This window comes from Thalia democratica, chromosome 6 (assembly GCF_965202585.1).
Source record: "Thalia democratica chromosome 6, ktThaDemo2.hap1.1, whole genome shotgun sequence".
NCBI lineage: Eukaryota > Metazoa > Chordata > Thaliacea > Salpida > Salpidae > Thalia > Thalia democratica.
In genome coordinates this window covers 58,781,972-58,854,060 of record NC_139170.1, presented here as the reverse complement: position 1 = coordinate 58,854,060, position 72,089 = coordinate 58,781,972, and the positions used below count along the sequence as shown (strand labels likewise).

General features: G+C 24.9%; 3 protein-coding genes across 3 annotated transcripts; 2 read left to right on the top strand and 1 right to left on the bottom strand.

The window, feature by feature from the left end:
- Positions 1-25,427: 25,427 nt before the first annotated feature.
- LOC145838171 (GPI-anchor transamidase component GPAA1-like) lies at positions 25,428-28,120 on the top strand. The gene has a single exon (XM_082945728.1). It carries the CDS (start codon positions 25,435-25,437, stop codon positions 27,499-27,501), a length of 2,067 nt encoding a protein of 688 aa, XP_082801854.1. The 5' UTR covers positions 25,428-25,434; the 3' UTR covers positions 27,502-28,120.
- Positions 28,121-28,739: 619 nt separating this feature from the next.
- LOC145839420 (proteasome assembly chaperone 4-like) lies at positions 28,740-35,551 on the top strand. Its single transcript, XM_082946993.1, has 4 exons — positions 28,740-28,867; positions 31,602-31,706; positions 32,693-32,799; positions 35,449-35,551. Exons 1-4 carry the CDS (start codon positions 28,750-28,752, stop codon positions 35,509-35,511), a joined length of 393 nt encoding a protein of 130 aa, XP_082803119.1. The 5' UTR covers positions 28,740-28,749; the 3' UTR covers positions 35,512-35,551.
- Positions 35,552-44,554: 9,003 nt separating this feature from the next.
- On the bottom strand, positions 44,555-54,958 carry LOC145839378 (uncharacterized). The gene is made up of 8 exons (XM_082946956.1): positions 54,763-54,958; positions 50,818-51,000; positions 50,309-50,469; positions 48,688-48,829; positions 48,222-48,341; positions 47,949-48,028; positions 46,105-46,198; positions 44,555-44,777 (listed from the first exon to the last, which is right to left on the bottom strand). The coding sequence occupies exons 1-8, from the start codon at positions 54,941-54,943 to the stop codon at positions 44,635-44,637; spliced, it is 1,104 nt and encodes a 367-aa protein (XP_082803082.1). The 5' UTR covers positions 54,944-54,958; the 3' UTR covers positions 44,555-44,634.
- Positions 54,959-72,089: the final 17,131 nt, after the last annotated feature.

The window sequence follows — 72,089 nt, the reverse complement described above, 5'->3', positions numbered from 1 at the left end:
ATTGATACAATTAATCAGAACTAAAACAAAAGATAAGAAAAAAGTAACTTTTTGGCAAGTGTATGAATAATTTTTAAATCTTACAAGTACATTTGTAGAAAACTTAATATTTTTAATATTACAATAAAGCATTTACTAGCTGTCAAAATATTTAGCACAATGTAATAGAGTATATTACAACTTAAACTTACCTAATTAACTAGTTAATTTATATATGTAATATTTTTTCATGTAGAACTTAAAAAAATAATTCATACCAAGAAAACTTTTTATAACTTAAATGAAAGATTTTTGATTAAAAATAGTATAAATTTTCTGAATTATTAATTTAATACCTTAAAATTTTTACATTTCTAAAACGTCAAAAAAGAAATAGTATACTAAAATTGAAAATTATGAAGTAACCCCTTTTTTAGTTTTGAACAATATTTTATCACAGAAATATAAAATAAGTATCTTATATAAAAACAAAATTTAAAAAACTGAAACTTTAGTTTTAAATATTTTTTCTAATGTATTTATGTATTCTTACAACTTTTGGTTCATTCTTTATCTTTTTATATTTGAAAAAATACTTTGCTTAAATAGTGATAAATGCATATTTCTTTTTTATTGTTTCAACTTTGAACTTAAACGTAACAATAAAACTTAGAAATTTTTAAAAACAGTAATTTTTAGTTGCATAGCTGTACTAAGAAAATTTCGGATAATATTAAAACTTTTTAATTAAGATATTTATTTACATACACAAAAAATAGATAAAAGAAACATAAATAAATTCAAAAGTAGTATAAGTTAAAGTTCATTTGTGTAACAATTTTTGACGTATTCAAGAAACTATAAAACTAACAAAATTAAATTTAGTAAGTATTAGCACAACGCTTTAGCTCTTTTTATTCTATCAAAACTTATGTTTAAAAAACATGTTAAAATTTTAGACGCAAATTTTATTAAAAAATTTGTAACACAAATAAAAAAATAATAAGAAAACTAGACTTTAAGGAAATATTCTAACAGAAATATAAAATTTGTTTTTCATCAGCTTCCACTAAAGGCAATTATTAAACTATTGTATTCGTTAAGGCAACTTGACCAGTTGTTCTATGTTATCTGTAAAATTACCTTCACCCTTCTTATTTTTCAAAAAAAAAAGTAGTTGTTATACTAGGTATCAAATTAATAAAGTAAGATAAAAATAGAAAACCTTCAATGCTGAGACATTTCAGAAAACACAAAATGAAAAAAATAAAAATTTAATTAAAAGTTTAACTTAACTATGTAAAAAGGACACTGTTTAATATTTATAAGTTTTACAAGTTTATTTTTAAGTTTATTATATACAAGGTCAAAAATGGTTCTATAACAAAAATATTCAAGCTGAATTACAGTTATTATAATTAATGTTTTGTAGAAGTTAAAATAATGAATGAAAAAGTATCCTGAAACAATTATATTTGTTTACTTTGTTTTAAATGGGATTATGATAGTTAAATCACATATGAATTTAATGTTGAAGTTACATCACAAAAAAGTATCAAAATGAAACAGAATATCTCTTAGTTTACAAAAAGTCAAGTATTTATTATTAAAAATATGTATTTATTATATACAATCTTAGTATTACTCACAGGTTTGTTTTTGCTTTAATAAGAGTTGCATCACATTTTTTATATTAATTTAGTTTTTATTCTTTTATTAATTTTAATAAATAACTTTTTTTAAAGGTTGAATAAAACTAACGAAACTACTAAAATTGTATAAACTATAATTTTATGAATGATTATTGACACCAAAATATTGGTTTTTTTTATTACTTATTCAAACAACTCCTGCAAACAAAATACATCTAAAAAACGTTTAAACCAAATGTTTTCCCAAGTAATCTTTTAAATATTTTCGATTTTTATATAAAACCTTATAAAGATTGATTAATAAATACTTAGGAAATTTTAAATTTGGAGATGTTGTTAATTTTGCAAAAAAATGTTTATTCAGTACTTTAAAACAACTTATAGTTTAAATTTTAAGTTACAGACAGTTTTTTGCATACTTTTTAAAAGCACCAAAGACGAAAAAAATGTATTAGTTTAAACATTGCCTTTAAAGGAACAAACAATAAACCAACTTTTCGATTTAATTTTTTCGTTATTTAATACTTCGATGTTAATATTGTTATTTTACAATTGCTTTTTAGTTGTTTCTATGAGATGAAAAATAAATTTTGTAGCGTTAAGTCAAGCGTTTAACGTTATTGAAATGCTTTAATTTATAAACTTTTTGTTTTTCAATGTAAACTTAGTTAAGTTTAAGTGAAAATTACTACCTATAAAACCTTTAATTGCGACAAAAAATTAAGCTTAAAGTATTTACTTAAGAGTTTTTCTACTATAATAAAAAAAGTCTCTACTGTGCATTCTAAAATTGTAAGTTAAATTAATGATTAATTAGATAATTTAAAAAAATATTTATAGTCTAAACTTTAAACTTGTTAAAATGAGCTCAACTATATTTGTTTGAAATATTTATATAACTTATAATGCCTATATAGAAATGTATATGTAACTTATATTGTTAAAGTTAAAAGTAACTAAAAAACTGAAACTAAACGATGTATCAATTAATACATCTGTGACTCTTATGTTTTTTGAATGTCCTTTTTTAAAACTGTATACTTTCTCCATCTAAAACAACAAAATCATTAACCATAGTTTTTAAGACGTCATTTAAAACAGTAATATCGAAGTGCAATTAAAAAAAAAACTTAAATGAATAATTTAACATTTATTTTAGGTTTAAGTATAAATTTATTGCAAAAAAGGAGAAAATTTAAGTTTTAAAAATATTATTTTGTATAAACAAAAAAAAAAAATTTCTTACATTTTGATAGTTTTTTTATTGATGTGTTAACTAATTACTAACCATATATGTTTACCCCTTGTATTCAGAAAAATGAACAGTTACTAGATATAATTTTGAACTATTTTACTCCGAGTAAACTAAATTAATTGAGTTATTTTTAATTTCCATCATGATAATTTAGTAACTAAGACATTGGTATTTTTACACGTTTGAAAAACTTTTTATTAATAAAAAACTTTTGAAATTAAATCTAGTAATTTTTTTCTAACTACTTGTTAACTTTCACTTCTTGTTCAAATTAATCAATACAAACCACTCAAGTTAGTTGTTAATCATAAATTATTAAAATCAAATTCATTAAAAAAAATCAGTTTGAATTTGTAGATTAAATTTCATTTCTAATAGTCTGAAATTTTTAAAATTATTTTTATCACATTTAGTGCATTTTACAGTTTCTAATAATAACAAAATTCTCAATAGATAAAGTAACTTAACTTTAATTAATGTTACCCAAAAATTTCAACTCAAACAAGATTTATTCTTTACAATTTATCACTAATCTTACCTTTTTTTAAAGTCCTTTATACTTTTCACCAAAAGCTTATCACAAAATCTATCTTATAAAATAATACATGTTTCTAACAAATATATGGCACAGATTTTATTAGTTTGAGAAAAAGGAAAAACATCATTTTTTAAACAAATATTGTCTGTTTGTACAAGTGTTTATACTAACAACTATTACTATTTTACGCACAAAATTTTGATGAAATGCAAAATAAATATTTGCATAAATTTTTTTAAAAACACTTTGTTTATTTATTACAACCCTTCGTTTTACTAAAACTAAAAGTTAAATCTTTATTTATTCGCTTGATTTTTTTAATAAAGATTTAGACATACTTACAACAATTTTTTTGCACACCAATAATGTTATGCAGAATTGAGTTTTTGTATTAGTTGTAGTATGAAAACTTTTTACATTATTTTTGTAACTTTTTTTTAGTCAATTTTTAAAATATTACAAGTTGCCTAATTTGAATTTTTTTTTATTGTTATGAATTTATAGTAGTTTTGTAACTTTCGAAGGACAAAAGTTATAACTTTAGAGGAACAAACACTTTTTTTAAACACAAGTTATATGTATTGAAAACTTTTAAGTAATCAAGTAACTTTTGCCAATAACAGTAATTGTCATAAAATTCGATTCAGATAATTTAAACAATAACTTTTTTTTAAGATTTTTTGTGTAAAGATAAAAAAAGAAAAGAAAATTTTTAAACAAAAGTAAATGTAAACTGTTTAGCGTTTTATAAAACGCCACAAAATTTAGTCAAATTAACCAAAATATACTTCCTAAAGAAAAGGTTATTGTTTTTAAAATTCCATCAAAGACTTATTATAAAATACCAGAAAAATATTTTTTAGCATAATTAAAAAACTCCGCTATCGGTGTTTGTTAATTAAAATAAAACGAAGAGAAAAATTAAACTATAGTTCGAACCTTTTAATAGTATTATTTAAAAAAATCTTTTTACCACTAAATAAAAAAGCCTTTGTCTAACTAATTCTTATATACTTATTTTTACAAGTTTTAACTTATTTGTTTATAATAAAATCATTAAGTATTTAATAACAAAAGTGTGAATATTGTTTTTATGTTGCTTAACATTAAAAAGTAATTTATAAATGCAAAATATGTTGATTACCTTTAATAAATCTAATTTTCGTTGAAATTAAAAAAATCTTCTTGTTTTACTAAAACTAAAAGTTGCTTTTACATCGCTTATATCTTGTCATTGTTTAAACATTTACTTACATTTTATTTTGATTTTAAAGTTGTTTCACTTGTAGATACAAATAACTCACCTAAATTAAAATTTTAAAATAAATAAAATTGAAAAGCTTTATTTTTCTGTACTAATCACAACATAAGAAAAAGTTTTTAAGTTTCAATTTTGTTTAACTTTAATACTAAGGACCAAGTTTACCTATATCACCTAAACTAAATAAATTCGAACTAGTATTTCTGTAAAATTAACTTCACAAACAAATCTTTATAGCATATTTTTAAAACTTATGACTTGTCAAAATTTACTTTAATAAATTTTTATACGCTTTTGATAACGTAAATACTTAAAAAACTAATTTGACATATGTTTTTAATTCTTTGCATGCTTGCTTTATACTCTTGTTTAGTTAAGATTAATACATTAAAAAACTTTTTTTTTAACTTTGTTTCTTACAACAACAAAAACACTATCTAATAGTTTAGAGTAATATAAACACTTTAAATTTGTTATTTTATTTTTTCACAATGTATTATTATTTCTTGTTTATACTTTTAAAAATAAATTTAAATAAATTAAATTATTACTACGCAGCTCATTACTTTACAGTTTGTTTTGATATAGTAACACTTGAAGGTTTTATTTTTATTTGAAATTCATAGTGTCTCACTACGTAGTTTAGATTAACTTTTTTTTGAGTTTAAATTTTTTTTTTTTTCCTTTTCGTTACGACAAAAAAGATCTTCAATTTTATTATTGATTGTTAGATTCAGCAAGTGAAATAAACGGAACCACAGTGTTTCAGAATGATTAATAAATTCGATCAGTTAAACGCCTGTTGTTGCAAATAGTAAAACAACTTATATCTTATATTAAAGTATTGATTTAAATTATTATGTGTTTCTTTTATATTAGTGTTACGAAACTTTATAATGAATGTTAAGTCGATAACTTTAACATGTTTTTATAAACATATAATCGAATACTGATATCATTTTTTTTAGTAAAAAAAATTTTCACAATAACGAAGGTAAGATTTAATTTTTACACTATTAACCAGTTAAGTTATACAACTTTTTTTTTTGTAAATAAAAAAAAATAATTTATTTTGTAGTATGTTAAACACACAGGTAAATTTAAACGACGAAATATAAGTATTTTTAGTTTACTGTTATATTAATGCAAATTAATTTTAATTGTTAATCCTTTGTTACTAAGATATACAACCTAGCTTACTTTTATTAAAAGTTAAAATCAATAAAGATGTACTTTTTGACAAAAGTAGTGTAAATATTTGTTTTATCGATGAATTGTAAGTTGTTACGCTTTAAATTTTGTACATTGTTTTTGCAAAGTACTGTCTGTTCTTCAAGTGATGAAAGATGATAGAACATATAATTTTGGCTTATACAAGCCTTATTATTTTGGCTTTGAGGTTCATTATGTTTTACAAATCATGTAAGTGATATAAATATACTTTAAAGTCATTAAATAAAGATCTTATAGCTGCCTAATATTATTTATATGTATCATTTGAATTTATTAAAAGTTTACAAACACTTTTTTCTTAAGCTTGCTTAAAAAATACAAATTATAAAGTTATGATGAGCAAATTTATTAACTGGCGAATTAACAGGAAAACACCTTTCAAGAATCGCGTTGTGTTCAAAAACTAGTTTATAATGCTACTTTTAAGTAGAATTACAATTAATAACTTTTTACATAGCATTATGGTGAATTAAATTTCTAACTAAAAGCAAACTCTACAGCGTTTGTCATTTAAATCATCAATTTTGTTTGTTTTAGTAGCTATCTTTCAAAGGTAATACTTTGTTATTCACATAAGTTTCATAGTACATTATTAAAAACAAAATTCAGTTATTTTTCGTTCAGTTTTATTTTATTCATTTTACTTTCTTTCTTTTTTTTTTTGTTTAACTGATTGTTTTATTAGTAATTGTCCTGGACATGACTATAAACTATATCCTGGTGTATGACTCGATAAACGAAAGGTTTGTTCGTACACCAGGTCCTAGGACCAAATACTTGAGCGTTTTTTTTTCGTTCAATAAACAATAATATTTTAAAGATAAAAAACATTCAATGAATAAACTCAAACTAACATTATATAAGTACGTAAAATAAAAAGTTTTAGTTTTGTTGGCTAAAACGAAAATCACAGTTTGTATGCATGGAACAAATACTTGTATGCATTTGCCAAATGTAAATAAATATAATTTTTTCCTACAAACATTGGCACATTTAATCAGAACAAAAACAAAAGATGAGTAGAAAGTAATGCTTTGGCAAGTGTATGAATAGTTTTAAATCTTACAAGTACATTTGTAAGAAACTTGGTGTTTTTAACAAGAATTTTTAAAACAATTAACAAGAGATTAAATTAAAATTCTGCGGGAAATATGACTGTGTTAAATAATGAAAGTATAAGACAAATTTATCCTTATGTGGGCAAGGTAAAATTAAAAAAAGTTGTAGTTACACGAACATATTTTATTAAACAATTTTTTTCAAAAGAAGAAATCCATAACAGCACCAAATGCATATTTTTGTAAAGGATTATAGAAACAATTTTTAATATAGACACCACACCATTTCTTAATTGTAAACAAATGCTTAATTATAAATTGAATTTGCTAAGTAAAATATAATATAAATGTTAAGTATCAAATAACTCAAATAAATATAAAATCTACTTATTTTTAAAATTAGTAAAACTTTTCTACAAGTATCATTATTTTATATAGATTTAAATTTTAATTTTTAAATATGTATAGTTTTGTCTCTTGTTTTCATATTTATAAATAAAGTAAACAAATTTTAAAAAGTGGGAACGTTCCCAGTATGCTTTTAACTGGAAACAATATCAAAAAACAGCCATTATAGTAAGTATATTTGGTACCTCTCGTATCTTTACGATCTCTCGTATCTTGACGCATATTTTTTGTGGACACAATTTGCTTAAATAAGCGAGAGGTTACTGTACTACAACTTTAATTTAATTAGTCAAGTAGGTAATTTATATATGCTACTTCTACATGTAGACTTTAAAAAACTAATTCATATAGTATAAAGTTTTCATTACTTAATACAAAGGTTTCTAACTCTAAAATGTAATACGATTTTTTTTTTGGTTTTAACTAATTATTGTACAAACTTTTTTAGTTATTTATCTAATTTCTTAAAACTTTAAATATTTAAAACGTAAAAAAAGTTCATATTACAATATTTAAAATTATAAAATAACTGTTTTTTTAGTTTTTAATCATAATTTGTTCGCAAAAATATAAAATAAACATCATAGTATGTTAAAAAATGTTCAAAAAAGTTAAATATAATTTTAGATTATTTTGTCTTAAATTTTACTATATACAAACAATATTTATTTTTATTTGATTATGAAAATGAAATATTTTGTTTAAATATTGATAAATTCACATAAACAAAAAAACATTTTTTAAATTACTTACAACTTCAAACTTAAACTTATGAGTAAAATTGAATATTTACAACAATTTTTAAAAACATTTTGCATATCAGTAACAAGTTATATTCGGATATTGTAAAAAATGTTTTTACTAAAACACTACTTCTTTTAAAATAACAATAAACAGTTACTTTTGAAAGCAATACAAAATGAAGTTCATTTGTAAAAAACATTTTGATGTGTTCAAGTTTTTATTAGAACTTACAAAAGTAAGCATTAACACACAGCGATTAAAGAGCAGTAATGTTATAACAAACTTTAGTTTTACTAAAACTGAAGGTTATATGTCGCAATTAGAAAAGACTCACTTATTAGGTTATTTTGAATTTGTAAAAGTATGTTAAAAAATAGTCCTGCTTTAAATATATAGTACTGTTAATGATTAAACAACATTAAAAAAGGTGAAAACATTAAAAGTAATTAAAATTTATAATACTACTAATAGTGCTTAGTACACATAACACAAAGTGATTTTAACTTTAAGTATTTTAAATAAAATACACATAAATTAGTGTTGCTTGTTTATATAGTAATAACTAAGTTATACCTTTTGTTTTAAATAACAAAAAACCTTACTTTGAAAACTTTGCTTTTTGTATTTAAACTTATGTTTTTAAAAACATGTTAAAATTTCTGATGCAAATTTATTAAAAAATTTGTAACTCAAATAGCTTATTAAAATGCAAACTAGACTTTAAGAAGATAGTTTAGCACATAAAAGAATGTTTTTTTCTTTGATTTCCACTAAAGGCACTTTTTTAGCTGTTGCATTCCTTAATACGGTTTTATAATTGTTTTCAAAATGCTTCAGATTAGATTTTGTATATTTTCTGGTTCTAAATCTTTAATATAAAACCTAAACTTTTTTTTGTCGATAAAAGTAATTACAATTATTAGAAATAATGCATCACATTATAATTTTATAAAAAGCTACGTTAAAAGAACGCTATTTACAGTTTTTACCATTCATGAAACAAGATACTATGACACTACGATAAAATATTTTACCTAGATTACAGTTTTAAAAAGTAGTTTTTTAAAAGAACTAAAGTGCTAAACAAAAAAAATTCTGAAATATTCATGTTCATTTACCTAGTTACAAAAAGGATTGTTAAACAACTTTAGACATATGTGAGCGTAATGTAAAAACTAAAAAAAAAAAAAAAAAAAAAACTATCTGTTAGTTTTACTAAAACTAAAAACTAACCATTTGTGTTTTGAAATGTTTCTGTACACTTAACAAACTAAGTATAAATCACAGTGCTACTTTTGCTTTAGTAAAAGTTGCATTACAATTTTTACATTTATTCGGTACAGTTTTTACTTTTTTTTGATGAATAACTTGTCTAAAAGATTAAATAGCTAATAATATTGCCATGATTAAATAAATTTTAACATTTTAAAAGATTATTGACACCAAAAAGTTAGTTTTGTTTTAATATTATTTAATTCGAAAGACTCTTACATGTATAACAAAAAATAAATGAACTATGACATCTAAAAAAATACATTTAAACCAAATGTTTTTAGCAAACTTTAAAGTATAATTTTTTTCTTATAAAACTTTATAATGTTAAATTGTTATAAATTTAGGAAATTTTAAGTTTAGTGGTATTGTTAAATTTACTTAAACAATTTTTTTGTTCAGTATTTGACAACAACTTATAGTTGTTTTTAACTTAAAGACAGTCTTTTACATTCATTTAACATACATCAAAAATTTTAAAGCTAAAAACATTAAAAATACTAAAAAATAAAAAAGTCTTTACGGAAAGATTGTTTAAACAAGTTTGTTGTTCTAGTTTTTGTTAATTTATACTTCGAATTTTAAATATCTTTTTTTTACAGTTGCTTTTTAATTGTTACCATGAGATTAAAAATAAACTTTTTAGCGTTAAGTCAAACATTAAAGTTATTGGTTCCATTTGAGTATCTTTGTTCGTATTGAACTTTTTTCTACCTAAACTAAGTTAGCAAAACTTCAAACAAAACGGCTGATTTTGTTTCATTGAAAATTGGGTTGAATTTATAGTTTACTATCAGTATAAAAGGTCGAAAAATAAATAACGACAACTTAACTCTTTATAATATCATTTATAAGATTATTAAAAGTAGCAGAAATAAAGTTTGCACGGTTTACTAAGAAGTTCGTATACTATAAAAAAGTAAAATTCTTGAATTGGTTGTAACTTTGTAGTAGTAACTGGTGATTAATTAAATATTAAAAAAAAACACTTTTCCAGTTTAAACTTAAAACTTATTAAAATGAGCTCAGATAAAATTATCAAAAATTTTTGTACAATTTATAATGTCTATATTGAAATTTGAATATTTTGTTGTTCAAGTAAAATGTTACTGAAATGCTGTTATTAAACAGTACACCAATCAACACATCAGTAATTTATTTTTACTGATTATTTATTTTATTTTGTTAAACTGCATAAAATCTCTAAACAAAACACACAAAAAATAGTTTATAAGACCTCATTTAAAGCAGAAATAGACCGAAAACAACTATAAAACGAAATTTTAATGAACAATACAACTTTTAGTTTTAGGACTGGTAACGGTAAGTATAAGTTTATAAAAAATAAAAAAGCATTCAAGTTAAAATAAAAATCTTGAAGAGCTAGTTATAAAAAAAAATTAAGCGTTTGCTAACAAAGTTTTTGGTGAATAAAGTTCACTGATGTATACAACAATAATAAATTTAAACAGTACACTTTCTCTATAACACTAACACATGTTTTTGAACTTGTAACAATGAAACACTCGTTAATGTAATAAAGAAAGAGTAGTAATTAAATTAGTTATAAAATACCTTTTATATATATTTTAAATAGGGTATATCTCATCACTAGACGTATTAAGTTTACCCCTAGCGTTAAATTTAAATAAAAATTTAATACTCAATTACTACCTGTTTAATTTTCAATAAACAAGTTTCTTTTGAATTATCATTTAATTTCCACCATGGAAATTTAATAATTAAGACATTGGTATTTTTAAACGTTTAATAAACGTTTAATTACTAAACAAGTTTTAAAATTAAAACTAGTGTTTATTTTAAGAACTTAAAAAGGTGCTTGTTCAATACTAGTCGTATATCGTAAAAACCATTATAAATAGTTCGTAAATAATTGAAAATTTTTTAAACTGTAAAGATATTTTTTATAAATGATAACACAGGTGCAAATTAACTATTGAACTTATTACCATGTTTCAATGGGGAAAAGTACCGTCCTCGTAAAATTTTTGTAAAATAGTAAACTGCACTGTAAAATTTTGTTAATGTAATAAAATTAAAACATATTCATACATGAAAATATAAGCAAAACTAAGATGTGGCATATTTAAAACATTCAAAATTTTGATGTTTAATTGGGTAAAATGTGTAAAATGGTAACATTTGTGAAAAAATTTAACACAAACAAGCATATTTCAAATAAATTAACTGTTAAATAACTTCGTAGAATTTTTTAAATATTGTTATTTATTGATGAAACTCAGTGAAAAGTATCAAAGCAAACAAGTTCTATTTTTTGAAAGTTATACTGGCTGTTTTTTAAATTACTTTATTTTTACTTTAAAAGGTTATTACAAAATTAAACTATCAGAATAATACAGTTGTTGTAATACAAATACAATACCGATTTTGTGCAAAGAAAAACTTATGCAATCTTTTGATAAACACTACATATAGGGTTTTTACAAGTGTTTATAAAAACAAAAACTAAAAGTTTACGCACAACATTTTTATAAAACGCAAAGTAAATATTTGCTTAGCCTTTTGTTTTTGTAAAACACTTTTACTTTTAATATCAGTTTGTTTTGCTAACATTAGAGGCTTAGTTAGTATTTATGTTGATGTATCTTTTTATAGGTATTTTTAATCCAAATTTAATTTTTGTCATGGAAATAATGCTATTCATGATTAAGTTTTGTATAAGAACGTTTTAAATTGTGTTTGTAATTTTTTCTTCAAATTTATTTCAAAAACATCACAAAAGACTAATCAAAAACTTTTACTAATATTTATTAAATATAATAAATTTTTTAAATGAGTGTTGTATCTTATAGGATTTTTATTTATAAATTTAATCTAAATAAAATTTGAAGTTTACCCAATTTTTAGGCCTGAACCTTGTAATTAAAAAAAAAGTTATACAAGTTATTTTCAACTTTAAACCTTGAAACTTTTCAAAATTTTATGTTCTGCACAAAACATAAAACTGTATACGTAGTGTACGACTCGATAACTGGAAGGTTTTTTGTACACAAGGTCTTTAAACCAAAATTTTTAAACTCTTGTTTTTTTTGTCGTTCAATAAAAAATTCAATTTGAAAGTAATCTAAACAAATATAGTTATTTAACAATATAACTTTTCGATAAAATAATAAACTTTTAAAAGTATTTTAATCTGCTTTATGCTAAATTAGCGATCTATCGAATCCAGTATTCGGATCTAGCTGAATAATGCTTTTGTAGATCCGAATTAGACCGAATCTTTATTATAAGATAATATCTAGATTCTGTCGAATGCTAATTTTAAATAACATCTTACTTGTTAATTTAATACTTAACATTACTTATCTTTTGAAAGTTGCACGAGAGTTATAGACTTCAGGATGAAAAGCAAAATGAATAAACATCTAAGACAAATTTGAACTTGAATGATTTTTTAAAAATAAATTAGGTATGACAAAAAAAAAGGTTTTGAAACTTACAAAAGTTATTTTCGAAATATTTGAAACTTACACTATACATAATTGAAATATTTTAAAAGTTACATCAGATTCTACGGAAAAAAATTAAACTTACCCTAGATACTTTTATGTCCATTATGAAAAGCAAAAAAATAAAAGGTTTTAGACGTATTACTGGATAGTTCTAAAGCTTACATATTACGGGAAATTGTGAAAACTGTACTACATCAGTGGTCTACCCTGCGGGCCTTATGCGGCCCTAAAAGCAAAAATGTGCGGTTCTTGATGTAATATTCACTTTTTTTTTTAGTTTTCACGTAGAAACTTAAAATTAGACTTTTAAATTAAATTAATGATAATTAAATACTATCACTTCATTATTCCTTATTTCATCATCTTTTTTGTTTCATAACATCATTTTTTACTAATTATTACAACCATTTTAAAAAATGCAGCCCGTTCATAGTGCGGTTCGCGAGCAAATTAGTTATTTATTTAAAAAAAATTATTAGTAAAAATAAGGCTTTTGCTTTCTGCATAAGATATTATAAAAAAAATTAAAGCTTGCACTAGATAATATCAGAAAATTTGGAATTTCCTCTAAATATACACAGGAAAATTAAAAAGTTACATACGATTCGGCTAAGTCCTTAACTTTTATTGCAAAACAAAGTTCGGCTTCTAATTTTAAAATATGATTTGGACCCCGGTCCGGTTCCGATACAGGATTAATTAAAATTAATAACTCTTAATAAGGGGTTAGACTTATTTTATTGCCACAAATCAAGAATTTGTTTTTATAAAGACGAAAATCACTTTCTTTTTTAATTTATCAGAACGAGCTTCTAAAATGTCATTTTTCATTAATCCTAATTGTTTTGTAGCGGTCTAACAGGTCTGCTCTGTTTTAAGACTGAGAGAACAAACGAAAAAGGGGTTGTTAAAACACTATATATATATATATTATTATTTTTTACCTTCATTAGTGATTTTGTTTTGTGCTTTAATTTAAACTTGTTTTGAAGCTGATGAGTGAGTAATCACGAAACTCGAGTTCTTTGAGTTTTGCATCTTTAAATAAACCTTTTTATTAATAAAGCCCTCAAGGTGGGCTCAGTGTGAAAAATTTAATTTATTAAGTTAAATAACTTAATTCTATATATATATATGTCGTGTAGCAGTTAAAAGCAATTTTCTCAAGTTATTTTACAGCTTTAGTCTTTTCTTTTAATACCTTTATTCAGTTGTGTGTTGATTAAGTTTTGTTCTTCTATACTTATTAAATAAATATATCTTTCTTTGTTGAGTTTATTTACAAACTAATTAAAAGAATGATAAAATCTGTACAAGAAAACATAATGAAAGCTAGGTAAATACTTATACATCTCCCCCCAGATTTTATCACCAAGGAGATGAAACGACACGTCTAGCTAACAAAACAAATTATTTACAAAGTTGCAAACTTAAATACCGTTTTCTGTGCTAACATCAACGAAACAACACTCAAAACGAACGTAAATCACTAAAATGTTACAATAAACATAGTTACAATATGTACAAAAACATTAATTTTAACAACAGTTTAAACAGGTTTGTATGTACCGCTTTCGGCATCATAAATCTTTCTCCGGGTTCTTACACGACCGGAACGACGCAGTTCATTTTCTGGAAATACTCCATCGTCATTTAAATTTCTTTCAAATACCCTAGATTTATCATTAGGGTCCAAACGAGACAATACACCATTTTTCTGATTTGTAGAGGATTGGCTTTCATCAGTGCAATTTGAGTCCTCAGGTGAAAGGAAGGTAGCTGGTTTCGCTTTGCAAATTTTGTCAAAGTTATCTCCAGCTTTGAAACGTATTCCTTTATTGGAGCGCACACAATCAAAACTTTCCTTGGAATCTTTTCTCTCATAGTTGCCAGAAAAAACCAACTTCTGCGTTGGTATGTTTGCTTTTCTAAGATAAGGGATACTATTTTGAGATTTGCAAACAGGAGGGTTAAATTTTCTTAAAAACTTTCGATTTCGTACAGTTAAGCGACCTGATCCATCAATCTTGACAACATACTGATGATAGTCTTTTAGCTCTACTATTACACCACTTTTCCCCCACTTGTTAGGGAAGTTACCTGCTTGATTCTGTATCATGACATGATCACCGCAATTCAATGGTGGCAACAATCTTGTGTGCTCACTTAAATTCTCGAGAGACTTAACATAACGAGACCTAAGAGCTTCTTCCTTTTTACTCCATGCGTTACGCCAAATGTTTAAGATCTGCGGGTTATTGTAAGCCATGATACTCTTCCTGAGGTAAGGCAAGGAGTCCTTTAAATTTCTTCCAAGAAGGATCTGTGCAGGTGATAGTTTGCATCCTGGATCAGGCGTGTTTCTCTGCGTAAGTAAAGCTTGTACCATTTTGTCATTATTTAGTTCACCATTTGAACCAACATTCTCCATTAACAATCGCTTAGAAGCCTTTACTGCTAATTCCGCCCTACCGTTTGACACTGGATGATATGCAGATGACATACGATGGTGTATACCCCATCGTTTCAGAAAATCTTTGGTAACTTTTGCAGAAAACTCTGGACCTCCATCAGAAGATATTTCAACTGGAACACCAAAAGTCACAAAAATACGACGCAAAGCTTTACACAGCCCTTTTGAACCAGAATCATTTGTACCCAATTTGATTCTTTGTTGTTCTGTCCATCCGGAAAGTCTGTCGGCAGCTACAAAATAATACCAACCTTTGAACTGAAAATAATCACAAACAATTGACTCAAAAGGAACCTTTGGAATCAATGGTTCAATTGGAGGTAGGCGAGGATTGCTTGGTGCAATTAAGTTGCAAATATTGCAATTTTCCCGACAGCCTTGAATGTCATTTGTTATTCCCGGCCAATAAACAATCGATTTTGCTCGCTCGTTCATTGCAGTGACTCCTTGATGAGCAGAATGCAACACTCTTAAAATCTCTTTTCTTAATGATGGAGGAATAACAATTCTATACACATCATCCTTAAGTATACTGCTAGTTGATAGAAACTTATTATGATCAAGTTCTCGTTTACGATCACCACACATAATGACCCCATCCATCATAAACAAAGAATAGCGAACTATCCAAAACTCATGCAATTCTAATGGTAGGTGGTCTTTGGTCTCTGGAAAACCAACTTGAACATAATGAATAAGCTTCATCATTTGTTTATCTTTTAAAGTTTCTTCTTTAACTCGGTCAAAAGTCACAGCTTGAAAATTGTCACCTACTTGATTACTTGCAATGATACACTCACTGTCTGGCAAACGTATTCCAGCTAAAATTTCAGAAGCACTTATCTCAACTTCATCTTTTGTTTTATGTACGGTAACCACTGGATGACGTGACATTGCATCTGGAGCAAGGTGTAGTTTACCAGGTTTATGTAGAATCTTGAATCGCCATAAAAGACTTCTCTGCTTTAACCGGAAAAGGCGGGGGTTTGCAATTTCATCAAGTGTTCTGTCTCCAAATAATTTAACCAGTGGTTTGTGATCAGTCAGAACCAACAAATTATCACATCCTTGTGTGAAATACCGTGATTGCTCAAAAGCCCATACAATTGCAAGGCTTTCTCCCTCTACCGCAGCATAACGTGATTCAGAAGGTCTAAGAAAGCGAGAGCCTGCTAAAACAATACGCCATCCGGTTTGACAACATCCTGGCACAGCAGACTTACAAGAGCAATGTTTCTGCGACAAAAAGTAACCAATACCAGTTGTAGACCAGTCTGGCTGTATACAAGTGGGCTTTCCCAAATCAAAAATTTGTATTCCCTTTGTTATAGCTGCAACTATAGCTTCTCTTGATTTGTAGAATGTATCATCTAGCTCATCATTCCAGTAAAATTTAGTTTTTGGACTTAATAATGGCTTAAACACAATCATCAAAGAAGTCAATTGGTTGTAGTGTGAAACTTGGTGCACTAAACCAAACCATGATCGCACATCTGTTATTGACTTTGGTATAGGAAAATCTCTAATAGCATTTATGAACTTTTCTTGTGGCTTAATTTCAGATTTCGTAATAGTAAAGCCAGCAAAGTCTATTTCTTTTTGTGCAAATTGAAACTTTTCAGGATTGAGTACAACTCCATTTTTCCCCATTAAATCTAAATAGTCAATCATACGCCACCAATGATCAGCCAACTTCTCATCCCATAAAACAGTGTCATCAACGCATTTTGTCTTTCTAGGTATATCTATTATGATTTCATCATACCTGCGCGTATATGCATCTCCACTTGCCAAATAACCTTGTGGTGCTACTTTGTAGTAGTACCTCCCCCATGGAGTGAGAAATGTTGTGAGATGATGATCTTCTGGACGAAGTTGTACTGAATGAAACCCATTCCATGCATCGGTCACACTTTTCCAGGTGTTTGCAGGAATTTCACATACTTGAATGAATGGAGGCTTTACATGATGTGTTTCTCGTACACAATACTTATTTAAAGGTGAAAGGTCAACAAATCTTCTACAGCTACCATCAGCTTTAGCAACCACAACCATACGATGTACCCAAGTAGACGGAACACCAACTGGAGTCTTACCAAGCACACCTAATCGAGTATCCCTATCCAAAGTTTCTTTTACTTCATTTTCCCAATGTTTTGGAATTGGGGAAGCAGTTGATATTGCTTTTGGAATGGCATCTGGGTCAATATGAATTTTCAAAGGTGGACCTGTCATTTCTGGAAGCAATTGGTGAGTACATTTATTAAATGTAGATGATGTGTACCTATCTAAAAGCCATTCTCTCATTTTTTGATTGTTTGCAGGAATGCAAGCAAATGGCAACTCCTTTGGCCTATCAGGGGGAGGAGTTCTAGGTATACAATCACAAGTTTGCAGTTCTTCATGGACAGTGCAGGATTCAATGGTCGCACCAATACGAGGAAAATCATGATTTATTATGCCAAGTGTTATGCAGGCATTTCTTGAAAGGAAAAACCTGTCAGTACATGGGCTTATATATACCATTTCTTTTGCAATATGAACTTTACCTTGTACATCTTTAGCCATTAATTCCATAAATATAGCACCAGTTATTTTGATCTGTTCTCTGTTGGCCGCTAACATTTTCCTTTTTACTGGTATAAGACTTGACTTCTTAAAACCATGTTTGAGGTAACTATTAAGGTCCCATAAACATGACTGAGCACCCGTATCTGTAACGACATTAATTTTGCAATAATTTTGTCTAGGGCATTTTATATTCATCTGAGTGTATGCTTGTTCATCAATAGAAGCTTTTAATTGAATTGTTGGGTGTTTCAGTGACACTGATGCTTTCCATCCATTCAAACAATCAAAGACGTAATGATCAAGTTTTACTACACTATCATTAACATCAACTGACTGATCAAAATTTTGTGTATATGATCCACCAACTAGAAGTGCAATCGTCTCATCTGCACAATTGTTGTCACCATGATAAACTTTTTTCCTGGATTTAATCCAGCATTGCTTACATGTATTACACTCAATATACTTGTTATTTTTCCTGCTCCAAATAAATTTTGTAGATGTTTTACTACATATATTACAAGTTATTTTACCACTTGGTCGTTTTGTAATTTTCCTAAAGGATTTGTACGAGGAAACTGAGGCAGTAACAGCAGGTTGTGTCATTGCATCTCGTGCCATCTCTTTTGCCTCAATAAAACTAATTGTCTCATTGACATCTTTCTCGTCTAAACTACCCCATCCTAACACCTCTTTGCGTATATCCTCATCAGCTAAACCGGTTACCATGACATCTTTAAGGATAATGTCTGTGAAATCTATCATTTGGTTACAGCCATCCTTTGGGCATTTACATGAGTACGAGCATGTACTAGCTTTTCCCTTTAAACGGGCAGCAAATGATCTCGTGTTTTCAGTCAAATCCTGTCTTGTACTAAGAAAGTCTGATCGTCGTACAACAACTGAAACAGGAATAACTGCAAGCTGCTTGATCATCCTTAAAAGCTCTTGCTCACTTAAATTTACTACATCATTATGTCCCTTCAAAATAGCATCGCCTAGATCTTCCTCACAGCACTGGTACAGTTGACGATGCTTTTCTACTTCTGTCATTTCCATACTATCTTTAAAAATAGTCCACTTCTGCAAAAATATGTTCCAACCCTCTTCATTGCAGTCTCTCCCTATTCGAGGACGGTCCATTTTTGGAGGCTTTGGTTTTGAAGAATTTGCATTAATGTGAACGTTGTTGTGAATGATAAGTAAAGAAGCAGCTACAGAAGCATCAACGTCTGGTGTTTCATATGTGCAACACTCAAGAGGGCATTTAATCACAGGCATTGTAGATTCAATTCAGCAAGATTTTATCATAAATAGTTATATCTTTCTTTTTTGAGTTTATTTACAAACTAATTAAAAGAATGATAAAATCTGTACAAGAAAACATAATGAAAGCTAGGTAAATACTTATACACTTATTTTGTTTAATACTTTGTATTCGTGAGTTAGTCACTTTTTTATATCTTATATTAATCAGTCATTTAATAAACAATTCATTCTAGTTTTGCGTTGTTTGTTTACTTGACCTTTTATCGTTATATATTTTGTAGATAAGTATAATTAACATGAGTATGAAACCGATCAAACGAGTGGTCAAACAGATGACCACTCGATCTGGGTCAGGCTCATTGCCTGACCCCTGATAATGAATCGCGTTCGCCGGCTTCATTTAAGAGTAGTGTAGTAGTGTCAGGCGACTGAGATAAGTTTTTTTAAAGTAAAGTCGTTCCATAGTTTATTTTTTAAATCTAGCTATCTTAAATTTTGTTAGCTTTTAAATCTAACTTTTTTTTATAAACTCGTCAAAATCTAGTTTAAACAAATTTAAAAAAATTATTTAATCTTTTTTTGTGTGTAAAAAAATTAAATATAAAATTTATGATTTATGTGCAACGTCTGCAAGTAAGACCATCTATAGATTTTTAAATTAAATATTTTATTTACACCACTACTTATAAGGAAGCGACTGTATAAACTAAAATTATTTAGGAAAATTGTCTATAAATATAGAAGGCAATCATAATTCATAAACTTGAATTTAAAGTTATCTAAATAAGTATTTTAAAGACTTTTATGTAAACGATTTAACAACTAAGAATATAAAACATTTAATGCACATTTAGTTTTCTTGCTTCTTAAACTCATTTTTTTATATTATTAACTAAAAGAAAAAAAAAACACTAAAAAGTTTGGTCCAAGGATCAGGTATATGAAAAAACTTTTCTTTTATCGAGTCATACACCAGGAAGTCCAGGATACAGTTTAATGTCATATCCAGTTTTTCTTTTTATAATTAATTTTATCGTTACTTAAAATATTTTCAAAATTTTTAGATTTAGTGTATTATTGTAATAGAAAAAACTTTAAAACTTTATTGTAATTTATTTTTAACTTATTACTTTACATCTTTCTTTGTTAGTCGTTTTGTTCAACTTAAATCCCTGGTCTTCCGTTTTAGTGTTTTTCTTTAAGGGTACTAAATACATTTTGAATTTTAATATTCATATTCTCAGCAAATGATGCCAAGAATAATCCATAAAATAAATTATTTAACTGTGGTCAACATTAGATATTACGAAAATAAGTTCTCCTTTTGAACTTAATTTCAAGAGCTATAAGCTAAAATTAGCCTTTTACCATTAAAAAAAAAGAAATAATTTTAGAGTTATGATTCGGTAAGCTCTAAGAATTCAATAGAACCTTATGGAAGGGCCAAGTTAGAAAGGCAAACAAATATATCACCTACTACAGTTTTTAAAAAATCTGTCAAGAACTTTATAGCATAATCAGAAGTTAGTCATAAACAATTCATTGTAAGATTTAAAAAAAAATTAAAAAAAAAAAATTCTACAAAAAAAAAGAAAAAAGTCATTATTTGGTCATAAAACTTTTTTAAGTTTTTCAAATTGTTACACAAGAATTTTTTATACAATATGAGGAAAATTACTATAAAATTTTAGGTGATTATCTTGTTTTAATACTATGAAAAAAGTTACTTGCTTTACTTTCCAGTGATGAATAATAATAGTTTTAAGCTTGGTTGAATTTATTAGCAAGAAAAATAAGTTTCAAATTTAATAATTAAGATAATTAAATAGTTCAAGAACAAAAATATTAGTTATAAAAGTATTCACATAACAATGTATACCTTAGTTAATAATTATGTTAATGAGGTCCTCAGTCTAAATTCTGCAAATTAAAATAAACATACATATACTTTATAGAGATATAACTTGAGTTTACAAACTTTATTAAGCAAATAACAAAAAAACAAGTAGTTTTAAAAAGCCTAAGGGCATACGAGTTGGGTGTAGGAACATGTTTTTAACAAAGTTTAACTTAACTTATTATATATAAGCTTAAAGTTATAAGTAAATTAGATTTTGTGGATAGAAATTTTTTTTTTTGAGATATGGACAGTTTTGTAAAATTTTCCAATACAAACCTAATTTTTTCATTGTTAATTTTCTCATAAGTATTTACCAAAAGATTACTTTATATTTTAATCTTAACACCTCAAGTTTTTATGTTACATACCTGTTATAGTTTGAAAGACTTGAAATGTGTGAATATAAAAAACATTAAAAAAATGTGCATTAAACAGGTTTAAACATTAGTAGTGGACTTACTGTATAAACTTTAAGAAAATCAGATATTTATATAAAAGGAATGTATTTTTTTTTGAAAAATAGTCTAGTCTTTTTGTGTATATGGTTTGTACTTTAAATTAGGAACCTATTGAGCTCACCAACTTTGATTACTAGTTTCTCAAAATATACTTTAAATTTTGATAAATGGTTTAAAAACGTCTGATAGCCAAGATAAAACTAAAAAAAAAATAAGACCAACGTGGCAAAAACTTGTAAGTGAGCCCCTGAAACCACTACTTGTCTTGGACAAAACATTAAAAGTAATCCAATCAGAGGTGTGCCTCAATAATCAAAAGGCTTCTGTTGTACACCAGCTCCTTGGAACAATTAGTTTAAGCCCTATTTAAGGTGTTCAACAAGCAGTACTATGAATAAAGCAGTACTATGAATAAAGCTATAAAATGGCATAGGGGGATAGGCAATTTTATTATATGTTGATCTTGTTTTAAAAATTTTTAACCTGGCTAACAGTTGAACTTTAAACATTTTACAATTTCTTGAAACAATAATTTGTTTTTGAGATATGGGGTACAAAATTGGAGAATTAAATAGAATCCTTACAGAAGGGCAAAACAAAAATTTTTTTTTTTAATCTGTTGTCTACTGTTTTTAAGCAATCTTTCTCAAACTTTTTCAATTTAAACTTTACTTAATCTCTATTGTAGGAATTAAAGAAGTTTTGAGTAAAACTTATTTTTCTTAAACAAAATAAAATATATGGACTTTTGTTTTGCTTCAGTCATAAAACTTTTATTTGTCATTGTTTTTTAAATTGTTACAACAGGATTTTTTTTTATTCCCTTAATTCAACATTTCCCTTAATTCAACAGCTTAAAAAAAGAAGGAGAAGATAGATTTTTCTTGAATTATTTAATATCCTGAAAAAATTTGACATTGAAAGTTTTTGATTCCATATAGATTTATTAGTTTTTTTATGCAAAACAGTTTATATCTCAAAAGTTTATTAGAATATATTTTACTTAAAAAAAGATCTAATAGTATATATTCTACAAATTATACTCTTTAAATAAAAGTATATGTTAATTTTTGAAAAAATAATGTTGGAATTTTCCCTTGAAAAAGTTTTTAACAAGTTAAGAAAGGCCTGTTAAGAAACACTAATGAAATATTTTATCTACTGAATAAATTGTAAATCATATTTTTGTGTTTAAAGAAAAAGTTAACTCAAATCTACAAAACTTAATTTTTATTTATGGAAAAATCTGATAAAAACTAGTAAGAATTTAAATATTTTCAAAATAAAAATCTAAATCTAAAATAAATAAAACAAAATAAATTTGTTACTAACTAGTTTTAAAAATGTAGTAAATAAAATGTGAAATATTTTTAAATAGAACACTAACAAAAAAATAATTGTAGCTACTAAATTAAGGCCACAAAGGGGGAAAACTATAACTTATTATACAAAGATTAATATTTACTCTAATTTAAAATCTTAAGAGTATTCATTATAAAATACTTTTTATAGAATATAATTATCAAATAATTTTAAAATTTAACCGTTTTTGAAAAAAAAAATTGATAAAACTGTACAAACAAAAATTTTAAGGCCAGTTTTCTAAAAGTTATAAATCGTTTCTACTTACCTATCTCCTTCTTTATCCCTTTGCTTCAAATTTCCAAGAAACATTTTTCTAAATGTTGCATATAACTAGTAGGAAGCGATTAAGAAAAAAATCAAATAAAATGAAAATATATTTTTTTTAAGTTTTATTACAAGAAATTTTGCAAAAAAAATTATTAATTTGTTTGTTACAAGTTGTTCAAAACTTATTAATGGATAGACTGAGAAAGTTAATAAAATAATTGCTCAAGAGAGAGATTAAAAATAATTTCTCAAAATTCAAAGGAGGAGAAATATATTTTTAGTGAAATAGTTGTATTTTTGCTTTTACAGTTTGCGTTTTGTATAAAGAACATAATAAAATCTGTATATGTGATTGCTTATATCTCAAAAGTTACTTAAAATTTTTGAAAATGGATAAAACAACTGATAGCTTATGTTTTTATGTTTCAAATAAGACTTAATTAAAAAAAGATTAAAAAGATTAGATACAAAAAAAACCATACAAAAAAAAAACAAATGAAAATGAAAACATGTTTGCAAAAACCTGGAATTTGACTATTTAGCATATAAAAAATTGAAAAATCTAGTTTAGGAAATTTTGAAAAAAATATTGAAAAAACTTGAAATTTTGAACAAAATCACTATAAACCTAGTATTTATGCAATTTTTACATGTAAAGTAGTCAAATTGCAAATTGACATAACACATATATTGCATAGATAAATAACTTTTGGTACCATTAAAAAATAAAAATGAAAAACACATAAAGTAGATTTACAGTATCTTTTCAACTTGGTTATACTTTTAAGACAGTTTTTTAACTAAAACTTAATTTTACTTTTTAATAGAACAACACACTTTTAATTTTAAAAACCTGGAAAAATTCAAAAACTGAAAAAAAAATCAAAAACCTGTAAACCTTGTACAAACTACTGATGGACAAGTTTAAATTTGCCTTGGATTAAGCTAAAAAAGATGTTTGTTGATAAACATTAAGCAAGCTCACTAAAAAGTTAACGTGCAAAAAGTAAGTAACAAATTTAATTATTTTCTACTCTTCTAAAACGCTCAGTTCCAACCCAAACAATTTCCACTGATCAATTTAAAGTAAAAAATAAATCAAAAAAATGATAAATAAAATATAAAGAAACACTATAAAAACAATAAGAAAAAAGTTACAGATTAAGAGTAAGAGGTAACAGTGATAGTGAGAAAAAATAAAGAAAAAAAAAAACAACAACATATAAAAAGATAAAAATAAGTTTTTGGTGGGATTTGAATGGGTGGAAATTGTTTTGGTGGAAATTGATTTTAATCTAATCTTAAAAAAAAAAATTTTTTTCAGCAAAAGGTTTATATTTGATGAGTTTATTGAGCAGTACATTGTTTGTGATTTTAATTTTTGAAAATTTTAGTTTTAATATTTAGTCTTCTTTCTTGAGAACTTTAATTGTTAAACTAACACCTACAATCATATTCATACATAATTTAATATATATTAGGTGTATTCATGACAAACTAAATTTTAGAATAATTTTAAACAGGTTAAGTACAAATTGAATTTATAGATTTACAAAAATGCATACAAGATTAAAATGAGACAGTTAGAATGTTAGGTTAATCCCTGAGAAAAAGAAAAAGTATTACAAAATATTTTGTTAAATCAAGCTACAAAATCTGTTTAAAAATTGTTTTTACTATTTAAAATAAGTTAGCTGTCAACTTAGTTTTTAACAAATAATACCAAAGCTATGTAAATTTGTTAAGTATTAAATATTTTTAAGTGAATATAAAATTTATGAAGTTCTGTTTTACTGCTAAAAAAAGTTTTATATTAATTTGATTTAAATAAGTTGATTTATTGTCATATACATTTGAAAGTTTAAGTCTCAGCTTCTTCATTAAGTCTTTTAAACTTTTTTAATTAGTTACTTATTTTAAGTTATTTTGTTAACTAAGAAAAATGTGAATATTGATAATTTTGTTCAACTTTGTTTGATTTATTTACGCTTAAAATGTAATAAATTTTAATTTTTAAAAGAATTCATAGTTTTTTTATTACTAGTAAGTTTTATATCTAAAGTATCAATGAAACTATGCATAATGTTTAAATTTTTAACTACTGTTTTATTATACTTAAAAAGTATACTGAAACTAGGTAGTAAAGTAGTTAATTTGCAAATTTTTATTACATTAAATTTTATGATTACTTTATATTTAGACTAGAATTTAAAATTATTACCGAACCCAAAATAACAATGAAGAAACCCCTAATCAAAAAACTTCCCAACCTTCTGGTCAACCACACAGGCAAGGTGTCATACTTGATGTACTTTGCTGGGATAGTATGGTTCCTTTTACTTGTCATGCCAGAATACAACGGAGGCACTTACTTCAGCGAGAACGCCCTGTCACCTGGACTGACCAAGATCACATATGACAAAATCCCCCAAGATGAAATTGGCAAGTTTCAGAGGAGGGCTTACCACAGTGACGACGGCAGTTCTGTGGTTGACAGGGTTTACAAGGTTTTGCAGGAAGAAGGCATTGAGTCCTACCAGCAAAAGTTCAGCTTTAACAAGAAATTATCTTCCAATAAAGTTCATTTTGACACAAACGGCACTAACACTTACGCTTTTATCAGAGCAAGGAGGACTTCAAGAGAAGAGAGCGTGGTTCTGAACATCCCAGTTGATGAAAACTCTGAAAACTTTGCAGTTGGGCAGATGGTTGCGTTTGCAAAAGTGTTACAGACCCAACTTCACTGGGCTAAAGACATTATTCTGGTGTTCTCAGAGCATGGCATACACGGAGCAACTGCTTTCATGGAAGGGTATAACTCTCACTTGTCCGCAAGTAGTCATGACTCTTTAGAAGCAAGAGCAGGGTCCATCACAGCAGGACTTGTACTGAAGTTCAACAAGTACAAGATGAACATTTTCAACTTGAAATTGGAAGGTTTCAACGGGCAGCTTCCCAACTTGGATCTCTTCAACACTGTGGTGAGGTTGGTTGGAAAACACCAGTTTGCTTCCACCATCAACGGCATGACTTTCAAGGAGCTCAGAACTTACGACTTCTTCCTTTACCTGAGATCAACAATGAACATGGTGAAGACGCAGTTCTGGGGCCAGTCAAGCGGAAACCATGCCGCTTTCTTGAGACACAAAGTTGAGTGCCTTACACTTGAAACCAACTTTGATGACAATTTTTATTCATACGATGGAAGAAAAAGCGGAGGAAAGATAGTTGAACATGTCTTGAGGAGTTTGAACAATCTTGAGGAGAGGTTTCACCAGTCTTTCTTTTTCTACTTGCTGCCCGGCTTGCAGAGGTACATATCAATAGGCTTGTACATGCCACCATTGGGGTTGATTGTGCTGGCACCTTTGGTGCAAGTGCTGTGCATGCATTTTGGACATTTGCTTGTTGATAAAGAGGTTGAGTCAGATGCAAAAGATGAAAAATTGAAATCCAATGAAGAAAAAGAATCAAAAGATGAGAAAAAGAGACTGGCTGAGGAAGAAAAGTCAGCAAGAGAAAGATGTGTTAAACACGTAAAAGATGCAAAAGAATTGCAAAATAATAAAATATTGTATGAACAAACAGTCAATGAGTTAGTAGAAACAATGAGTAAAATGGAGAACTTGGTTGTACAAGAATCAACATTAGACTATGACATTATACAAGATGACAAGATTCACACTCCACTAATACAACTGTACATCCCAGATAACTTGATGATGCAGTGCAAGCAGCTTGTGGTGTTGGCTGTCTACTGCATACTGGCTGGAGCATTACTAAACTATTTACCCCAATTTGTTGACACTGACAAACTGTTTGTCACCACCTGTTTGTTAGAAGTAGCATCAGTACTAATTGGCCTCAAACTCAAGTTCACTTCGGACCCTGTCATACTGAGAAAATGTAAAGAGTTCAGCCTTATAGTATTGTGTGTTGCTTTTGGAATGGCCTCAATTGTCAACTTTTCATTTGCATTCATCTCAAGCGCCTGTGTGTTTCCATTCATACTGTTCAGTGCAGCGGCAGAAAGAAGTAACAGCAAGTTTATGAAAGTCACATCAACTTTGTTTCTCACATACATCTCCCCCTGTGTGATGACTGCCTTCTACTTTAGAAATCTTACAATGATCCATGACTTTGTGCACAATCTCTACTATTATGATGTCACAATGGGTGTTTGGACGTGGAGTTTTGCAACTTTGGTGTACTTTCCCGCCTGGCTTAATTTGATGCTGGTGTCTGTATACAGTATAAGTTTTAAAAAAGGTGAAAAATACAATGTAGAGAAGAAAACTAATTAAAAGTTATGACAGTTTTTTACTACTATTTATTTTTTATTTATGCTGTTAGAAAGAACTTTAAAAAAGTCTATTCATCAAATCAACAATATTTGATGTTTTCTAAAGTAATATAGATATATACCTAGTAAGATTTATAATCCAGTAAAAATAAGAGCCTTGTTTGGTTTTTATAAACATACTATGATCACAATAATTACCAAGTTTTATTTTAGTAATACAGATCTTATGCACTTGTTTTAAAACTTATAATGTAAAAATGTTGTAAGCTGTGTATGGTAAGTAATTAATCTTTAGTTTTTAAATTTTGGGACATTCCTTAAGTCTTTTTCAGTATAAATTTTTAAAGTTGTTAAATATTTTAAAAAGTATTTTATTCGTATGAAGTTTAAATCATAATTTAAAATGTTTAGTATATATTTGAGATAACTTTGTAGATTGTTTTGACAAAAATAATTATGCAACAATAGCATTAACTTTTAGTCTTAGCTAATTTTTCAATGAAGTTTATGAAGGTAATTAACTTTTTTCTAATAAAATTATTTTAATATCAGTTTAATAAACTGAGCCTTGCAACTCACACTATAGTTTTGGCATACCAATTTATTTTACAGATAAAAACTCAAACTCAAACTTAAAAAAAATTGTTACCTTGCCTTCTTATTATTAGTTTTACACAGATGCTTTTAAAAGTTTGTTTATATCTTGTTTATATATTTTTCACAATCTAATAAATTTAATTTTATTTGTTTTTTATTTGTTAAACTTTCATACCATTTAAAAAATTTCATACTTTTTTTTACAATTTAAAAATTTGCAGTTTTTATACATTTATTCTATAACAACTTTTTATAAAAACGAGCATTTAAGTCTTTTCAAATTGTTTTAAATAACCCAATTCTCAATTTTTAAACTTTTATTCAGGATTAAATTCAAACTAGTTTTGAAACACATTTACTTAAAAATTTTTATAGCTTGTAAACATTTTTTATTCAAGATTTTTTTAGAGCATTCAAAAACAGCTGTACCTTAACTTATTTACTCTGTACATCTTCATTTTATGCAGTAAAATATAAATAAAATAAACATAGTATTGAATTTCAAGGTTTTTTCAAAGCATATCTTAATTTGTCTTCATTTTACACAATAAATTATAAATAGAACAAACATATTATTGACTTTCAAAGTTTTTTCTAAAGCATATTTAATTTTAACTATTTGTTTTTATTTACACAGTAAAATATAAATAAAATGAACGCAACAAGCATCCAACAGCAAACTAACTTACCGGCTGGACTGAACTTCCAAAGGTTCCTTTACAAGATCAACAACAAAATATGTGTGCAAGTCCATCTCATGGAATTAGCTGGTTTGTTTTATTGTAGATAATATTTTACAGAATAAACAATAACATATGTTTGTAAGTACATCTCATGTAATAGACTGGTTTCTATTTTTTTAAATGATGTTTTTTAAAGTAAGATAATTTGTTTAATGTTACCGTAGGGGGGGTCTATATTTTTAACAAAAAACTGGCTTTTATTTCAAAGCTTAGAATATATACTATATGATACTTTTTATAGCACAAACATAATTTATTTTACTTTTGAGTTTTATAAAGTTTTGTGAAAAAAATCTGATACAAATGAAATTATAAATTTTAAGGCCAATTTATTCGGATTTTTGAAAAATTTACTAAAATGTGCACTTTATTTTTAAAACAATTTAATTCAAGTTTTCTGGAAAGTACTTTTCAATAATACAAACAACTTGTAGGATGCAGATTTAAAAAAACAAAGCCTTAAAAAAGTATGACCAAAAAAAAGTTGTTTATATTTCACAAACAATTTTTTTACAAATGTTTAAGAATAAATTGTTCATACAAGCTGTTTTAAATTTATAAAAGCTTACTTTAAAAAAAATTAAAAATAATTGCTCAAAAACTGAAGAAGGAGATAGATTTTTTAGTATTTACTCTTTTTGCCTACCATAAAGAGCCTATTGAACGCTCTAACTTATTGATTTTATCTCAAAAGTTACTTAGAAATTTTACAAGCAGTAAAAAGTAACAAGTAGCTTATCAAATTATGTAAATAATAAGACTAAATATTAAAAAACTGTTTAACACTCCTATGCCCATAAATAGTATTTTATAAAATCTGTTATAAATTTAAACTAAATTAAACTTTTTTTTTTTAATGATCACTTTATTCAAGGTATTTTTTTGTTTAAATTTTATTATTTATTTATTAAATTACCCCGATAGTATTTTAAAGTAACTTTTGTGATATAAAAAATCCAAATTAGATAGTTTAAAAGGTTATACCTAAAGTTTCTAATGGAAGGAGCAAGTTACAAAGACAAATATAGACTATTTCAACAAAAGTTTATCTTCTACATTTTATAAACTAGAATGTAAGAATGATTAATACCAGTATGCAAATTAGAGCATCAATTTACATAAAAGAATACTTTAAATGTAAATAACTAGTCCTAAGTCTTCAGGCCAAATGCACAAATGACTAAAACTAAAAATGTGTTTGTTAAAAAGATTATTTATTTAAAACTGAAAAAAATTGTATTAACAAAAATAGTGGTAGATGATTGTAATTGGGTAATAGTTGTAAGTGGAGGAAATATATTTTCAATAAAATAGAAATTTATTAAAATTCTTTGTATTTGTATCCTCCGTATAAAACATCACTACTCTATCTCATAAATTTAGAGACTGCTTTGAGCTTATTGAAACTGTAAATTGTATCTGGCCAAGTTTTAAGTAAAAAATAGACTACAAAGTAGGACCAGCTTTTGAAAAACAAGTAAGAACCCTTCTATGGCTTCAACTGTGATAGAGAAAACTTTTGTTTTATTAAATATCAATATATAATCATTTATGTGCTTTCATATTGTTGGATAAATGTTTTTTCCCATTTAAGGTCATTCGGAGGAAAGTAACAACTTTTTGAAAATTAATCTTTTATTCAAACAAAATACTAATTTACTGTTTTTTTTTAAAGATTTAAAAAGTTGAAAGTAAAGTCTGAGATATAGCTAGTTTAAGTTAGAGATTACAGTAGGTTCCTTGTTGCAAATTAAGAAGGTGAAAAAATACTTTTTTACAAAAAATCTATCTCCTCTTTCAGTTTTTAATCACTAGCTTCTAAACTTTATTAGTATAATATTTTAGAAACGGGTCAAAATTCCACATGGGCACAAAATTGCACGAAGGCACTTTTGCATGAAGACAAATTTGCACCAAGGGTCAATTTGAGTTACTGACCGAGGGTAAGGATTAGGGGTAAAAGTGATAGTAAAAAAAATAATGAAAAAACTAAAAGAAAAAAAAATCAACCTGTGCAAAAATTTCTCCGTGCAAAAGGTTCTTTGTGCAATTTCGTGCCCTTGTACAATTTTGTACGCTCATGAGAATTTTTGAGCTACCCTATTATTAATGCCGTTTTAGTTTGCACCTCCAATAAGGATCCTATTGCTGCCTCCAACTTTGACCGGCTCTATCTCAAAAATTATTTTGAATTTTTATAATCTGTAAAAAGCATCTTGTAGCTTAGTAAAAACTATATAAAATAAGATCAAATTGTGAAAAAAATGTTTAACCCCCTATGCCCTTAATCATGAATTTGGTTACAACTTAAAATGCAACATATTGTTTTTGGTTAAATGGTTGCTAAGTTGTGTTCAAAAAATGCTAACAAATTACTTATACGTTAAATGGTTGCTTAAAATTACTTTTAATGTGCTTAAATTACCACAAGTAAATATGTATTGTTTCAAACTAACATGTTTCTATAAGAAATTTCTTAAATCTTTGCATTTTTAATGTAGTTTAATGTTTAAATTATTTAAAATAAACTTAGTACAAAGTTTATTATTCATATTTTTAATTTCAAACAACAGTAAAAATAAAAAACAGAAAACTTTGTTTTAATGCCTTAGTTAGTAATATAACAAATTTCAAACTAGACTTTGTAATATAAAAAAGAGTATAGTATTACAAGAATATTATATGTTTGTTTTAACTAACTAAGTAAATATAATGTTTACTTTCGTTAAAATATTGACAATATAATATATTAACATAACAGGTTCCATAATGGTTATATTCAACCAACGCACACTCAACCTCAACAATTTGGTTGTAGCCATGAAGACCAGATATGACACTAAAGCCACTGTCACATCTATCATAGGTAATTAGTTGTTTAAATTAAAATAATATATATTTTGAAAGTTACTGTCTGTTTTTTAAGTTAAGTGTCAAGTTAAGTGTTAACTGTCATTACAATCAATGTTTCTTTCAGCTTTTATCTATTATATTGAACATCTGATACTGAGGCTACTGCCACTTTTATATTTATAAATTTTTCTTGGAATTGGTGGTTTATATATTTGCTGTATTTTCACGTGTGCTACAATATAAATAAGTTATTTATTATCAGTACAATGCTTATTCACTTATCCGGACATGTTGGGCAAGATTTTCTTGTAAACATGTCCGGATAAGTCCTTAAGTTAATTTTGTTCAGAAAATAATATATTTGCTGTATATTGTGCAATGCAAAATAAATAATAAAAGCGTTATAGTAAAAACAAATAGTAATTATAAGTAAAATAGAATAAAATTATAAATAATAAGAGCTTAACTTTAGGCTATTAGTTTTAACAATTTTTTAAAAGGTAGAAACAATTCAGAATTAGTAAGCCTCTGCAACAATATACGTTTTTTTAATAGTTAAGCAAGTCAAATTAATTATTTTCAGTTTCACCTACCCTTACTTCTAATAAAACAAAAAGACTTTTTTCTTTAAGAGAATAAATAAGCTAAATTTGTCTTTAAAAACATAAACAAATTAATCAAAATGAAAAATATGTAGACCTGTCTTTAGTTTTGAACTAAGTTTAGATGTAATAAGCTTCAGTAGTATTATTACGTCATAATAATTAACTAAATTACTGAGTTTATAAATACACTTAATTTTTTTTACACCATGAAAGCTTAAATACTTGTATCAAACAAAATTTGTGTTTAATATTGTTTTTTTTTTTTTGAATTATTATCTCGAATGAAACTGTCAAGATAAGTGAATAAGCACTGTACTTACTATAAAAGATGCTAAGTTTTAAATAAATCCGTTTATAGTTAAGTTTTGCCATACAATTATCATTTAATTATCAGGCGATGCATCAAACATGCTGCCCCACAATCTCGCCAGACAACTTTCAAGTAAAACTAAGAGGCAGGTTTACGTGAGTTGCGACTTGGAAGAAAACACTTTTATTGAGGTTTGTGTGAAACTAGTTAAAAATAACAGGTTAAATTGACAAATTAAAATTTTAATGTGAGTTGCGACTTGGAAGAAAACACTTTTATTGAGGTTTGTATAATTTATGTTGTTAAATAAGTTTAATTGTATGTGAGTTGCGAATTGCAAGAAAACACTTTCATTGAGGTTTGTTTAATTTATGTTGTTAAATAAGTTTTATTGTATGTGAGTTGCGATTTGGAAGAAAACACTTTCATTGAGGTTTGTGTATGAAGTTTTAATAGTTTTACAATGGTACATATATTGTCTTTTTTTTTTTCGAAGTTTTTTTAATTATTTAAGGGAATATAAATACCTAATGAGTCATTTAAATTTCAGTTTGTTAAATCGAAGATGGTCAGTTATGTATATTATAGATAAAGTTCAGAACAATTGCTTAAATATTTCTCTGCGACATAATTAAGGAATTTAAAATTTCTTAATATCTAAGAAAACTTCTAATTTTAAGGCCTAACATTTACTCATGAAGACCAACTTGTATTATGGGTATGAAATGAGATAAGTTAGTTTTAGTTATGTTTTCACCTTCAAAAATTGTATTAATAAATACATAAACGACTAGAATTTAATGGTATGTTGTTCCCACACATTGTTTTTGTTTTATTTATTAAATACGCAAGTGTTTAACAAACACCCACACAATTGTTGTAATTACATAGGAATATTTTCTAGTGTTTTTGTTAAATGAGTATATTAGATTTCAAAAAATCTGTAAAGTTATGTATATGAAACTGTTTGATAAAATCACGGTTTTATTTAGTCCAAGAAAAAATTAAAAACAATTCATATTAAACTATTATTTTTAACGTAGTTTTATTTAACATGCGTAGTAAAATGTGCGGATTTGTTTCAAATACTACAAAAAAAAAATCAACAAAACTTTTCATACTATTGAATAATGGATAAGTTGAATGGGTGCACGACTATTCAAATTCTGATAATTGAAATTCTTTAAAAAAAAGTTGAAAGGTCAACAACTAAAAAAGTAATGTATATTTGTCAATTATAAAAAATACATATGTAGGTCATTTAAAAATTTACAACCCCCTTTTTTTTTCTTTTTGCAAAACATTAAATGTTTTTTGAGACATGGCTTAAATAAAGTAAAAAACATAGTTCAGGGTTCGTGCGCATCAGGCCAAATCAGGCTAAATCAGTTTTTTTTGAAAAAATTCTAAAACATCACTTTTTTTGCTTAAAATTTTTTAAATTTCTGATTTTGTCACTTCAAATGCTTGAAAACTTCTGAATTAAAAAAATGCGTGGTGTGTATCATTACCAAAAACACAAAAAAAAAACAAATCAAAAACAAACCCAAGCATTTTAAATTGATCAGGACTTTCTCTTTTTGAAATGGAAAACTTATTTTTAGATGGAATAATGTATTAATGAGCCAGCAACTAGATCTTTTTTATCTTGGTCACTTATTTAAGAGCAGAACCAATTATTGAGGATAATTGCAAACTGATTTGCTATTAAAAGCTTCGTAGACATTGAAACAGGCTGAATGCAGTATCTATTTGTAAAGTATTTTTTTAAATCTTGTAAAAGACTTTTATCCTTATTTAGAACATCATCTATGATTTTACAGCATTCTTTTACTTGATATAGTGATGATGTAGTAAAAGGTCTTAAAATGTGATAATATAGTTTCAGCTGGGTCTTGATTTGTAAAACAGATTCTATCTAGTTTTGATTAGACCTTAATTTATTTTAAAAATCCAGGTCAGGAAAGCTCAACTACAAAATCAGCTTGGACAAGTTTAGTTTTAATTAGTCGGATTAAAATTAAACTGTAGGTCAAAAACTCTTGGCGAGCCATGGTCAGATCCAGCGTTTGAATTTAGTAGTACATCAGTTGTTAAGGAATCGTATTTGTATATTTGTATTTGGATAAGTATCTGACCGATTAAAAAAAATTTAAACAGTTAGTACTTATCAATCTTTTGGTACTGAGGTTAAACACATATTGAAAGTTTTGTTGAAATTTATTATATGCGTGATGTGTGGTAGGTGCAACCAAGCCCCAAAGTTTGATAAAGATGAAAATACATTGAAACAAAAACAATGACAATGTATTGAAACAGAAATTACAATGACCAGTTAAAAACATTAAGTTGCTGGGTAAGCGATTGATGGATGTTGAGAAATAACTTTGTTAAGTTTTTATTTTCTTTAAAATAAGAGTTTGTGAAAGTTTATTAATTAAGACCTCTTGATACTTAGATAACTTTTAAAGGGGACTCTCTTAATTTGAGAAAAAATAATAGGCTAAACTAGTCGAAATCAGGCTAAATTAAAAAAAAATCGCATACAAACCCTGATAGTTATTTTTATTAATTTTAAAATGTGTTGAAAAATATTTAAGACTTTGCAAAAAATAAAAAGTGGCTTGTTGATATTAATAAGATCTACATATATATTTTTTTTGAGATATAGTCTTTTAAATATTTTTTTTAAGAATTCGAATTGTCGGAATTTGTGTTGTCTGAATTTGAATTGTCATGTAACCAAGTTAAATGGTTTTTTAGACTCAGTAGTATTTAATGAAAAATTAAACATTTTATTTGTATAATATATATAACAATAACTAATTAAACTTTAACAGACGATGCAAACGAAGGGCAGGCAGATATTTGATGACATCACGAATGCAATTAAATTCGAATAATTTTTATATTGAGACTTCTGCCTACCTGTTACAATGTGCCAAAAAAAAGAACTAGTTCTTTATTTCTTCTATGTTGAACTTTGTTTAAGTTGTTTATGTAAAATATTTGAATTTTTATAATATTTATTACTAGTACAATATTAAAAAATCCAATCTTCTTCAAAAGATGTTTTAAATAAAATATAAGTAAATAATTTTTATTAATTAATATAATCTTATTCAAAAACCAAAGTTTTAAATAATTAAGAAACATAAATGTTAGTATTTAACAAAGAAAGTTATTTTGATTGCTAAAATTTTATTTTTTAATACTAAAATTTGTTCATTGTTCAAACTATTTCGTTTCTAATTTTTTGCTATTTCTTTCTATGCAACAGGTTTTGATATGAGAAAGAATATTTTAAGTAAATTTTTGGCACAAAATAACTAGTCTCAATATTAAGTATTTAGATTAATCTATTTCTTTCGTATTTCGTTTTATCCAAATTTCGTTTGGAAAATTTTCTTAGTAAATTCTTTTTGCACTTAGACTTGTTTCATTTCTTTGGTTAATAAACAAACACGTTTTTGCAGTATTTTATGTTGTATTTTTTAATGTTTTATAGTTATTTTGATCTAACGTATTTATTATTTTATTCTGGTCTTACGTTATTTTGGTGGTTTTAAAATAATTCATTTTGGTGAAAATTATCAATGAGGTTGTTACTTAAAAAATGACTTATGTAGCATGTTTTTATATTTTATGTATTTCTATAATTTAGACCTGAAAAGTAGTTTTCAAAAGAATAATTTTAATTTATGGTTTAAAGTTGTACAATTAAATTTTATTTTAACACTAGAATGACACAATTAATTAAATAATACAAAAAAATTACTCAATTAAGCCGACCAACATGATATAAGCTAAAGATAAGATGAATTTATTGTATAGTGAATACAGTCGGTAAATATGTTTAAGTTAAAAATAAAACTTGTTTTAGGTATTTAAAAAAAGTCTTTGCCAATAAAAATAAATGTCGGCTAGTTTTATTGTACTTTTTTTGCTACCATGTTCCATTCAATCTCAATAAATACTTTTTCTAATAAAACAATATAATACACTATTTTTGTACGGAAATCTGGTAACAAAACAAAGGCTTTCTGAATATTAAACTGTTAAAAGAGACTGGTAAAAATCTTTGTATAATAGAACAGCTTTTATCATAATTTAAACTTCTGTTATTTTTGCAGATTAGTCCTTCTATAAACTTTTAGGCTTAAAATTGGGCAATTTTGTCAAGAACTTCAGAATATTTTTTCTAAATGACATCTATACTTTTACATCCCCTATACGAACAAATCATTGACCCATTAAAGGTTTTAACATTACAAACAACTTGTGCTAAACGAGCTAATTAAAAAAATATATTTAAAAGTGCACTTTTACGAAATTGTAAGTAAAGAAAAGCGCCTATGTGGTATTTCAAATTTTACTTTTACAATTAAACCTAACAAAGACAGTTTCTTTTACCTGGTAACCATATACTAGTTCAAGAAAAATCCAAGTCTTAAAATGCAAAAAAGTTTGTTTTTATTATTAAAATTTTCGGTAAGAACTAAGACGTTATATAAATACTTTTAGTGTAAATTGTATACAAGATGTAAAGTGTTTTTTATTTCCTAAAATATGGATAACAGTTTTTAGTTTTGATGATATATTAGTTAAATGGACACTTTATGTAACTTATAAAACAACGTTTTATGAAACTTTTTCAAAATTTTGTTGTGGTCATTTTAACAAGTAGTTTAACCAGACTTACAAAAAGTCTTCTAGACTTGTTGAAAAAGTGTCTCTGGCCACATAATTTTTAAAGCATACAAAAAAAAGATAAACAATCATAAAATAAACTTAACTATTACTTGAAAATGAAGAGCACATTAATATCTTTATTAAAAAAATCTCAGGTTCAGTTGTTCTAAATAAATAGAGTTTAAGCTGAAAAACACGTTTCAGGCCATACTTCTGTTAGCGAACACGTCCCAATTTCAAAAACTAACTAACTTGCAGTGTTTTATCAGACCAATTAGTTAGCGTAAAATCTATTAAGTTTGAATATATGTTGACTTTTTCACTTTTAGCAGAAACATGTTGACAAATTAGTTAAGGTATTCAGTGTTTGTGTAAAGAACTAATCTCATAAATTGAGGTTTTTGTAAAAGGTTTGTTAACTACCCGAATGAAAGATTGTTTCGTTTTAATTTCATGAAGATTGTCTGAATTTAAAAGTGTTTAGTATGTTTTAGTTTTCTTTAAATTAAATCGATAACTTCCGATACTATAGAAAATTAAGTTATATAGTTTATCCGTTAAACCTTATTCTTTAAATTAAAGATTTTAAGTCTGTAACTTGTTTTATTATATACTTGTATTATGAATTTCAAACCAAATTTTAAAGCTTAATAAAAAATTTAAGATTTCAAAAACAATTTTACCTATTTAAGGCTGGAATTCTAAATAGAAAATTATCATTTAAGTTTTTTAGTTTAGTGAAGTTTAAACGAAAAATCAAGCTTCATCTTCTTTTATAGATAAGATTTAACTTAGGTTTGTATAAATTTGAAATAACCTAAAGAGATTTATCATGTAATATTTCAAGTTTTTTCAATAATATTGTGATAATGAAACAAGCTTTTTAACAATTCATGTTAAATCAGCTAATAGTTCTTCAGCTAAATTTCATCTAAATATTATTGTGTACAAACTTCTTTTTCTAAAACAGTTTATAATTTTTAACTTTAGTAAAAAGTATTACAAAACAAAAGTGCTTTTTTGAAAAATATAGTTCTCTAGTTTGATAATTTAAAAAAAAAAGTAGTTATTATGTTAGTGAACAGTACATCACTATTTAGAACTTTTATACAGTTATACCTATTATTAGTTGTAAAGAAAAACATAAGTAAGTATATAAGAGTAAAAAGATAACTTATAGAGTTTAAAGAACTTTGAAAAAAAAAAAAATATTTTTAGCAGTTTATCCCGTAAACAAATTAACTATCATCGTCTTTTAAGTATATTTGAGTCAATAAAAAAGATTTTAGTTCGAACGTCAATTTTTTATTGTTAAAAAATCTTTACACTTAAACCATCCTACTACTGTTAAAATTTTCTAGTATAAAATTGCAAGATAAAACTATATGAAACTCAAGTAGGAAAATAAGTACGATATTTTAAATACATCTTAGTCTGACTGCAAAAAGTGGATAACACTTTATTTAGCTAGTTGTATAAGTTAAATAAAAAAACAAATACTTGACATTAGAGCTATGTTTGTAAGTAGACACAATATATTGTGGTTTTTATTTTGTCTCATGATAGTTAAATAATTTTATTCTTAAATACATACCATTAGACTATTGTTTCAATTTGTTTTATGTATTTTTGTTTTGTATTGTATTAATTTTATTGTAGTTTTAAGATTCTGCCATGTTTCACTTTTTTAAATCAAGTACATAGTCATTTATTAGTATAAAAATTATAAAAAAATAGAGTATGGTTTTGTTTGCAGATAAATTTTACAAAATTGTTTCTTAAAAGAACAAAAAAGCGTTTATACTATGAACTGGCATAATTTTTAAACTTTCAATTAAAACTACTAAAATTTATCTGTAAACTAAAGTATTTTGTAAATAAAACTTCGAAATTAATAATAACTAATTATCTAGAAAAATTCTTAAAAACCTCTAAACATGTATTTTAGTTTTTCAAATGTTGTTTTTAAGAGAAAATAAAACTAATCAAAGTCTAGTTTTGTCTAATGATGTAAACGGTCTTCAAAAAGTCATCTTGCAAAATATTCTTAACAATCACAGTCTTCTCAAATCAGTTATACACAAGTCTTTTTGATTTTTTTTTATAAAGATAAGAGCTAAAAAAAGTAATAAATCGAGTATATGTTAGTTAATAAAACACTATCAAAGAAGTTTCATAAATATAAATAAAGTTTTATATAATAGTATTTATTAATATAATTACTAAACAAATTTGTTTTTTGGTTTTTAGCAAAAAAAGCTTGTTGAACAGTTTATCAATTTTAGTAGTAATTTCTTTTTTATTTGGTTTTTTGTCTTAATGGCTTTAAAATTTTTTGGATATAATTAAGGTAACTAAGTAAAAAATCTTTTTTATGTGTTATCATTGTAGTAGTAACTTGTTAATAAGCTAAAAAAATGTTTACTATTTTGATTTGTATTTAAAGTATTTAGTCGATAGGCTAAACTTATTAGACAAAGTCTTTGCGCACTGTGTTTTTTTGAAAAATATATTATAAAGTTTAAAGATGCTCGTTGAAAGTAAAAAAAATAACAAAATTTATGTAAAAGCAGAAAGTATAATAAAACTACTGGGTACTGAAAATTAATTCAAGAAAAATTTAAGAATATTGCTTACAAAAAACGTTTTTTAACTCGATAGCTAATTATCTTCAAGCTAACAAAAACATCTCGGGCCATATACGGCCTACCTTTCGTACTTCGCCTAACCATAATTTTTGTTCCTACATTTTATTGATCAAATAAAAAATTGGCTAAAGTCAACAGAGCCTTAACTTTCGTTTGCTTATTTTATTGTATTTTGTATGTTCTGTTTAAAATATAAATTTACTTTTAAAACAAGTTTACTTATGCAGGCGTGTAATTTCGTATTATATGTTATAAAAGTTTTTTGAGTTTAGTTATAGCAAATATTACAAATAGTACTTTTATGTATATTAATTTTATAAAAAAAATTGATTTCTTTTATAAATAAGTATTGAATAAGTGGCTTTGGACATTGCATAAAAAAGTTATACTTTGAGTTTGGGTAAACTATTACTTTCACGGCAATAAAACTATTGTAAAAATAATTAACTTAAGTAATATGTAAACTTAACTTGGAAGTCTAAAATAACTTAAAAATATTAAAAAGTATAGAAAAATACTAGAAAATCAACTTAAATTTATTTTTCAATACTTAAAACAAAAAGTAAAAAAAAATCTAGAAAAATTAAAAAATGTAAAAAAAAGATATACAGTAAAATTCTTTAGACATTTAACTTGAATTTATTTCTTATCATAGCTTGTTAATTTTCACTTATTTGTTAAAATATAGTGGTAATGATCAATAAATATAAATAAAGTACAATGGGTCTGTTTTGCTGAAATACACTTTTGAACGAAGGGTAAGTTTTGCTCGAGTGACAGTTTTACAATGGTGTCACCTTTTTCACGTTTAAATTGTTCAAGTCGCTGCTAAAATCGTCAAATGCCGCTCACCAAGCCGGCAAAAGGAACCGATTACTCGGTAAATTTATGGGTAGAAGTGATAAAAATATATTTTAACCCTTACTAAACTGACGACGTTCAAAAGTGACGCTTTGCGCAAAGGTAACCCTTCATGAAAAAATTCCATTCTACATTTCTGATACATTGCACTACCAGTAAAACTACAGCTCAAATATTGTTTAATAGATCAGTATGTGATGATCAACGAAAAGTTATCAGTAATTTGTGTAACTAAAATGTACAAAAATAAGTTTGCAGTTTTTAGCATCTAACAAAAAATTACCTGGCTTAACATTTTTGAAAGTACAATTTTTTTAATTTGGATTTTTACTTTAGTAGTTTTAAAACTGTCCCAAACAATACATAAATTTAAGTAAACGATTTCATCATGAATGTAATACCATCACGTATATTTTACAAGTCATAAAAAATTTTATATTAAGTTGGCTTGTTTAAGAGTCCTGATGACATCAAAACCTATTTATCCAGGCTAGAAGATAAAACATCACTTTTAAATAACGACTAGAAAACAACTGTAAAATAATCTTTGCGCACTTTTTTTTATATTAGCAATATTTCAATTTTAATCGAAATTACTAGTTATAGTTTTTGAAATAATAGACATCTGATTTAAGATTTTCACAGAGAAATTGTGTTAATTGTCAGATAATTTCTTTTTTATAGGATTATAAAAAAAATGTTTATAAAGTAATGCGTTGTTAAAGGTCAACACTCTCATTCTTTAAGTTTATATCTGACATTAATTAAGGAATTAAGTAGCTACAACTATACTTTTTAGCAATACTACTTGAAAAAAAGTACTTTGATATGTCATGTAAACGCTTAAAAGTATATATTTTAAAGTACTCAACAGCTGAAAACAGTGAAATCGTTACATTTAATCTATAACATTGCTAAGTTTGTATACATGTAGAATGTATATAAGTCAAATTTATTTTTGTTATAGTTATATTTAAGGTAACAAAGGTTTTTCATTTTGTGTAAGAACATTACATAAATTGTTGATACCAGTACGCAGAATTAAATTGCAATAATCGTTCCGTTCGATGCTTGGCTTTTAATTACAGTAAGTAGTTTGTTAATTTGGCAATCCTTTTAAGAAGTTTAGTATTTTAGCTAAAAAATATTTTAATTAAGTTTGATACAACATGGTAAAAAAAAAAATCTTTTTAATTTATTTAAATGTATATAAATATGAATTATGAGAATTAGTTAGATGTTATGAAACTAGATCGAAAAATAATATAAAAAAAATAATTTTTTACATTAGTAAAATATTAAAGTTTAAAAAATATACATAAATGTTAAAGAGAGCAAAGTTAAAAGAATTTTCAATGATCTACGTTTCTAAAGTATGAATCATTAGAGCTATGGTTCAAATAAGTTTTTTTTCGATTTAAATAATGTTATTTTTAAACTGTACAAAATTTGCTTAATACACGGATATTGTGATTTTTTATGTACAGTTAACTTTATAAAAAAAAAAGTTTTAATATAATAAACTGTAAATGTTTCACTAATTTATAAAACTAGGCTCTTTAAAGTTTTGTTTTTGTTATATTTTCGATTAACAACATGAAATAATTTCTGTAATGATATCATTTAAAACAAAATTAAAAAATACTTTAGCATTAAAGGAAAGTAATATTTTACACTTTTTTTTTTGTGAAAATTAGTTAATTATTAGACCGAAATAGACAAAATTTTATCAAAATATATTTATAAAATTTTTTTTTAACTTTCATTAAACAATGTAACACATAATTAAAAATGACTTACTAGCGTATCAATTAAGATAAATAAACTTTTTTTTAGTTTTCTATAGCATACAATAAAAATTATGAGACATTATATTTAAACATTTCAATAATTAAACAACAAACCATCATAAGTATGAGAATTATCAGACAAGTTGCTACAACAAAAAAAGACTGACCATTATAAATAAGAATAATACTGATTACAATAACATAAATAACAATCTATTATATAAAAGAACTATATCTTGTTGAATATTTAAAATAAACAAACCATAATAATTAAGCTAATTCTAAATGTTAAAACTTCTCCTAGAAATTGTGATTTTTTTATGTTTAATACGTAACCATCGTTACCATTCTGTATAATAAAATTTTTAACAAAAGTAAAATGCACAGTTTTATATATTGCACTATAAAATATTTTATTTAGAGCAGTAACTAATTTTGAATAGTAAACAAACATTAAAATATCGAAGAAAAATATATAGTCAGTTATATAAAGTTATAAAGTAAAAAACGAAATTTATATATTTCAAAGTACATAAAGAACATATTTAATCTAGAACAAACAAAATTTGTTTTTAATACGAATTAGTTTTAAACTAAATATTAAAAATAATTTGATTTAAACTCAAAGATAAAAAACAAACAAGTAAACTATTTGAAATAAAAAATATTATTCTTGCTAAATCTTAAATGATAAATTATGTTTACGGAAGTTTTATGGTTTTCAAGAAGAAATTAAATAATTTTATTGAGCACAAACTTTTAAAATTTTTGTTTAAACTAACAGTTATTTTTACTAATAAAATACAAACGAATACATTTTGTGATTTCCATTTTTTATAAAAATGGTTAGAATTACAAACAATTTATATGAAATATTTTTCTTTAAAGTGAAATAAGTTCATTATCTGTATAACAAATGCATTAATTCAAGCTAAAATCTTATTAGAGCTTATAATGATGTTAAATTGCATGTTCAATGTAAATTTCTCTTATTCAATAAGGCCTTAAGAAATATTAAAGCTAGTAATTTATACTTGGTGTAAATGAAGTATGTGCTAAAGTTGTTTTAAATTGTTTTTTTTTGGCTTAGTCTTTTAAATAAACTATAGGTTTTTTTTTATTTACCACTGGTTTTAATTTTAGCGAATGCGGTAATTTTTTATATTATTAATTTTATTACTTAATGGTAAATTTTATATAATAACATAACAACACTTTAAAAACATATCTAAACAAGTTAAACAAAATAGGTTGTAAACATATATACCATATCAAAACTATGATGTTTAAACAAACAAGAATCGTAAAGTGTTAGTATATTACGAATTTTAAGCTTAAAATGAGAAGCAAATTTAATGAAATTAAATTGATTGCCAGTTAAAATAAAAAAAATTGATAAATCAGTTTAAAGTATTTCGTAAACACAATAAAAAAATTTAATAATAGATAAATCTTTTAATATCTTTAGTTTTAGCCATAAGAAATACAGATGTAGATAAAGTTAAAGGCAATAAATTAACGAAAATGATTATATTAGTCGATGATGGAAATAATAGACAAAAAAGAATAAAAATGAAATCTTAATAGTAAACTCAGGTATACATTATGAAGTGCAAATGTTTTATAAAGAGGCAAGGTTAAAAGAAATGATTATAAGTGAAGTACAAATCTCAAGCAAGTAAATCTGACATAGTTTAGGCTTGGAACAAAATCTAAAGTAAAAAAAATCTAATGTTGATAATTTGAAACACAATATTTGGAAGCAAAACGTTTTTTTATTTAAAGTTAGAAAAACCTTATATAAGTGGTTCTGATGATTCAAGTAAGCAGTAAAAAAATACTTTCAAGCAGTCATAAATAACTATTTTTGTTTAGTAAGGCAAGATAAAAAAATTAGAACAAATACAAAACTAGACGAAGTTCAGAACAGAACATTTATACTTTGATATGGAAGCATTAGGAGAACACACAAAACTATCCAAGTAAAAACCGATGTTGAAATTAGTTTTCATAAAAATTTACGTGGTATTTAATTTTATGGTAGCAATAATTGACTGAAACATAATTTTTTCATTCTGATCAACAAAATAATAGAAATAATTGATACAAATACAACAGCACTGATCACAATTGCTATTATTGTTCCGTTCGAAACTTGGCTTTGACTAGGTGGTAGTCCTAAAAAGTTAATTTAATTTTGTAATTAAATTTTAGAATTTAAACGTTTATTATGTGCATATAAAAAATTAACCAAAAAAATATTTAAAAAAAAAAAGAATCTAAAGAATTATACACGAATTAAAAAAATTGGTCAAAATAAACTTGAATTTTGATAATATTTATTAATACTTTTAATTTTTTTTTATTTTTAGTTGAAGTCTATAGAAAAAAAATATTTAACTAATATACATTTTACTTATATAAATAAAAGTAACAAACTTTAAAATGTTTTTTCAATACTCATTTTTTGTACTAAGCTAAAATAACACTTTTTGTACTAAAAATAAAAGAAATGTTGTTTTAAGAATTTATGCAAACTTTAAAAAAATGTGATGACTCAAAACAATACATAAGATTTTCAACGTTCATATTTTAGTTAAAATGTTGCAAGTTTTAAACTAGTGTGGATAAAAGTAAACCGCATTTAAGGAAGTCACTTTGATGATTAATACAAAAAGTTAACTTTTACACATTAAACACTAAAATGATATGAAAGTGTTTTTTATTCACGATTTAACAACTTTAAAATATACAGCTATAGATTTAAAACTAAGTAAATAATGTAGTTTTTTTTTTCAATTTTGTAACTTAAGTTGTTAATTAAAAATACAGTACACAGGGTTGCCAAATGTTTTAGGCAAGCCTAAAAAATATTCTTTCAGGCTTTTAAAATTACAGATTTTAGGGTTTTCTTTTGTTTTAAAATTAAGTTTAAGGTAAAAAACTGTTTAAAATAGTATAAAAACATTGAAAAGATACTGTAGAGCTACATTAAATGTAATTTTTTATGAAAATAATTTTTTGATTATGATAATTTTTTTTTATGTTTTTGATACTTTTTTTGTGTCGTATCGAAATTTTACTACTAAAAGTTATTTAAAATTTCAGGTTCTTTAGTAATTTTTGTTCAAAATTCCAGGTTTTTAAAACAATCTCAAATTCCGGGTTTTTCAACATTTTTAGCCTAAATTGTCAATTTCCAGGTTTTTTCAGGACTCCAGGTTTTTTGGCAACGCTGAGTACATTATCAGTACAACTTTTTAACTCTATCTAAAATTGTCAAAAAAAAATTGTACCTTCTATATCATTTAGAAAAATTAAACAAAATACTAACACTTTATACATGGTTTAGTTTTAAAACTAAATTTAAATTTTTGGTAGTTTGTTGTAAACCTTTTTTTAGTATGCATACTAACTTTAAAAATCTGACTGAAAAAATAACATTTTTTTAGACTAGATATAAATAAATTTTAAAATGAAACCTTAAGTAAATAAATAAACAAACCATCATAAATGAGAATGATATTCATATCAATTGTTAAAATTTCTCCAGGAAATTGTGAATTTTCGATGTTCAATATGTAGCTACCATTACCATTCTGTGTAATAAAGTTTTAACAAATTTAATATAGTATGTAAAGAAAAGTGTGATCTATTTAGACAAATTATATAAAAATCTTATAACAGCAGTTAACTATTTTTAATATTACTTAAATAACATAATACTATACTAATAAGTAATTTTATAATAATATTATATTATTAATAATTTATAACTACATTGTAATAAATTCTAAGAGAACAAAAAAAACATTTAAAAGTTAAAATATTTTTATAATGTTAAACCAGAACAGTTTTTTAAATTGTAAAGAGTTTATAAACAATTAATTTCTATTTAAAACTAATAAATAAAACAAAAAACTCATCTTTATAAAACTAAAACTTAAGTATATATTATTACAAAAAGGAAAAAATTCCATAAGGAATTATACAAAAACATTTAAAATTAAATAAAGAAAGCTGTTTACAAACTATTTTTACGAAGTTTCATATTAAGCTGAATGTTAAAGAAACTCATGCGGAAACATAAACCATCATTAACGAAAAAAACAAACATTACATTTATTGAAAAATATATGTTTTCTCTATAGCTTATATAGCGTGTAATTTAATTTTTGATGAACTTTTGGTAAAGCTAAATAAAATACTTAGTAAGTGATTTCCTACTTTAAAAGTTGAAATTACTATCTCCTAAGGCATTAATAAGTAAGAGATATTTACATTAAACATGCAATTTAAAACCATTATAAGCTGTAATAGAATTTTGAACTTGAATGAATGTGTTTTTTTGTACAGAACCGAAATCAGTTGTCAAATAAAAAATAAAATCTTTTCATGAATTAAAACAAAAATATAAAACTTTCAATTTAACAAAAAATCTCTCATTTTGCACTCTTTTAACCAATAACAAATTTGAAAAGCAAAACTTTTTGAAGCTTATTTCAACTCTAATTAATTAACTGTATTGTTCATTTTTAAAAATGTATATCTTTAAACTTAATTTGGTATTAGATACAATAATTATAAAAGTTACTGAAAAAAATAATAAAATATATATATATTTATATATTCAAGTCTCACTAGTACTTTTTTAAGTTTTAATGACAAACAATATTTGAAATAAAGTTTTTTAAATTCTACCATAAAGATGATGTTTATGATTTTTTACTTTTTCTATACGCAAAGTTTAAGGTAAAATTTCTTAAATTTTTTGATATCTCAATAGGTTAGATAAACAAGTTACTTTATTTTTTAGTTTTGTTAGTTATAAAAGTATATATGACTCAAACAATTTAAGTAAACAAAAATTGTTATTGCAAAATAAACATTTTTTTTTACTTTTATAAAACTATATTCCACCGATTTTCTTTAATGTTTTTGTGAACTACTTAATTACAATAACTTATAAATTATTATAATTAAGTCCTACATTTTCTGGAAAATTTTTAAAACATATTTGTACAAAAGTAAAAAGCACTTTAGTAAAACTTATTAATGACTGAATACTAATTTAAATTGACAATTTCAAAACATGTTAAACAAAGTATTACATTTAGGTGGGTTTGTAAGCTTTATAAAAATTAATACAACTTTAAATAAACAATGTTGGAATATAGTTAAACTTTAAATATAAACACTTGGATATACAGAATTTATGTATGTACAAAATAGCTATATTCACATTCAATAAATATTAATTTTGAATAATTTTTGTATACTTTTTAAATGTAGGCTTACAAAATTGTTATAATTATGCTAAGTAAATTGTCAGCTTAAGTTAAAGCTTACTTTAAAGTCAGAATAAGTGAAAGAAATTGTCTGATTAAATCCAACATTTTCGGCAGGTGTTATTTCAGTTGAAGAATTACCTACAAATAAAATAAAAATTTAAAAGTTTTCATATCAAATGTGTAACTCACAACTACAATCTTACATACTATAAAGGAAAATCAGTGATTATTTTAAGAAGCTTACTAAAGACCAAAAATAAAAAGCTGCACTTATGTATAAACAGTTTTTAGTAAACTTATAAGCTTCAATAGAGTTACAAATTTAAAAAACCTGAAATAAGGATTGCTGTTTCAACAAGCGGATTTGAAAAAAATGACTGATGACAAGATTTTTTTAATGAACTGCTTTTAATTGTACAGTTTGTATTTGATTGTAGTAGTATTGGTTTCTCTGTATAAAAAACTAGCTAAACATATGTAAATAAAAAACATAAAAGTTCCGCATTTTAATAACAAGATTTAGTAAAAAAAACTACTTAGTAGTTATAAAGATTGGTTCGAATTATTTTACTTGACTTAAGGTTTAAGGAAAAATTCACTAACACATGTATAGAAAAGTTAACTTTCTAATGCATTTGACAGAATAAAATTAGAATGATAAAAACAAAAAGTCATCTGTAGAAAAAACAACTTGAAAAAGTTTCAAGTAAACTTACTATACACAAGAAAAGTCTTCTAAAAGTAAAGTTTGTTTTTAAAAATATGATGAAAAAAAGTTCAAATTCAATTTAACTCACTGTATATAACAAGAGTTTTGGGTTGTGAGATTCCGAAATCTTCGTATTGTGGCATCTTATTAAAATCATTCAATGCTTGGCAGGTTATTGTCTGATCACTTCTGTCGTTTGCTACTCTTACTGTGAAATTGTGTCCACTTAGCTGAAATAAAAAATCAAATAGTATTTTTTACTGTTAAAAATACTTGTTTTCACAAAGTTAAAAGCTTTTTATCTTTCAGTAACTTAATTTTCTACTAATAAAAATTTGAAAAAATTACTACAAACTGTATAAATACATTTTTTTGTAGGTCTTTTGCCATTCTTTCTATGAAAATACATCTACTTTACTGAAACAAATATTATTTTGTTTCGTTTTTTTAAATAATATTTTAAATAGCACTTAAATAAACATGTATTGTAACATACAGTAATCTCTTGCATCTTTACGCACTCGTGACGTTACGTACTCTCGTTTAGTTACGCATTTTAGAATTCTAAATAATTCAAAGATTTTTTTTTTTTTTAATATTGCACAAATTAGGTTTATTATATATTTTTTATTTAAAATATGTTTTTAAATGCTAACTCACCTCTCTATATCTTATACTTTGTAAACTAATGTTTCTTGACAAATTGACATACATTTATAATTCAATTTATCAGAAACTTTGTTAACAGTAAGAGATTAAATTTAAAAAAGTTGTAGTTATATAAATAATTTCTATTATAAATTTTTCATATCTTTTATATATTTTTGTTCAAAAGAAGAAATCCATTACAGCACCAAAAGCATGTTTTTGTAAAAGGCTGTAGAAGCAAATTTAAATAAACACAACACACCATTTTTTAATTGTAAACAAGTGCTTAATTATAAATTGAGTTTGCTAAATAAAATAGAATATAAATGTTAAGTATCAAATAAGTCACATATAAATAAAGATAAAATTTACTTATCGTTAAATAAGTAAAATTTTTCTTTACGTATTATTATTTTATATAAATTTAAATCTTTATTTTTATGTATAGTTTTATCTTCTGTTTTCATATTTATAAATAAAGTAAACAATTATTAAAAGTTAGAAAGTCCCCAGTCTGCATTTAACTAGAAGCAATGTCAAAAAACAGGCATTATAGTAAGTATATTTGGTACCTCTCGTATCTTTACGATCTCTCATATCTTTACGCAATTTTTCTGTGGACACAATGTGCGTAAATAAGCGAGAGGTTAATGTAATTATACTTAAAAATTGTTCTATTGAATAAATTGTTAAAATTTTATTAAATTTTCAAAGTTAAAAAAACTTACATGAAGATTATTGATAATTATTTTGTTGTTTAATTTATATTTTTGTTTGATGTTCTTGCAAGCTAAATCTTTATAAAACTCTGCAAAGGTCCTCTAAAACTAATAACAAAAAACATACCAGCTGAATATTACAAGGAAATAATTAAAAGTAATTTTTGTTAACTTTATTGTTTACAGTGTAAAACAATGCTAGGTCATTATAACAACAGGGTTAACAAAAAATCCTTTAAATTAATTTTGTTGTTAGTAATAAAATAGCTTTAAAACTCTACAAAAACGAACTTATGGTAACAACAATCACAAAACAAAAACTCATGAAAATTATAAACAAACCTGGTCAATATTAACAACTGAGCTGACAAACGCCCCATCACCGTGATCATACACATATTTTATCTGATTAACAGGTGGTACTGCATCAGTGTACGAACACTCAACATTCAAATAATCACCCGGTTTGTACTGCAAATTCCCCACCAATGTCGATTCTGCAGCTGTATTTTGTAGTTGGTTTGAATTAATAAAACTAACTGGAAAGAACATAAAGTCTACAATGTTTGGGTTGTAGTCTAAACTGACAATGTTTAAGAGTTATGACCCTTGATAATGTCGACTTAAGTTTTGTTGAAACAAAAAAAGCCAAGTTTTACAGTTCTTAAGTGTGTATTAATATGTACATAAGGTCAGAACTAAGTTTTTTAGTGAATAAAAAAAACAGTTACTAACTATCAAAGAAAATACTTTAGCTGATTGAAAAAAAAAGACAAAAAACTAGAAAAGGCTTTAAATGCATCAATTCTTAGTACTTTTAGCTTATTAAAATTCTAAAAACTAAAATAAACCTTTCCAGCAAGTAACACCATCGACTTGCCACATTGCATTGGCCAAACAAGTAACATTTGAAGTGAAACGTTGATTTTTTTTGAATGGAAAACTGTTCTGTTCACTGCAAGTCAGTTTGCTCTGTTCGTTGTAACCAGATGGTGATTGTGCACTCATTTTATCGTTGATTTCAACTGGGCAACCTAGAATTAGTATTTAGTAGTTTAAAAGGGCATTGTTAGGATTTAAATTGTTAATAATTTAAAATGTTTGTGTATTTGGATGGTTACTTAAAAACTTCAGAAAACATATTAAATGCAAATGCCGGCTTGCTATAGGAGTTTTATTTATATTAGGTGTACAAATGACTGTTTTGGACCTTGAGAATAAAAAACCCATAATTACGCTTAAGACTTATCATTTCTTGTGGGAATATAAAATCAAAATGTTAATAACGTTTTACGTAGATAAACCTTCAATGCTTAAAAATTTGAATTACCATATTTTATTTACCAAAATAATTTCAGATTACTTGCTAAGCAACTCTAGTTGTTCTAGATTCTAGAACAGGGTTTCCCAAAGTGGGCGATATCGCCCCCCTGGGGGCGATTTTAGTAAATCGGGGGGCGATAATTAGTAAGGGGGCGAAAGGGTGGGCGATAACTAGTAAGGGGGCGAAAAGGGGGCGATTTTAAAGTTTTGGGCTGTCATAAAATTCTTACTTTTTATCTTGCTACGTTACTAATTTTAGCTTGCTATTAAGTTTTTGACCTTGAGATAAAACTTAAACAAAAAAATTTATTTTTTTTAAGTAAAATATAGAGAAAAAAATCAAGTACTTATGACTACTACTTTCAAATAAATTACATATTTTCATTTATACGTTTTCTTATTTGACAATTACATAAATCATAGATGATCGGAATCCCTCTTACCACTTTATAACCTGACATATATGTTATTTGGGATCATAAATGGTTTGTAAAAATCTATGTTATTTATTATCAACTATCACTTCAAGATATTTTCAATTGTTTTTTGAAAAGTCACTAAGTTAGACTAAGAAATAAAACTATACAGGGTTACCAATTTACCTACAAACCTGGAATTTGACAATTTAGGCAAAAAAAAAAACTAAAAAACCTGGAATTTTTAACAATTTTAACATATTATATAGTAAAATTTTGATTTTGACACAAAAAAGCTATCATATAGATAAAAACACGGATCCCTTCGAGGCAGATCTTTTTGAAGTAAACGACTTACAGGAAACCTTTTCAGACTTACAACTTAACCTTGAACTTGAAGTAAATTTTTCCAAAGAACGATATAAAAGCTTTTGGACTCAACAAAAAATAAGGCAAAAGTATCCAATCATTTGAGAGGAATTTAGATTGTTGTTTATAGTTTTTCCTTCTAGCTATATTGTTGAAAAAACTTTCAGTTCATTGTCAACATCTTGAGCAAAAGATCTAATCTAGATATTTGTAAAGAAGGCTTTATTTTACTGATTAAGAATCAGAATTAAAAAAAAACTTGCAAGCAGTCATGAACCTCATATTTCACATTATATTAGACTTCAGTAGCACACATTATTTTATGAAATTTTATTTTATTTGATCTTTTGAATTACTTTTTATTTAACCTGGTTTGCAATGTATTTAAAAAGTTTTTTTATAATAAAAAAATCATTAAGTTATTTATTCCACAACAGGTTTGAATAATGCCTAATAAATATTAATTACGGTAGACTTCCTCTTGAGTTCGCACTTTTAACCCAAAAAAAACTGCAAATTTACAATTTCTTAAATTTAACTTAAATAAAGTCTATTACTAATAAGTACTAATAAAACAAAAAATACTTAATATTTAATATCTTATATAGATTTTTTTTTTAATGAATTATCGTTTTATGCTGCAGTTGATTTCATGTTTATTCATAACGTTATTGCATATAACATATTTAAATTTATCATTTTGTAAAAAACAATGGTAATAATTTTTGAGTTTGCACTTTTTTATTTTGTTCAAAGTGCGATTTCAAGCGGAAGTCTTCTGTATTTATTAAATGGTTTTTGTTTTAAATCTGTTAATAGTTTTATTTTGACCTGGTTAATTTTGTAGTTTATATTTGTTGTTTTATATTACACTAAAAGTTTTTATAGCGTAGTTATAAAATTATTTGTTTGAAAAAAATTTATTTGACATAATTTTGTTATTACTTGTTTAATATTACTTGTTTAAAAATCATGATAACCATTAAAGTTTTTATTTCAAATTTTTTTTTTGGTTTTAAAAGAGTATAGATTTGAAGTCTCTATTTGAAATGACTTCAAATTTTTCATTTAAAAGATTCTTAAACTAAATTTTATTTTATAATTTGATTTATTATTGTTAAAAAATCTATATATTAGAAATTTTAAACTATTAATACAACTCTTTTTTGTTTTATCTTAATTTTAAATATATTAACAATTAGAATGTTTTGTTTATTTTAATAGTTCAACACTAGCTTTTAGTTTTTCACTACTTCTAGTAAATTATTATAGAGTATTAACTTCTAAATGTCCGAAATTCGTTATATGAGAGATTATTAAAATGGCAGGTTTTAGTTAAAATTTCAGATCGGTAACGTCCGGTTAAGATCCAGTCAAATTTCGACCCGCTAAATAACTTGAAAACTACTTGTGCAAAATAAAATAAAAAATTAATTTTTTGATACTTAACTTTTTAAAATACACTTTCAATTTAGTTTTCAGTTCACAATAGTGTTTCCTAGATCACAATAATACTAAATCATTTTATTACAATTTCGATCGAGTTGTTTGATTTTCTTATATGTTATTTTATTAAATCATGCAGCCCGCAATTACATTTTTTTAACAAGTTGTCCACCACTACCCTAAAAGTTTCATCAGTTTCAAAACAATTCATATTTAAACAGGATTGATTACAGATTACACAAGGCTTTCTAATGATCAAGTATTTACTGGGCGTATAAGAAAACAATTGTAACTTATTTTCTCAAACCTTGTAAACTACTTTGAAAACAGCCACAAAAATGCTTGCATAAGAAATACCAGACTAAATTATATTTCAAACACAACTTTTTTGGCTCAAAAGTTTGTACTCAAGAGAAAAACTACTTTGTAAAATCGTGGGGGCGATTACTTTTCAAATTTCTGAAAAGGGGGCGATTTAGTAAATGAGTTTGGGAAACCCTGTTCTAGAAACTACAACTTTTTAAACAAATTATAAACTAAACTTTGAACCAATATCTAAAATTTGAAAATTTTAAATATTTAAGATTAAATTTAGAACCAACCAAGTAAAATACAAGCAAGTCACTAGTTTTTTTTGTTTTACTTTTTATAAGCTATTTTAATATTTAAAGTAAACTTTTGATCGAATGGTTTATAAAATATTTGTATTTTATAAAGTTTACTATTTTTTAGCACATAAAAAGTTTATGGAACTGTTCAGAGTTTACCTCTTGTAATCAATAAACTTAAAACAATTAAAATTTCAAAACTAAAATTAATTTTTGCAAGTACTCTGAAAGAAATGAAAAGATATATCAAGATGTGGGTAGTATTTCAAAACGAGAATTAATAATTTGTAAACAGACAGAAGTTAGTGAGTAAAATGTAGTGGTAATTTAGCAACTAAATTTCAAGTAGGTATAAAGACAGTTGAAAAATCATTACAGAACATTGTTTATAAATAGACAACAATTTTTTTTTATTGTTAAACTAATAAAAAACTCTTAGTAAGCTATTCTACTTTTATCTAGAACATTCGAAACTTAACACTACTTTGTAATTTACAAAAAATATAATCCAAAAAGCCTAACTTAAAAAACTAAACTATGTAGTAAAAACAAAAGTTGTCAATGTAGTTTTTTTATCTTGTCAATATATATATATATATATATAAGTTTGAATACCAATAACAAATTATCAAACTTTTAACAGGCACGTTTGAAACTTCACACTCTTGTTGCACACTATCGTCAACTTCCACAGTAAACTTGTAACTAAAACTGGAGTGCTCTTTGGTGAGTTGATTGAGAAATGACGAGGTCAGCAACACTCCTTGGATGTTGTTTCTTTTTGTTGACTGGCAGGTAAGTTGGTGAACATTCATGATTTTCCGACTGGTGTCACAGTTCAACCCACCTGTTTGTTATTTATAGAGTATAAATGTTTGGTAAATTTTTATTTATTAAAGATAAAACATCTTTTTGGTAATGGAACAAGAAAAATTTTAATAAATTTTTATTTGTCTTAAAAAATATTGTTTTTAAAAAACACAAAAAAAAGAAATTAAAACAAATTTAAACTTAGTTTTTTTAAACAGACTTTAAGTTTTTATTAATTGCCAAAATTAGAAAAAAAATCCGAAGGAAAGAGAATGTTAAATATATAATTGAATATATGATAGTAAAATTTAGAAAAACACAAAAAATATAACAACAACTAAACTTCACTAGTGCCAATGAGCCTGACAACATTAGTGAAGGTGACATCGTTTCCTGGTTGGTTTGGAAATTTCAAGCTCAATGTTATCTCAGCTCTAACACTGCCACTGATGCTGGGCGACACAAACACCTGCCAGTTGACGCCAGTGTAACCAACTGAAAACTGCTCAACCGCAGAGTTGGTTGATGCGGCGTATTCAACAGAAAAGTCATCTGAATTTCCACAATTTTCTGTATGTATGTTTGTCTAGCATAGCAGGAATTTAAAGTGCAAAATAGAACAAGCTATTTTAGTAATGTTCTTAAAATAAGTTTTTCTTTGACTGTTTAATGTTTAAACAGTTAAAGTTGAGTCAGTAAAGTGTTAATTATTTATCAAGCTCAACTTTAAAAGCTTTTAAGAGACTTTGATCATAGATAAAACTATAAATATTAACAACTAAAATACCAGAAAATCTTTAAATTTGCAGTATAAACTAAAAATAAACTTGTGTTAACAAACTTGTAGTACAAATACTTAAATTAAATGTATATTTAAAAGAATGTTGATCATTCTAAACCACAAGATTAGATTCAAAGATTTTATTTTAGGTACAAACAAGTTTTGTAGAACATAACAAAATTTTATATAAGTTCTAAATAAAAACACTTTAAAAAATTTTATATCAGACTTTATACCAAGACAATATTACTTATCTTTTAAATCCAACATCTATTTCTATTATTTAAAATCAAAATACTTAACTAGCAGAACATACCTGGTATTCTTGTAGAGTTTACACTTACAAAGGCAACCAATAACAGAAATATTAAGTTTAAGTAACGTAATTTCATTGTTTTTGTTTAATGACCTACTGAGAAAAAAACTTTTCAAAATTAGTAATATTTTATAAACTAGTTATTATTGCAGTTTTAAAAACTTAATATTGATAACACTTATTGTTGTAGATAAAATGCACATAAATTACTATTTGTTTCAACTTTTGTAAGTATTGTTACATTGTAAGTAAAGTTAACTATAACACAGGATTTCCATACTATTTTCAAAAGATCACTTTAAAAACATTAAAAAAGCTATGGCCCCCTCCAACAAGATAATTTAATAAACTATCATTAAAAACACCTAAATTTTTTTTTTGTGCTCTTAATTGTTAACTCCAGAATATCTAGTGTACGTTTCAAATTATGACCTAATGGCTCCCTGTGGCCCCTTAAGTGCTCATGGCCCCAAAGATATCCCTGCTCTAAGAGCACCTTCTTAATATTAACACATTTATAAACTTCCTAAAAAGCATCTTTGTATAAAGAATGTCAGACATTTTACAATGAATTGTATTACTATAATAATATTTTTTGAAAAGAAAAAGCAAAGAAAGAAAGAAAGTTTACCACTAAAACAAAATCACATCAAGAATCCAACCAAGTGAGCAATGTCACCAGAATTAACTTACAACTAGTTGTTAAAAAAATATTTAACTAGTACAGTGCTTATTCACTTATCTGGACACGTTGGGCAAAATTTTCTTATAAACATGTCTGGATAACTAAAATTCTGGAAAAAAAAAAAAAAAAATTTTTCTTATAATAATATAACTGCTGAATATAATGCAATGCATAATAAAAGTGTTATGGTAAAAACAAATACATAGTCATTGTGAGTAATATATAATAAAATGATAAGTAAAAAAAGCTAAATTTATGTTAATTAATTTTTTTCTAAGGTAGAAAAACATCAGACTTACTAACCCTATGTAACAATATACGTTTTTTAAGTGAAGCAGGTAAAATTCATTATTTGTAATTCTACCTGCAATAACTACTAATTTAAAAAAAGATTAGTTTTTGTATAAGAAAAAGATAAACTGAATTTATTCTTAAAAAAAGAAAAAACACATATTTCTAAATGAAAAAAATAACTTTTTTAATAAAAAAAAACAGACATAAAGAAAAACAAAAAAATTGAATAAGTTTAAAGTCAATTTAATGGAAACATATTACCCCAAAAAATTAGTTTCTATTGGAAATTATACTAAAATAAGAAAGAATAGAAGTTTATTTTATAGTTTATTCTGACCAAAACTAACCAGATAAGTGCGTGTCAGAATAAGTAAAGTCTGGATAAGTGAATAAGCAGTGTACTATAATAACTATCTCAAAATTTGTTAAACATCTATTTAAATGTCATAAAAATAATAAAAAAACTAAAACAAAAAATTATTAAACAAAAATGAAGCTTCTGAAACTTATAAAGCTGAAAAATATTCTCTAAAGTATGTAAGAAAAAAACATTAAAGTTATGCAAAACAAATAATTATAAAACTAACAAACAAAATAAAACAAATATACTATTGTGCAAACCAATAAAAGTTATAAATCGTAATAAACCAAAACTCAGTATCAAAACTTAAATGCAATAATATAAAATGCTAAATGTTAAATTTTATTTAATTTTATTTAAAAAATAGAAGTCAGTCTACTGTTATATATAATGTCGTTTCTGAGCGTAAAATTTAAAATGTTGGGATACTCAAGGTTTTTGTTTTGCTCCATTGATGTTGCTTGTGTATATAAATGACATATTTTCAGCTACAAATATTGAATAGAGGTTGTTTAAAAATGACGCTCTTCTGAGTTACAAACATTGTGATTCTGACCACGTCAATAGTGTTAAAGATAATATGAAGATAATTGATGAATGGCTGTGTAAAAACAGATTATTTGTTAATTACTGAAAGACAACGTTTTTGCTGTTTAATATAACTGCAAAATAGGGTGAATTCAGTGGTAAGGTAAATGGTTTTGTGATTGAGCAGAATGAAAATATTTAATACCTAGGTGTGGTAGGCACATTCAAAGTACCTCAAATTTAAGTACTCAAAATATTGTTTTGTGATGTCAAAATTGAGATATTATTTGGATACAAGTACTTTGAAAATGGTGTACTACAGTTTGTTCTATCTGCATATTCAGAATTGTATATCCTTTTAGGTGTGTGCTGCTAATTGTCATTTAGGGTCAATTGTTAGTTAGCAAAAAAGAATTGTAAGATATGTTTGTTGCATGCCTGTACTGACTCAAACAAATTTATTGTTTGTGAAAGCTGGCACTCTGTAATTTAATGAGGTGTTTAATTTGCAAGTTGATCCTGAATACTTTTTAGAGGATTTAAGGTTGACAACAGCTGTTTTACTCCAGTAAGTGTGGTTCATACACACGTAAAAAGACATTAAAAAAAATAGTTTGTAGATGAAAGACCTAGAGCAGGACTTTGTCTAAACTCTTTCAGGTATTTGGGTCATAAGTTATGGTCTAGTGCTCTAGACATTTTTTAAACCTAAAAAAGAACCAGTTTAAATAAAGTTACAAAAAATTCTTGTTGAGCCAGTATACTGAGTAGGTTTGGAGTGCTTTAGTTGAGTAACTTGTGTTACATGCATATATTACTTAATTGCTATTGGTTGGTATTTATTACCTGTTTATCTTAATTTATGTATGGTAGTTTTTTTTTGTATTTATTCTGATATTTTTTTGGCTGTTTATGGTCTGTTGAAGGGAAAAGACATATATATGAATGCTCATGATCGTTTATTTGCTGTGTTCCAGCTTTGTTGTATTCTATTTGTTAGCTGCTTATAAAATTGCATAACTATAAGTTTTAATTTTCTACTTTTCTCAGACTTAAACTAATTCTACCAATACCTGTTTCATAAACTGCATTCTTTTTAAACAATTTTTAATTTTATGTTATTATGTATGTTTATTTTTCTGATTAACCTTCCACTAAAATTGTTACTTGAGAGGTTTTTAAACAGTTATTTAATGCTAATGTGTTCATTATAATACTAGTTTGTGTATTTTTTCAATAAATGATTGTGAGTTCACTCTGGTAGCAGTGATCACATGATTGAATTCTTGGTGGGATTTTTTTTTGTTGTAGCGCCAGTGAACAATTATTTAGGGATTTGAGCTTCATAACTTTCCCACACTTTCTAATTTTTTTGTTGAGATTCTGGCTCTACTGTGGTTGGTTATTTATTGGTTTAAAAATTAGTTTTTTGTCTATTTTTTTAAAATAAGTGAAGTTAAATGTTAATGGGGCAGGTGAAATTACACATGATGTAACACACTCAGTTTTTCCCAGAAAACGTTTATTGTTGCAAGGGGTAGAGTTTGAGACAGTTTTTTTTACTATAAAAAGAAAAACTAGGCAACCACAAATTAGTATAAACACATACAAAACTAACCACATATATTAAGATAAACAAATGACAAATAAAACCAAAACATGTTTAAGTAAAGTATGCGTGTAACACAATTTACTTATTCAAAGCATTCTAAGCTTATATAGTATACTGACTCATCAAGTACTTTATGATCATTTAAACAAGAAAAAAATTATTATAAAAATTCACATTGATCTTCTCTCAGGTTTTTTTAAAAATTATCTTCTTTAAATTTATCAAGTTCAAAATTAGCAATTTTAGTGGATTACTAAGAATGTTGTGCACCTTTTTTTTAAGTATAACCTTATGACCATGCTTAGTCTTCTCAGAAATTTTTTGATGGAATATTTATTTTTAAGCCAGGAAAAACTGAAATATTTTCAGTTTCTACAAAACTAAAAAGTACTTTATTCAAATGTAAGTCAGTTTTCGAACTTTTTAACTTTTAAGATTTTATTTTCATTATAGTAATTGCAGTTGATTGCAGGCTAATTCACTTTATATTTATATTTCACGGTTTTGTGTTGGGAAAAAACCGTTAATGAAAATATTCAAGCCAAGACTAAAAATAATGGAAACTTTCATTATACTTTTATATCAAAAGTTTATAATTAAAAAAACAATAAAAAAAAACTTTGCTAAGGATATTTAAAAAATAAATAAAAACAATTTCAATCTTCGGTAAACTTTCTTTGTTCTTAAAAATTATATTTTGCAGTATGATTTCCCACACTTTTATATTTTTCACACTATCAGATTTTGCATATAAGCTTGAGAATTTTCCCACACTTTCTAATTTTTTTGTCTCTTGACCTATTTTGATTGGTTTAAAAGATAATTTATTTGACCCTATAGTAAGTAGACAAACATCTAACTGTTATAAAAAGCACATTTTGCACAAAAAAAAAAGAATACTATTATATTAATTTACATTTTTTAGAAATAATACAAAATGTACTGTACAACCAATTTAAATTGGTTTCTGAAGAAATTTAAATTGAAAACCTAGTTAATATATAAAAGTTTGATAAAGAAAACGAAATTATTATAAATTAAGGCCATTCCAGTGGTAAGTTATCAAACGTATTTAATTGGTACTATTTTTTTATTTTTTTTAGTCACATGATATTTTATATTAAAGCTAATAAACAATGAACTTTACCACAAGATCAATAACAACATCATCCGAGACAATCCTACGACCGGTTTCGTCTTTATTAGGACTCATCAGGCAGAAGTAGTCGTGAGAAACGGCTTTTGTGATTTTTAACAACGGGCTTAAGTACAAAGTACTGAAGCGGCCGTTTGTGGGTAAAACTGAAATAATGACACATCTAAATCATTCACAGCCCAACGTCTCAGACAATGTCAGTTCATTGTGAGAATATCGTCTGCGCTCGTTTGATCAGTTTTAGCCAGTATTTATTTCGGCCATCATAAATTTGAGTTAATTTACTTATAGTAGGTATAAACTTAAAAAATATAGATAGACATTAGACAGTTTTATTTTAAATTTATGTTAAAGTAAAACCCTTAAAATACATTATGTTAAACTGTGGAAAGTGTTAAAAATTAATTTAGCCTTAACTATTATTTAAACCTAACAAGTTCGTCGTAAATTATTCGAAGCTTCAAAAAAATCAGCAATAAAAACATTGTATATATTACTTTTACATTAACAAACTATAACAAAACTGAATTTATGTCGTACACTAATTAGCTATATTGTATAACATTACCTTTTATTATTTACTTAAAGCTTTCAAAAAGGCCCAGTAACAATGTTGAAAAACAAATTATAAGCTTCATTACTTAGCAAACATTACGTTATTAAGTTATTATGTATTAAAAAAGTTTATTTATTTATATTATTTTTTAAAATATAGTTTTGTTTCTTAATGATTTTGCTTGTAAATACTTAAATTGACAGTAGTATAATAGTATAGTTACGTTTCACTATATTTTTTCGAAATAGCCATCATATAAACGAACAGAATAAAATAAATAACTTATATGTGAATAAATTTTCATGTAATTTTATTTTGCCCGATACTTCAAAGTTAAATGGTAAACGGAGACTAAATACAAATCTATAAAGTTTTTCAGGAAACATCATAGTAAATATTAGGAGCGTGCCTAGACTTTTTATCAGTGGGTTAGCACTTTTTTTTTTTAAACAAAGTATTTTCTGTGGTAGCTTTAAACAAAAACCTTGAAGTTTTCATGAATGTCTACTATATAACTTATTAAAATTGTATTAGATAGAATTTGTTTTTAATTACTAGTCAAACAGAATGCGAAATCTAGTATACTTTTTTAAATATAGGGTTAGCACATTTTTTCGTTAGAAAAAAAAGTATTTTCTGGGGTAGCTTTCAATAAGCACTTTAGAAGTTTTCATAAATGTCTAATATATAGCTGTTTAAAATTTAAATTTTATTCGCTACATTTTTTTAAAATACTAGTTAAACAGAACGCAACATCTTAATAAGTATTGCAGTTTTTTGAATTTAGTGAAAAATATAAAATATTTACCTAGGTCATTTATTACTGAAAATATGAAAACTTTGCCTTAACCCGTGAATTGCATTAATAAACAAGAAACTGAACACGATGATTAATAAAAATTAGTAATAATCTTAATAAACTTAATATAAGTAAACTATACTTAATGATATATAAACAATTTGATAACACAAACATTTCCAGTTAAAATAATTTAGCAAAACATCAAATTTTAATCAAAATTTAATTATGTTTTGAAAAACAAAATATAAGCCAAAACAATTTTTTCCGAAGTTAAAATGAAACCCTTTGAGCTGTAATAACATTCAAAAATAGTTTTTTTAAAACAATATTGATTGGCTTATTTTGAATCAAAAGTTTCATATTTCATATGTACAACTTATGCAATTAAAATAAAAATTATGCAGTTTTAGTTTTTACATTTTTTAACGTAAAAACTTACAAAACTACGTCATATTAGTTCAACAATACTTAAATTTTTAGCAAAAAAGCACAACCAAAGCTACTAAAATATATTAAGTCATTCTAATTATAAAATAAGATAATTTTTCAAATGAACAGTCTAAAATTTTTCCTTATAATTATTTTTTCAGGGGGTGCACAGGAAACCAGTCAAAACACACTCATGGTACATAATTGCATTGTATGACCGAATTACTATCAGTGGTTTACTTTGTCTATTTGTTGCAACTATTAGTCACCAAATGACAAAAAAAGTTTATAAGTAATATGTTTAACCTTTATTTGATATCATGATATCCTACAGTTTTATTTTTTTGTATTGTTCAAAAAAACCATTCCAGCAGTTGACAATAAATTATTAAATTCAAAATTTTTCAAAAATATTTTTATAGTTCCAAGGAGAAGAATGTTTTTGATTTTAGCTTTTTGATATGTAACCTTTTTCGAAAAAACTAATTGAATAAAACTTTAAGCTGATTTATTAAAGAAAATTAACAAAGTTTTAAATTTAAGAAATGAAGTAGAAAAAAGGTTTAAGGAAAATTGACTAACTTAACAGTTACAACTAATGCAGTTTTATTTCTAAGATTTTTTTTATTTGAAGTTTGGAGAGTTCATCATACTTGATTTACTTTGTAGATTTATCTTATAAAGTATAAATTTAACATAACTATTTCATTCTATTGATTTTATTATTTTTTGTACAAATGATTTAAAACCAGACTTATTTCTTTCAAATAAGTTAAATTGAAATCATCGTCTGCGTAAAAGATAGGGTCCTCCTCAAAAAACTTGAACCTAAAAGATGTTAATACTTATAATAACTTAATCATACATGTCTACACAACAACATAAGTTTTGGTAAATTTGAGAAAAAGACAAGGTATCTTTTTCTATAAAGAATAAAAAAATAATATTGAGTACAAATATCTGAAAAGTCAATAAAAACTTAAATATGACCTAAATTACTGAATAAAAATAATAAGCTTTTTGTAAAACTAAATGATACAAAAAAGACACTGTGTTATCTTGAACACTTGTTTAACTTTTTAATTACGAATTAATACTAACTTACCCGATATATACTTCACAATTCATGAAAATTACTAAGATGACCAAACCAGCTGTAAATAAAAGCATGAGTCTTTCTAGCATTACGTTAGGGCTAGAAGGTATGTGACCTTTTTTGAACACTTGAAAACCTTCTATATAGATTGCTGAAGTCAATATTACAAATATGCCACCAATAATGTATGTGAAACATATCAGTTCAAAAATAAACCTTCGTGGAAAAACTGTTTTAAACCTGTTAAAAGAAAAATTTGTCAGTTTCATATATAAATTTACATGTAAATGAACGAAATAGTTATACAAAAAGTTTTTGTTAGTTTTTAATTCTAAAACTAATGGACAATTCAGGATTATTTAAAGTTATAGCATTGATCAAAACAACTTAAAAACATTCTTAATATAGAATAACAGCTTTTAAATAAATACGACAGATAAAATGAATTCTAAACTTACCTGTAACCACAAATGACACACTTAATATTTTCATTATTAACTTTCATCCATTCAATGAAGCATTTTTCATGCACAAATTTAGTTTCACCTAAATATTAAATTATCTGTGACTATAAACAATACTAAAATAGAAAAATAATTATGAGTTATTATTTAGAGGTTGGTATATTAAATTCATATATAAGTCTATAAAATAGCAAAAGTTAAGACACTTAACTATTTAAGTGGGATAATAGATTGCTTAAATAAGTGGCACAGAGAAATTAGTAATAAACAGTAATATCAGAGAAATTTATTTGCCAGAAGTAGTACTAAAAGTAATAGTAAAATTGTATTTAACTTTACCTGTACATTTACATGGCGATATAAATTTATCATCATTTTCACAGAGGCATATGTAACAACCTGAAATTTTATAAAAAGTGAACAAACAGTATTCTAAAATAATAAATAAAGTGATTTTATTATAACAAAACAATTTGAAAAAATTAAGCAGTTAGTTACAACTAAATAATTTAATTTCTCTTAACCAAAAGGTTTCTTAAAGTGGTAAAATTATTTAAAAAAAAACCTTATAATAAAAATACTATTGATGAAAAGTACACTGTTTATAGATTAGTTTTTCTCTGTTGGAGTAAAAAATTACATTTTATTATGTAAATGATTTATATGTAGATCTATTTATGTACTAAATACAGTTTATTACACTAAACAACTAAAATTTTATACAAATAAATATGATTATTTAAAAATAAAAATGTCATTTAAATAAAAAATGCCTGCTGTAAAAAAGGGTAAAAAAATTAAATTAAAAAAAACTTGAACTTTTTATCATTCAATGTTTTATGAATTATGATTTCTAATAAAAAATTATATGTTCGACAAAACAACTAATAAAAAATACTATTTTTGTTAAAATGAATTAATCTTAATTAATATTCTTATATATAAATTTTATAATTTAAAATATTAATTTGAAATAAAATATATCATCAAATACAAATCAATATAATTATATCTCAAACTTTAGCTAAAAATTTTACTAGTATTATAACAATTAAAACATACTTACTTTTTTGGTTCATCTTTGTAACATTGAAGTGATCTTTTGAACTTAAAAAAAAAATCTTCTAATTAAATAGATAAATTTTAAAAAGATTTATTTTCTTAAGTAACCTGTTATAAATTCAATTTTGCTCTTAACTTGTATTTTTAAGAAAAATATGTTTATTATCATACATAAAAATTATCTTTATACACTAACTTTTAAATATTGCTTTAATTTATGAATTTTTGAAACACTTTATTTTTAAACTGTAAAAAGTATAGAATAAGTTTGGTTTTATTTTAATATTTATATATCATTTTTTTAAGTTTTAAATAAAAATTAATTATTAATTACAATTCTATTAATGTAAATATAAAAGTTTATACCTAGTTTGAAACACAGGGTCGTAGGTTTCACTTATAACACTAAATAGCAAAAAGAAAAACTTCTTATATATAAGCTTGAAATGAATGAGAAAAAATTTGCTAATGCCAAGTAATGTAAAACAAGTTTAGTTAGCAGTGAGCAACACAGGCAGAATCTGGTAAAAAAAAACTTATCTATTTTTCCTCACTTTATTTTTACTCTAAATACTGTAAAAAAAAAATTTATTATTTTTAAATATTATATTAGCTCAATTTGACTTAAGTATTGCGCAAAATTAAAAAAAACTCCTCCATTATTTTCAGTATAACTAAAAATTATAACATTTTTAGTATAAGTGTAAAAAAAAAACACAAAAATACATTAGCTAATTAAAATTAATGTTTAAAAAACTTAACTTCTGCTGATATTAAAGTACTTTATACTAAATGAAAATCTTTAAATCTCTACAGCTGTATGTTTTGATAATTAGTTTGTGTGAATTTTATTATCTAGTTATTACAGTTATTAATAAAAGTTGTATTAAGTTCTTAACAAGCACTAAAACAACTTTAAAATTTTGCAGGTGAACTTTTTATAATGCTCATTAAACTGTACTACTAGAAGCATGCCAATTATTTTGTTTACTAGCCGGCTAATTTCATTTGTGCTATGAACTTGCATGTTTTAGGTTGTAGTTTTATATTTTTAGTTATTAGTCATTTTTATTTTTTCTTAATTACAGTGACTACATTGGTTGTTTAATTTATACATTGCTTTAATGAACACAAGTAATTAAAGTAAGCTTAAACATTTCCAAAACTTTGTGGAATTGTATAATTTGTTTCAAACGTAAAAAGAGTTGTCAAAAGAATTTTTTCAAAGAGTTTTTTAACAAAGCTTCATATTTGAAAGTGTATTTTGTTCATAAATTGCTAATAACATTGCTTGTAACATGTTTTGGATGGATGTTTTTAGACATTTCATCCAAGTTTTATTTACTTCTCATTAATTCCAGGTTTTCTTTTGTTTTAGAGTTTAGAAGTAAACTTAATTTAAGATTAAAAAATATGTTTAAGTTACTGAAAATACAGTGTCATCTAAATACAATAATAAACTTTAAAAGTGTTGTATGTTAAATAAAAATCGAATAATAACAAGCTGTGTACTTATTTTAATCTAAAATTGATCATTATAAATGTAAAAATTTTTCAAAACTTAAATTTTTTTTATAAAAATAAACTTTTAGTTTGATAATGTTTTTTGCCACCCTGTAACAAGTATTAATAAAGATTTTACTTAGATACTAATTAAAATAACTACAAAATTTAACTTATAAAGTAAAAGAAGAAAACGGTTTATAAATTTGTATTATAATTGTTAATATTATAATTAAATATTGTAACTATTATTAAAGCTATTTAGTTCGCACACAAGTTAGCTATTTTATGCCCCTAATTAATTTTAAACAGCTATCCATTTATTGCTAACTTCATTGTAGTTAATAAAAGTATAAGTTTTATAATAATTGTAAAAAAACATCAGCATAACTGCCTTTGCAACAACAAAAATAAAATTAGGTAGTAGCAAGTGTGTTACATAATGTGCATTTTTGTCTCATCAGTATTTCACTTAGAATTATTTAATAACAAAATAAACAAAAAATAGTCACTGGAACTATAATAAATAAACACTATGTGAACACTGTCACCAAAGTCAACTCACAATCAAAAGTTTGAAAATTATATCAAAATTATTTTATAATAAATCAATTAATTTTTGAAAACCATTTAAGGACCATTAGACATTTTTATAAAATATTGCTTGAAAAAAAAATTAAGTTTAAAATTATTAGCAATATCAAAGCTTTTGAAGCCTATGTAGGTTAAGGTCTAAGGCAAAGATAAAAATAATTAAGGTGCAAAAAAATACTTAATTAATTCTTAAAAATTAAATATAACAAATTTAAAAACAGCAAATATACAAGCATGCATACCTATACAATTTTTTCTTCCTTATTAACAAACAAAAACTAGCTAACTATTAATTAGTATAAAGCATAAACACTCACAAAACTTACTATACATTTATTAAGATAAACATATGACTTTAACAAACTAAACATAATTAAGCAACATCTATATGTAGACAACTAACAAATTTTAAACATTCTAAAACTACTCAGTATACTGGCTAATTAAACATTTTTTATAACTGTGTACAAACTAATTTATTTATGATTTAAACAAACTTTAACCTCTGATCTTATTTCTTAATTCTTTAAAAAACACTCTTGTGCAAAATGAATGATCTTAAACTTTGAAACTTAAATAGAAACCAGTTTTCATTTTAAAAGAAAGTACATGATTTTTAAAAGCAAAACCTAGGTTTTTTTGTACCTCATGACTGTGTTTAATTTAAACTTAAAGAGTTTTTGATGCTTATTTTTCAAGTTTAAAATTAATCAGTTTCTACAAAGTTAAAATATACTTCTATAAGAATACAATTCGTTTTCTAATTTTTTATCAAAATTCTAAGCAATTTAAACTTATTTAAGTAAATTGCAGTAGGCTTCTTTACTTTGCATTTAATTTCAATGTTTGGTTTTGGGAAATAACCGGATATGAAAGAATCCGAGCCCTTAACTACTAAGTAGTAGATAGTTTCAAAATACTTTTAAATCAAAAGTTTATTAGTGAGAACGTAAAAAAAATTTTTTTTCTAATATTGACGTAAAAACAAATTAAAATCGATGCTTAAACATTATCAATTTTTATTAAATTTTGGCTATAAAATTGTTTGTATTGTTCAATTAAACTGTAACAGTAGAATTAAGTACACTAAAAATAAAGATAGTATATTTTTTTGTTCTATACAAATTAAGTTTTGTTTTATAGTATTATACTAAGTAAAAATTTATGCTAAGTTTGTACATATAAATTGAAATTTAATTTTGCATTATGTATAGTTTTTATAACGTTTAAGTCGAAGGTAGACAAACATCTAGTTTATATCAAAGTACTTTGTCAATAAATAATTTTAATATATCTATACACATATAAACATATATATGTACAACCATCAAAAATATTTTCTGACAAAATCTAAGCTGCAAAACTAGTTAAAATATAAAAACTAACAATAAAAACAAAAGTAAATTATTTAAGGCTATTCCGGTGGTACCTTATTTAACTTGATTACTCTACTGGATGATTTGTACTACTTTATTTTTAGTCACATTTTATACCACAATTAAATTTAAAAGTTAAGTAGGTTATTTATAGCAGGTATAAACTTAAAAAATATAGAATTATTGTTTTTTTTTAAATTTATGTCCAACATAATCCTTCCAAAAAAAGTTCTTTAAATTTTTGAAAATCTTAAAATTAACTTAGTCTTAAGTATTTTTGAACCTGAGAAGTTTGTTGTAATTTAAACAAAAATTATAGAAAATCAGCAATGAAAACGTTTTCTGTTTTATTATTATTTTAAGAAGATTTAACGAAATTGAATTTATGTCGAACATTATTTAGTTATTTTGTATAGCATTACATTATATTGTTCACTTATTTGGTGGTGCATGACTTGATAACCAAAAGTTCCTTTGTACACTAGGTCCTTAGACCAAACTGTTTGAGTGCTTTTTTATCGTTCAACTAAAAATAAACTTTAAGCATTCGAAAAAGGTTTGGTAATAGTATTGATACTAAACTTATAAACTCCTTTTATTAGCCAATGTTACGTTCTTAAATGATTACGTAATAAAACTAATTTAATCACTTTTATAAACTGTTAACAGATACATTTTTTGAAAATATATTTGCTTGTACTTACTTAAATTGACAACAGTATAATACTACTAGTTTATTTAACATATAGGTCTCACTAATTTTTTTTTGTAATTGAGATTTATAGTCAATTTTATTATCAAACTTGTTCTAAAACTAAGTTTATCAAAAAAGTACAATTAAGACTTCTTAGATATGTTTAGTATCTGGTTGATAATGTTTTTATTGATTAATCAAAGTTTTTTTTCCTTATACTTCTGTTTTAGGGGATGCACAAGAACCAGTCAAAACACACCAAAATTGTACATAATTGCATTGTATGACCGAATGACTTTTATTGGTTTACTTTATCTGTTTGTTGGTATTATTAACGTCACCAAATCACAACAAAAATATATTAGTAACATGTTTAATGTATACTTGATATTATTCAATTTTATTTTTTTGTATTGTTGAAAAAACCATTTCAGCAGTTGATAAAAACTTATTAAGTACTAAATTTTTTCAATGATATTTTTAATAGTTCCAAGGAGAAGAAAGTCTTTTGTTTTTAACATATTGATATTTTTTTCCAAAGGACTAATTGAATAAAACCTAAAACTGATTTGTGTTGGAAAATCAACAAAGTTTTGTTAACATAAATAGACAACTAAATGGAAAAAGTATAAAGAAAAGTGACTAACTTGACAGTTAAAACTTATGCAGTTTTATTTCAAAGTTTTTTTTTGTACATAAATTTTTAAGATTTCGTCATACTTGAACTGCTTTGTAGATTTATCTTATAAAGTATTAGTTTAACACAACTATTTCTTTCTAATAATTTTATTATTTTTCGTACAAATGTTTTAAAACTAAACAGAATTTATTCAAATAAGTTAGATTGAAATCATCGTCAGCGTAATAGATGGGGTCTTCTTTAATAAACTTGAACCTAAAAGAAATTAAAACTTATAATTACTTAATCATACATGACTACACAACAACATAAGTTTTTGTAAATATGATAAAAAAGACAAGCTATTCTTTCAATCAAATAAAAAATTAATATGAAGTATAAGTTATCGGAAAAACTAGACAAAAACTTAGAACATGACCAGAATACTAACCAAAAAGTAATAAGTTTTTTGTAAAATTAAAATAGTTAAAATGATACTCTGTTATTTATAAAAACTTACTCCAACTGTTTTAAGGCGAATTAATATTAACTTACCCTATAGGTACTGCGACAAATGTTAAGATGATTGAACCAACTATATAAACAAGAGCGTATATTTTTAATATTTCGTTAGAAGGTTTGTAATCTTCACTAAATACTTCATAGCCGTCTATATAGATTGATGAAGTCAATAATACAAACATGCCGACAGAGATATATGTTAGATATATCACTTCAAAAATAAATCTTCGTGGAAAAAATATTTTAAATCTATTAAAAATCATATTGTCAGTTTCATACATAAACTTACACGTATATGAATAAAACAGTGATACATAAAGTTTTTTTTAGTTTTGAATTTTTAAACCAATGTGTAATTTAGGATTACTTGAAGTTCTAGCATTGATCAAATTAATTTTAAAACATTTTTAATACAGAATAACAGATTTTAAAATAGATATGACACATGAAACAAATTCTGAACTAACTGGTAACCACAAATGACACATTTAGAATTCTCTTTATTAACTTTCATCAATTCAATGAAGCATTTTTCGTGTACAAATTTAGTTTCACCTAAATATTTTATTTTTGTGACCTTATAACACTAGAAAAATAGTTATATTGTATACTATTTAGAAGTTTGTCTATTTAAATCATACACATTATCAAAGAACTAAAAAAAAAAACTATTGAGGAGGGCTACTAAATTATAAAAATAAACATTACAGACTAGTAATTGAAAAACTGTGTCATAAAACAAATTTATATAGACGAAATAAATCTAAAATTAAAAGTAAAACTGTATTCAACTCTACCTGTACATTTACATGGCGATATAAACTTATCATCATTTTCACAGAGGCATATGTAACAATCTGAATTTTTTCATAAAATCAACAAATGTTACTGAATAATAACAAATAAAATGAAATTAAAACTACAAAACAATTTGGCACTTATAAGCAACTAAATAATTTAGTTAATTTTAAATTAATATATTGTTTAAAAAAGCTTTATGATAATTATTTTAATAAAAATTTTTAAATGGTGACATAATTAATGAAAAAAGTTGTTGTTTATAGCTTTATTAATTTTATAATTGATAAAATAAATTTATAATGTTAAACCTTTAATTTTCCTATCTATAAAAACTATCTATGTACTAAAAACAGTTCAGGTTACTATATATAAGTAAGATTGTTATAGTTATAAATTTCTTTTAACTCTTAAAATATATGAAACAACCTAAACTATTTATCATCTATTATTTTAATATTTAAGATCTTAAATCAAAAAATAACATATTTGACAAAACAAATACTAAAGTAAAATATTCTTATTAAAATAAAATAACTTTCATTTAAACCATAGAAACAAAGTTTATAACTTATGATATTTAATTTGAAAAAAAATATATCATTAACTATTTATCATTTTAAACACGTTGTCCTATAAGTTTTTCTAGTATTATAATAATTGAAACAAAACTTACTCTTTTGGTTCATCATTGTTATGACGAAGTTAGAACATTAACGTAATCTTTTGAACATTCAAAATGAAAATTTAAATTTCTATACAAATATTTTCGAAAAATTTTTATTACCTTTAGTAACCTGTTATAAATTTAAATTTGCTCCTAAATTTTATATTTGAGAAGAAAAAAAAAGTAAGTTTATTAAAGCTTTTAGCTTAACAAAATCTGTATTCACCGATTACGGT

Coding starts and splice junctions, on each gene's coding strand:
- LOC145838171 (XM_082945728.1), top strand. CDS start 25,435: ATGAAGAAACCCCTAATCAAAAAACTTCCCAACCTTCTGGTCAACCAC.
- LOC145839420 (XM_082946993.1), top strand. CDS start 28,750: ATGAACGCAACAAGCATCCAACAGCAAACTAACTTACCGGCTGGACTG. Junction 28,868..31,601: donor CCATCTCATGGAATTAGCTG/GTTTGTTTTATT, acceptor TTAACATAACAG/GTTCCATAATGGTTATATTC. Junction 31,707..32,692: donor CACTGTCACATCTATCATAG/GTAATTAGTTGT, acceptor TTTAATTATCAG/GCGATGCATCAAACATGCTG.
- LOC145839378 (XM_082946956.1), bottom strand. CDS start 54,943: ATGAATGTTCACCAACTTACCTGCCAGTCAACAAAAAGAAACAACATC. Junction 48,029..48,221: donor AACAGCAATCCTTATTTCAG/GTTTTTTAAATT, acceptor TTTTATTTGTAG/GTAATTCTTCAACTGAAATA. Junction 44,778..46,104: donor TATCATTCTCATTTATGATG/GTTTGTTTATTT, acceptor TTAACTTTTTAG/GACTACCACCTAGTCAAAGC.